Raw genomic sequence first — 64,804 nt, forward strand, 5'->3', positions numbered from 1 at the left:
TGACACAGCAGGGCTCATTGCAGCTGTTGGCCAGCGGGGTTGGGCCACAGGGCTGGCAAGGTACACAGGGGTTGTAGCAGGACATGGCTCAAGGCTTTAGGAGCACCTGGAAGAGATGGCAGGAAATCAACAGAAGGTGAATGTAGGTGAAGATCAACCAGATTACCCTGTCGCAAGGAAATGGCTGAAGCTGGAGAATTTGCAAGGAGCCAGTGGTCTTCATAGCCTCATTCAGCCAGAGCCATTTAAATGGCAGCCTGACCCAGGGAGGCTCTGTCCTAGTGCATCAACAAAAAGCCTCCACAGCTACATCCTAACCTATCCCTAAGATGAACTTCTCCCCACTTCCCCCTGTCATGAAAACTGATCAAAGTCCCAACATATGACAAAGCCAATATCAGCTACAATGTCCATCAAGTGGAGATGGCACTTCAGAAAAGCAGCAGAAGGGGCTTCAGACTCACCTGGTTCCCAAGGGGAAGGAGGCAGGAGAAGTGGATGAGAGAGCAGGAGCTGGGCTGCCTTTTATACCTGCCCTTCATTGCCGCAGGACCAGAGGCAGCTTGGCAGAGGTAACAATTTTTGCAGAGGCTCATCTTGAATGCAGAACATCACAGCTAAGGACATGGCTGTGCTCTCATTTCCTGCACTGCTGCCTTTTCATTTCCACATTTGTGTCAGGACCACACCCCAGTGAAGGCTTCTTCTGAGTACTAGAGGGAAAAGCCTCAGCATTTCCAGGTCAGGAATGTCACAGTGTGGGCAGAAGAGTCATGAGAGGTTCCTTTGGTGTCAGTTGCCCTCTCTGAAGCTACAGGAAATGGGAAGACAAGATCCTGAAATTAAACCAATTTTGACAGCGCTGCATCTGCACAAAAAAGGCACCCAGGTTGTGCTGGTGAGACTCAGTGGGCCAGCAGTTATTGTGATTGTGATGAACACCTGACAGCCTCGTTGTGGCAGCACATTCAAAGCCTCTTCCCACCCTAGGAAGCTGGGCTGGGGGGAAGTGGAGAAGCCGGGATGGAGGGAGCCAGGGGGTGACACACCTCTACCCACCCAGGGCTGTGGGTCAGTAGACAGTGTGGCAGTGTGAGAACCACTTGTATTAGAGGGGAACCAATTCTGGTAAATCCATGGGAAAATAGTTGTGATGGAGCCAGAACTGACATCAGTGTGCAATAGTCCTATGCTGCACACCATTCACCTGCTGTGCTGGTGGAGATAGGGCCAAATGAGCCCAGCACAAACACAGACCGGTCCTGGTATGTCCAGACATGGTCCCCCTCTTTCCCCTCCCTTTTGTAGGAGTTCAGGGAAATGTGGAAAACAGGACAAAAAGACAGGCACCAAAATATCTGATAAACTGAGGAAATATACTCCCTTTACGGTTACAGTGTACGTGCACTGGCCATGCTTCTCCTAGACCTGGCCTTTGTTTCTGCCTTTTATGGTCACAGCATGGCAATATCTCATTTCATTGTGTAACTGCTGGCTTCTGTTGCCCTATTGGCCCAGTTGAATCTCGGGCGAGTGATAAATATAGGCTGAACTGTATTCGCCTTGCCTGGAGTCGCCTTGCCTTGTCCAAGAGAAGTCATGAGCTGTACTTACTGCAAGCTGAAAAGCTAAGCCTTGCTTTGTCAGAAAGCATGCATGGACCCCAACTAGGTGTAGCAGGAATCCGTTTATTGGCATCGAACAAGCAGTTTATATAGGAAAAATCGAGCAGGCTAAACAATAACTCAATATGTTTTTACCCCTGTTGCTAATTGAGTTTCTTCTTTGATGTGTAGCTGTCTATTGTTGTCTTATTCCCATATCAGGTTGAGCCAATTTTGCATGTAGGTAAATGTTGTCCTATCTCACACTTCAAGTTTTTTACTGCAGTCCACTCCTCTTATCATCAAGTCATTCTTCTGTTATCAGCGGCCTGCTATTTCCTGTTCTGAAGCCTTTCATAGATAATTTCTGTTCTTCCACATCACTTGTCTTGCAACTGAAATTTGTGCCGTGCCTCAGTTTACCCAGAAAGATACAAGAGCCCTTCACGGAAATGCATTGTACAGTTTCAAGAGCTGCCTGCTGTCATGCTGAAGCCAGCCCAGCCATTGAGACCGCATGGCATCCTTGCTGGCAACCAGACCAGTCTCTTGCCATGCCAGGCACATGAGAGCGCCTCACAGCCTCAACAGCTAATATACAGCTGCAGCACCCCTCCCTGCTTGGGTGGAACTCAGTGATTAGTTTATTGCCTCCTGTGTTTAACGGTTCTTGTCAAGTCTTCCCTTGTGGTCGAGCTCTGTACTGTGCCGGGGATTCTCTTTCCCAGGTATTTTTCCAATTTGCTTAAAATTGTTAAGCATTGCCGAAATACTCTACATTCCCACTGTCAACACATATTCCAGCCATACACTAATCCTATTTGATACAGTTTTGGCAATTGTTCATGTTAATAAAAAGTTAGTAATATGTAATATTTGCCATATCAATTTATTAATAAATCCATAAATCCAGCACAGTGCTCCACGTCACCCACCCATGTGAACACTGCCCATCCCTGTTCTGCCAGCTGAGTGGACTTGGCACCATCCATCCTGCTCAGGCAGAGACAAAGATGCTATGGTGAACTGTGTCAGAGGCGTAACACTAGAATTCAGATCTTGACTGCCACCAGCAGTGGAGGAGCTGAGTATGTCTTACTTGGGGGTTGAACTATATGACCCTTCCAACCCAGACCATTCTATGATTCTAAGAGACAATGGCTGGACAATGTCCCACATCCCATTCTCCCCTTCCAGTTGTGCCCCAACCTTAACCCCCACCACCCAAGGCAATGCCTTTCTTCTTTGACAACGCCGCCAAAAAGGATTGTGTGCAGGCAGGGGCTGGGATGCAGAAAATTTTAATGACTCTGAAGAGAAATGTCCAGAACATGGGGAGTGCCACCACCTGTTGAACATCTGTGCCCATCACACTCAGTGGAGATCCAACAAGACATTCATCTGCCTGTTCCACAGAGAGAGAGGGGTCAGCATATTCTCCAGGTTGCCTCTGAGGTTCATACAATCCACAAGAAGAGAAGACAAGACAGAGGCAGAAGACAGTGGAAGGCAGGGAAGTCAGACTTTGGCCATATTTTTCAGAACTCCTCAGCTGCTCTCCTTTGGAAGGACAGCATTGGATGTCCAGCCTCTTGAAACTGATGACCAAGAGCTCATCCTTCAATCCAACATGAGCTTTTGGGTTCCTGGGAATCCTCATCCAGGCCATTAACAGTGGCTCTAGCAGGGGTAGCAGGGTCTGCAGCAGTAGCGGTTGGTGATGCAGGAGAGGTCAAAGCCCCCAGAGTTGATGGGCACTCCATCACAGCTGAGGATGCTGCCAACAGCAGCGGAGATGGAGGAGCCCACCACAGTGTTCTGTGGGAAGGAGCTGAGGATGGATCCAGGCAGGGTCACCACCACATGCGAGGGCTTGATGACCACAGTGGAGCTCTGGCACTGCCTACAACAGGACTCATTGCAGCTGTTGGCCAGTGGGGTTGGGCCACAGTGCTAGCAGCAGGGCTCACAGGGCTTGAAGCAGGACATGGCTTGAGGATGGAATTGCACCTGGGAGAGAGATTTCAGAGGAATCATTGCACAGGGAGATGTGAGGAGTAGCATGCCATCAGTCCACTGCTGAACTAGTAAGTAGAAACTGGGCACTGAGACAAAAGATATTCTTGGCCTCATACAGACATGGCACTGTAAAGTGTCTCCATACCCAACAAGGCTGCTGACTATTTCTTCAATCAAGAGCCCGCTTAGAAAAGTCTCCAATGCTCCCTGAGCCAGGCATTCTCCCTTCCATTCCCTTCCATGACAAGAAGTGTCACTACCCAGCACAGAATGGAGGATCATACAGTTGTATGAAACAGGTCAAAGGGGAAAGAGCTTCAGACTCACCTGGTTCTCAAGGAGGAGGCAAAAAAAGTGGATGAGAGGGTGGGAGGTGCTGGGCTGTCTTTTATGGTGGCCCTGCACTACCCCAGGCCCAGCAGCAGCTACTGGGGAAGTGACCATTGTTGAAGGTGCTGCTGATGAATGGAAAACATCCCAGCTAATGACATGGGTTGGGTGCTTCTTTCTCTAACACTGCCTGTTCATTTCTTGCCAAAGGGCACATGACCCTTGAGTACTGTCATGGGTTAATAACTGAAAGTTCTAACTACAGAGTTGAGGTCCTCCAAAGGGACTAGAGAGTCTCTGGGGAGGGACCAGGAAGTTATAATTTGTTTTTTAATCCCATAATTCTGTTATGTCACTCAATTTTAGCTGGCAGCAAGGCCAGCTTTTTCTCTTTCCTCCCTCTCTTCTCCTAGGAAGGCATCTCTCTTATCTCCTGGTATTTTTACTGAGCAGTCATGGCTTAGGCCTGGGGGTGTGGTGTGGCCTTGATGGGCTCCGGGGAGGGTAAAAAGTAGGGGGCAGATTGGGCCTGGCCAGACTGAACTAGCCTAGCAATGCCAGGTGGGGGGATGGGGGAAAAAATAGCACTGGGGTTTTGGTCTGATTCGGTAGAGGTTTTGGGAAAGGCTTTGGCCTGATGAGATTGTATGTTAAGCCCAGACTATGGGTTTGTGTATTTCATCTGCTTTTGCACTGCTTTGCACTGCAGTTTGTAGTCATTAAGAGCACTTCCATTTAATCTTCCAATAATATTTTGTATTTCTATCTAATCTAATCCTGTGTGGAGTCTTTCTTTAATTACTTTAAAGGTAATTTTAGAGCCTGTCTTCCTCCACTGGTAAAATTAAGACAAGTACAATACTAACATTTCTGTAGTTCTTCTAATATATCAACGGGAAAAGGAGGAATAGAGAATAAGTGAGCCCACAGCTAAATGAGGCAGGAGATATGATAGCAGAAGATGCAGGGATGGCAGAATTGCTGAATGCCTTCTTTGCTTCAGTCTTCACTCCTAAGATCAGCCCTCAGGAATCTCAGTCATTGGGAATAAGAAAGGAAAACTGGAAGGAGGAAGACATTCTATGGGTTGGTGAAGCCTGGGTTAGAGATCACCTGGACAAACTGAAACTGCCCAAATCCATGGGCCCCAATGGGGTCCATCCACGTATGCTGAAGGAACTGCTGATGGTGCTGCTGAGCTGCTCTCCATCAGTTTTGAAGAATCCCAGAGAACAGGAGAGGTGCCTGAGGACTGGAAGAAAGCCAATGTTACTTCAGTCTTCAAAAGGGGCAAGAAGGAAGACCCAGGCAACTACAGACCAGGCAGCCTCCCCCCCATTCCTGGTAGGATTATGGAGCAGCTCATTCTGGAGACCAGCTCTAACTACATGAAAGAAAAGAAGGTCATCAGGACTAGCCAAGATGGATTTACTAAGGGGAAATCTTGCTTGATTAATCTGATAGCCTTCTATGAAGCTGTGACCAAATGGGTAGATGGAGAGCAGTGGATGTCATCTACCCTGACTTCAGTAAGGCATTTGACAGTCTCCCATAACATCCTCACAAGAAAACTCAAAACATGTGGGATAGATGATTGGACTATGAGGTGGATTGAACACTGGCTCAACAACAGAGTCAAGTAGGAGGCCTGTGGCCAGTGGTGCTCCTCAGGGATCAGTACTGGGTCCAGTTTTGCTTAATATCTTCATTAATGACCTAGATGAGGCTATTGAGTGGACCCTCAGCAGATTTTCTGATGACACAAAACTGGGAGGGGTGGCTGACAGATATGAATATGAAATATTAATAATGCAGAAATATTGATAAAATATTAATTATGATTTATTATTATATATTGCAAAAACCCTTATTAACAGTATATTTAAAGGTACAGGTGTACGGTCATGGTGGTAATCTCCACAAAAAGATACAGGCAACAGATTAAACAATTTTAAGCAAAATCAGAAAATGCAAACCATGTATTCAACTGGAGAGAGAACCCACGGTGCAGTATGCTGCTTGCCCACTAGGGAGGAACTCGACCAGCACCTTGCTGCTGAAACTGCAGCAAGGAGTCAAGCATGTAGAACCTTTTACCAAAAGACTTAACAGAAATAAATCGATTTTGCTCACAAGCTATGATGTCAAGAATTTGTCAGGGTTGCTGCATTTCTAATCAACAGCTTACGGTACCATGGGAACACTCATGGAGATTCAAATAAAACCAAGATGACATTAAACACGTGAGCGCTGAAAAAGTACAGTTGCACTGTCGGAAGGCTTTGTAGCTTTGTAGATGTAGCTAAGCTGAATGCTGCTGAGACTTGGGGAGTGGGGCACGTGTGGAGGCAGCTCTCTCCCGCGGCTGCAGGGTGCAACTTGGCTTCACTGCTAGGCAACCATTCAGGCTGCCGGTACTGGCGAACAGGTTCTGGGGTGCGCTGAATGCTTCTAAAGGCAGCTTCACCTAGAACAAGCACTCAGGTGTTTTTCTCTCAGTGCTGGCAGCACTGTGGAGTTTGCAGAGCAGTGGGGGAAGCAGTTCCTCTGGAGTGGCTTGCAAAGCGGGGCGGGAGGGAGAATGCACCCATCCCCCAGCTCAGACTGTAGCTGGCTCTCAGCTCGAAATGAGAGAATGTCATCAGCTTCTCTCTGCTGTCTTTCTTCCTGGGCTTTTCCCAGAGCAGGTGTTTGGCATGTCCCAGTGCTAGGCTCCTCAGGGCTGCACAGCACTGTAGCTTATGGGCGATGGCTCCTTTCCCAGCTGGGGTTTCTTCTGGCTCGGGTAACCCCTGAGTCTCCTTGGACTGGGCTGGCTGCAGATGGGTGGCAACTTTCTGCTCTCGAGTGAGCAGGTCTCAAATGGTTCCTGCACTTGGTGCTGCAGGATCGGTCCCCTTGGACTGATGTGCTGCAGTCTGCACTGGTCATGCTTAGAACTCCTCACTGGAACTGTCATTTCTTTGCTGAGCTGGGAGTATCTTCTATCACAGAGAAGTTTTGGGGATGGGAGCTGGGTTGTAGGGATGGCAGCTGGGTTGTAGGGATGGGAGCTGTCAGGACTCATGCTCACATGTCAAGCCCCAGGGCCAAGGGGGGATTTCTGAGCAGCCATGGAAAGGCAAGGACTGATTGTCATTGGCTGTAGAGTAACTAGAAATGTCTTCCTCACCTTCAGGAAGCTTTGTGTGAAAGAGGTCTCACTGCAGAGTGTCTTACCCTCCAATGCCTCTGGCAGTGAAGAAGGATTCTCCTGTGCCCCCACCGATTTCCCCTGCTAAGCAATGGCTTTGTCCTTCAGCAGTCAGCATGCAGATGGAAAGAACAGCTCAGGGACACAGGCAGGGTTGCAGCAATTTTTTAATGAGTCTGAAGACAGAAATGAGGTCACTCCAACTGGAGGTCCTCAGCAAGGGGAGGAGCAGAAGCAGTCAAAAATCCATTTCCCTTTCATGTGACAGTCCCCACAGGACCTCTACTAACATGCCCAGCAAAAAGAGACAGGCTGGAGGGTTCATCCAGACTGCTTCCTGGGGCCCTCACAGCAGCTTTGAGTGCAGCACAAGACAATGAAGGAAAGAGAGAACAAGGCTGAGTGGAAGACAAAAGGTAGACATTGGCCATGTTTACAGAGAGCCCAAAATACCACCTTTCAACTTGCTCTTAAAGGACAAGCCAGAGGTGACCAACAGGCTCCTAAAACAATGGCCCAGCATATGATCTTCTGTCCAGCACCATGTTCAGAGTGCACAGGGGTCCTCAAATCATGTAGTCACCAGCAGCTCTAGCAGGGGCGGCAGGGTCTGCAAGAGTAGCGGTTGGTGATGCAGGAGAGGTCAAAGCCCCCGGAGTTGATGGGCACTCCATCACAGCTGAGGATGCTGCCAACAGCAGCAGAGGTGGAGGAGCCCACAGCAGTGTTCTGTGGGAAGGAGCTGAGGATGGGTCCAGGCAGGGTCACCACCACAGCAGGAGGCTCGATGACGACAGTGGAGTCCTGGCACCTGACACAGCAGGGCTCATTGCAACTGTTGGCCAGTGGGGTTGGGCCACAGGGCTGGCAGGGTGGGCATGGCTTGCAGTAGGACATGGCTTGGGCTGGAGGTACACCTGGAAGAGAAGGGAGGGGAGGAAACAGAGAAGGTGAGTAGATGAGGAGCAGCCTGGTGACACTATCCCAGAGAAACCAAGGCCAAGCCTGAGTGCCCAGTCGGAAGCTTTGCAGGAACATCAGAGTCTTCATCACCCCCTAAGGAGCAGCCTGGCCCATGGAAGCTCTCTCTGATTTCAGAAACCAAAAGCTTCCTCAGATACTTCCCTGCCTCTCCCTTAGCAGACCTCCCTGCTGCCTACTCTCCAGAAAAGAAAAACCCAGAACAGAACAGAGGCAATAGCAGCTGAGAGCTCCATCAAGGGGAGATGTCATTCTGGAAGAGGAGCAGAAAGAGCTTCAGACTCACCTGATTCCCAAGGTAGAAGAAGGCAGGAGAAGTGGATGAGAGAGCAGGACCCGGGCTGCCTTTTATACCTGCCCTTCGTTGCTGCAGCACCAGAGGCAGCTTGGCAGAGGTAACAATTTTTGCAGAGGCTCATCTTGAATGCAAAGCATCACAGTTAAGGACATGGCTGTGCTCTCATTTCCTGCACTGCTGCCTTTTCATTTCCACATTTTTGTCAGGTCTATGCCCTAATGAAGGCTTCTGCTGAGTGCTGGGAGGAAAGGCCTCAGGATTTCCAGGTCAGGAATGCAGCAGTGCAAGCAGCAGAATCATGAGAAGTTCCTTTGGTGTCAGCTGCCCTCTCTGAAGCTACAGGAAATTGTAAGACAAGATCCTGAAATTAAACCAATTTTGACAGCACTGCATCTGCACAAAAAAGGCACCCAGGTTGTTGGTGAGACTCAGTGGGCCAGCAGCAGTTATTAATCCTGATTGTGAAGAAAAACTAACAGCTTCCTGCCCCTACCTCATGTCATTAGTGTGTGAGAAGCCCTGCTTTTCCCAGCTGCAGCCACACAAGCATGTCTCTGCAGCACTGCTGTCTGTATGGGGCTTGTGCCACAAGATAAAGACTGCCTGGCTCATTATTGTAAGCTTGTCCTCTACTGACATGGAAAATCTCCTCCCAGAAATGAATTTTTCAGTATTATAATGAATGCATTCTTTATAATCGATGCATTTAATGTAATTATATATTAATTTTAATAGATAATGCATATAATTATACAATTATATATATGGACTTCACCAAAAGATGTTTTGAAAATCAACCTTTGTGATCTGTTGGTTCCCAACACTGGCACATAGTTCCAGAGCATCCCCTGCAGAGATCTGTTGAGGACACGAGAGTCTCACAGGGAGAAAAGGAACCATGGTTCCAGGCCAGTGCTTAACCAATGGTTGTCTCAGGAAGGCAGCCAGGATGTGCATGCTGAAACCATGCACGTGTGAGAGAGACTCCAAAGCCTACATGTCCCAGCCAGAACTCTGGATTCCCTGTAGTGGGAACAGTCTGTGTGTTTGCAGCCCAGAAAGCCAAAAGATGTGTGGGCAGCAGATTGAGTGAGGTGATTCTGCCACTTTGCTCTGCTGAGACCTCACCTGGAGTACTGTGTCCAGGTCTGGAGCCCTCTATACAGGAAGGACATGGATCTCTGATGAAGAGGGTCCAGAGCTGGGCCAGAAAAATGATCAGGGGGTTGCCTTGCAAGACCATTGCCTTTATCTTGACACAAACACTGGGGTATCTGTCAATCATCTGGGGGACTGGGACCACATGCTGAGTGATTTGTTGGGCCTCCCTTTTGGCTTTTCACCATGGCTATGCAAAGAATGCCTTCCTGGAGAAGGTAGATGCATCCTGAAGGAAGTCATGACCTCATGGAGAACTGGAATAGGTTTTGGCAAGAACTGTGGTCCTGTGGAGAGGAGCCTACAGGGGAGCACATTTTCTGTTAGGACCTGTGATCCTATGGGGGACCAACCCTGCAGTAGTCTGTTCTTGAAAGACTGCACCCTGTGGAAAGGATCTAAGCTCTCCTTCCCCCTCGTCTTCTCTCCCCTAAAGAGGGAAACAAGGTCACTCTAAGTGGAGGTCAGCAGCACTGCAGATAGCATCAAGGGCAGCAGAGAATCTGCATTTCTTGGTGGTGGGGCACCAGATGTTCACAACTGCCCAGTGGTTGCTTCCAGTACTGTCAGTCTTAGGTGGGTTTGTGGAATTGTTATATAGTCAGTTTTCCAGGCCTTTCTATTCAACCATAGTTCTCCACATCACAGAGGCATTAACTGCTTGGCTTGCCTGATGGCAGCACATGTTTCACATTTCCATGTGATAATGAATGACAGTGCCCATGGTAATGTTCACCCTTGATAAGGAGTCCACATGTAAGTCGCATCTCTTCCTTGATGGCCTGAGAAGCCACCAAGCCAGAAACAATTCATCCTCATTTTGACATTCCAAACCTACCTGATACTCTTCAATCTCAGCAGCTATGAATACACAGGCACCTACATGATGTACTTTCATAAACAGGCTCTCTACCCAAGCAGTAATAGAACAGCCCAGTTGGTTTTACACATACTTTGACAGCTGCTCTGTCTTCATTGCTGTAACCAGCCCACAGGGTACTTCCAATATTGAGGAGTCCACGAACTGACTGCATCCTCCTTTTCCTGCAACAGTATCTCCAACTTGTTTAGGGGACTCCACAGAGCATCCTTCTACCTTGCATTTCTGACAATGCAACAGGACCCATCATCAAACAGGGCACAGTGATTCTCATTTCCTGGACATTTTTTATACAGTGGGACCTCTTCAGAAGTGTAATCTATGGCTGGGTTGATGCAGGCCGTGTGGCATTGAGGGGCAGCTCAAGGATGCTGCTGACCAAAGAATCAGGCCCTTTCTCTGTGGAGCTGGGGTTATCCATGGTCACAGAGTACCTATGTGGACCAGAGCTGGGTTGTGGCACTTGTGTGTCTGTAGAGTTCCTGGGCTTGAAGAAAGCTGCTGTGTGCTTGAGGGAGACAAAGCAGAGAGCAGTGTTGTACGTTTGGGCACCAGGCAGCATCCTGGGGCTGCCTCCATCCAAGGGGTTGTTGGTTTCACGGGAACAGGAGACTCCGGTGAGTGGCCTGCTGGAGCTGACACCAATATGAACTTGGGAACACCATGACCCTACACAGGTAGTCAACAGGGGGCCCTGCCAAATGCTGTGCTGGAAGAGTGTCAGGGCTGCAGAGTGAACCTGTCCCTGCTGTGAGTGACTATGCATCTTGGTCATACACCCTAGATTTGAGTGATGAAGGTGGGAACAGGTGGAGCAGGCACTGTGGGCCATCCACAAGACTATTTACCCTTTCCCAATTCCTGCCATCAATTGGCAACACCATTTTCTGAGCCTCCTTACTCAGCACAACTCCAGGCAAAGCAAGAGGAGCACTCTTCCCCAAGAGCATGTGGAACTGTTGACCTCTCCAGGGAATCACACATACTCATTGGTCCTCTCTTGAGGACAGCAGTTGCCAGGATTCTTGTTCACATGTATTTCAGTATCAAACAGTCATGAAAAGGCAAAGATTGATGGCCATTGGCTGTGGAGTGACTAGGGATGTCTTCCCCAGCTTCAAGAGGGAGTGTCTGAAAGAGCACTCTGTGCAGTGTGTCCCAACCACCAATGCCTCTAACAGTGATGAGGGGTTCCACTGTTCCCCCACTGATTTTTCCTCCTAAGCAATGGATTTGTCCCTCAGCAGTCAGCATGAAGATGGAAAGACCACCCCTGTGACACAGGGAGGATTGCAGCATTATTTTAATGAGTCTGAAGAGGGAAATGAGGTCACTCCAAGTGGAGGAGCAGAAGCAGCCAAGAATCTGTTTCCCTTTTCCACTTCCCAAAGGGAGAAAAGCTGGAGTGTCCTTCCAGACTGGTTGTTGGGGTCATCACAGTAGTTTTAAAGGGAGCATAAGACAAGGAAGGAAAGAGAGAGCAAGGCTGAGTGGAAGACAGGGAAGGTGAACACTTGACATATTTTCAGAGAGCCCAAAATACCACCTTTCAGGCTGCCCCTGCAGGACAAGCCAGAGATGAGCAGCTGCTCTTGAAACAATGGCCTTCTGTCCAGCATCACGTTCTGAGTGCCTGGGGGTGCTTCTCTGAGGCCATTGCCAGCAGCTCTAGCAGGGGCAGCAGAGTCTGCATCAGTAGTGGTTGGTGATGCAGGAGAGGTCAAAGCCCCCGGAGTTGATGGGCACTCCATCACAGCTGAGGATGCTGCCAACAGCAGCAGAAGTGGAGGAGCCCATGGCGGTGTTCTGCGGGAAGGAGCTGAGGATGGGTCCAGGCAGGGTCACCACCACAGCAGGAGGCTCAATGGCCACAGTGGAGCTCTGGCACTGTCTGACACAGGGCTCATTGCAGCTGTTGGCCAGTGGGGTTGGGCCACAGGGCTGGCAGGGCAGGCACTGGGTGTAGCAGGACATGTCTGTAGCATGGAGGTGCACCTGGGAGAGAGGGCAGGGAGGAAGCAAAGCATCAGTGTGGGTAAGGAGCAGCCTGGTTACCCTGTCATGAGACAGCCAAGACCATCTTGGTTTCAGTAAAGCATTCAACACTGTCTCCCACACCATCCTTGCAGCTTAAGTGAGACAGTGTGGTCTGAAGGATCAGGGAGTGAGGTGGATGGGAACTGTTTGAAGGGAAGAAGCCAGAGCATTGTGGTCAATGGGACAGAGTCTAGTTGGAGACCTGTGTCTAGTGAAGTATCTCAGGGGTCAGTACTGGGACCACAGCTGTGCAATATATTCATCAACAACCTGGATGAGGGCACAGAAGGCACTGTCAGCAAGTTTGCTGATGGCACCAAACTGGGCGGAGTGGCTGACACAGGAGGGTTGTGCTGCCATTCACTGAGACTTAGGCTGAGAGTCGGGCAGGAAGAAATTGAATGAAATTCAGCAAGGGCAAGAGTAGAATCCTGCACCTGGGAAGGAGCAACCCCATGGAGCAGTGCAGGTTAGGGACTGACCTGTTGGAGAGCAGTGAAGGGGAAAATGACTTGGAGGTCCTAGTGAAAGGAAGGTTGACCGGGAGCCAGCAATGTGCTCTGGCAGCCAAGAAGGCCAGTGCCATTCTGGCACTGCCAGATTTATAATCTGTGTTGGTTTGAGACCAGACAGATCCTCTCTTGCCCTGAAAGGGACAAAAGAATGACACTAGCACAAATGGATTGGAGAGTGATGGAAAGTTTAAATGGAAAAGCAATCGGTGAAACTACAGAAGACTACAAAGCATGGTGCAAAGAACATCCCAAAGCGTACAGAGCCCCTCACATAATATCCAAAGGCTTCCCAATACTTTCCTTCTCCCACCTGAGGGTATACCCAAAACCCCCAGGGCTCTTTCTTCCCCCCCCTCCCACTGTTAGGCAAATCTCAGGCTTGCCAGGTCTGAGACTGCCCCCCACTCCTTTCTCCTCCTGGCATTAGGCCTAGACAGGCCTAAGAGGCCTTGAGATACTCCCCTACTGCTACCCGATAAGAGAGAGAATCTCCCATGGGAGCAGAGAGGGAAGAAAGAGGAAGAGAAGGACTTTGCAGATGGCTTTATAGGGTGCAGGATTTATGGGTAGAAATACGCTGTTTCCTCTGTCCACCTTATTGGGTGGACGCTCGGGATACCTGAGGTGTAGCTTATGTGGCAGTAGCAGGGGGCACCCAGCCTAAACTGCCACAGGTGAATTAGAAGGGCTGTGGTGAGTAGGTCAAGAGTGGTTCCCCTCCCCCTCTACTCTGCCCTGGTGAGGCTGCAGCTGGAATGTTGTGTCCAGCTCTGGGCCCCTCAGTTCAGGAAATTCCTCAGGGAACTGCTTGAGAAAATGCAGCTTAGAGCCACAAAAATGATTAGGGGAGTGGAAGATCTTCCTCATGAGGAGAGACTGAGGGAGCTGGGCTGGGGCTCTATAGCTTGGAGAGGAGGAGCCTGAGAGGTGACCTCATTAATGCTTATGTGCCCAGAGGATGGAACCAGCTCAATGATGCCCAGTGACAGGACAAGGGGCAATGGTGAGAGTTGAGGCAGAGGAAGTTCCATGGAAATATGAGGAAGAATTGTTTTTCCTGTGAGGGTGACAGAACACTGAAACAGGCTGCTCAAGGGGGTTGTGGAGTCTCCTTCTCTGGAGACATTCAAAACCTGCCTGAATGTGTTCCTGTGTGATCTGCTCTAGGTGATCCTGCTCTGGCAGGGGGGTTGGACTGGATGAGCTTTCAAGGTCCCTTCCAAATGCTAACATTCTGTGATTCTGTAATTCTGTGATCACTGGCTGGGAATATGGAGACTGCCAGAAGCCACATGATCTCCAATTCCTAAATCAAGGCAAGCTATTTCATGGAGCAGCTTAATATTGGAAGCTGACTCCTAGTGCATAAACCAAAAGCCCCACTCTAAGCTGAGTTTCTACTTGTTTCTGTTTCTCGTGGTAAGGCAGTCCAAGGCCCAAAATATGAGAAAGGCAACAGCAGCTGAGACAAAGAGACATCTCACTTTTGATGAGAAGGAAAAAGGGCTTCAGACTCACCTGGTTCCCAAGGAGAAGGAAGCAGGAGAAGTGGATGAGAGAGCAGGAGCTGGGCTGCCTTTTATACCTGCCCTTCATTGCTGCAGGACCAGAGGCAGCTTGGCAGAGGTAACAATTTTTGCTGAGGCTCATCTTGAATGCAAAGCATCACAGCTAAGGACATGGCTGTGCTTTCATTTCCTGCACTGATGCCTTTTCATCTCCAGGTCTGTGTCAGGCCCATGTCCTAGTGAAGGCCTCTTGTAATCAATGGGATAAAAGGCCCCAGGATTTATTGAAGGTATGTTGCTTTGTGGGCAGAATATTCAAAGGAAGTGCTGGAGGCCTGCAGAGCAGACAACTGATGTCAGTCTGGGTCACTCTTTTGGAGCTGTTTGAAATGCTGTTATCAGGAAGAAGCCCCAGCAATCCTCAGTGGGCACCATAGGCTCCTGTGCATGAGGACTTGTCATGTCCTTGTCTCTGCCTCCCTCCTCAGCTCACCCTATTGATCGCTTGTTGTGGCCTCCCCAGGTCTGTGAATTGTGCTTCTTTATTTTGTACCAATCCCACCTAACACTGCCCTCAGGAAAAAATTCTGGCCAGTTTTGAGTGGTCTCCTCTTGCTGCAGTCTGTGAGCACACAAAGAATGCCATCAGCATGCCCAGAGCCTTGTCCTTCCCAAGAATGCTCTGGTCCTGCTGTGGATGTCCCTTGATGTCCTCAGCAGTGTATGCCATTGATGGTTCTCCTGCTTGTGTTGTTCTCCTGTGAGGCTTTGTGAACAGTTTTGCTCCTGAGCACCACACAGTTTCATAGGGTCAGAAGGAGTCCAAGGGCAGTCTAACAGTGGTGGCACCATCCTGATGAAGATGTGTCCAAAGAAGAGGTCCAGAACTGCATCTGCTGACTCTCGAACATTCCTTTTTCTGCCTCTGCAGACCTCATATTCTGATGATGGTAATTTCAGACTCCAATATCAGTGGTTCCACTCCAGTCTGGATCCTTTGTTGGGATAAATCAGCCCAAGGAGGGGAAATCCCTTTCTTGCCTTGCATTTGTGAACTGCTTGAGCCTTCATCCTGCAATAGCAGCCTAGTCAGACACATGGAGCAGCCTTTGCCAGCTAACGGGAAGTGAGGAAGAGAGAAGGAGAACGAGCCCAGTGTGAAAGAGGCTGGAGTGATGGAGCCAGGAGCCAGGCACAGCTGCAATTCTTTTCTAGCTTCTCAGGTCATGGTACCTTTCACCTCCTTGATGGATCTTGGACCATGCTGGAGTCAGAGCTGGGAACGCCTGGGTTGGCTGCTGGACACTGACTGAAGGTGAGTCAGCAGTGTGCCCTTGTGGTAAGGCAGAATGGCTGCATCCTCAGATGTCTTGACAAAGATGTCAGCAGCATGGGACCTTCTCCTCTGTTTGCTTCTCATGGGACCACGCCTTGGCTCCTGTGCTCCTCAGTGTGTAGGAAATATGGGATCAAGTCCAACTGAAGGGGACTGAGGACATGACAGAGTGAGAGAGCCTGAGGGAACAGGGCCTTAGGAGAAGAAGGCTCAAGGGAAACATTATGGATGTCTGTGTACTCTGAGGATGTGGAAAAGGTGGATCCAAGTTCTTCTCAAAGCAACAGTGGGAGAATGAGAGGCAAAAGTCATAATTTGTAACCTGGAAAATTCTATTTACATATCAAAAATTTAATTTATTTTACATTTTGTTTTGACCCTGAAAATTCTCCAGCACTGGAACACAGCGTTCAGAGATACTGTGTGATTGCTGGTCTTGAAAATGGCCCTCTTACAGACCTGATCAACCTGACTTACTGAGACCTGCTCTGAGCAGGGACTTGCAATGGCTGATCTACAGAGGTTCTGTCAACCTCAATTATGCCATGGGAAGGGTAAAAAGAGTTTGACTGGTTTGTTTCTTCAAGTTCAGAGTTAAGGAGAGGACAAGTGCAGATCCAATTGTTTTGAGGAATCTTACAATGGAAGGGTTACAGTGAACAGGGAAGGTTGCTTAATTTTGCCTTAGTGTTGAAGCAGCGTATTTATGAGACAGGATGGGCAGTGTGTCAGGGAACATCATTTATTGGTTCCTAAGAGAGCTGATTTATAGTGGAAGAAAGTCTACAGTGCCTGGAAGGGCTGAGAGAGGCACTTGGTGTCTGTAGACTTTGGAGTTCTTGACACTTCTGTTTGTGAGAGCTGCAGTCTTGGAGTGCTGACAGGAGCATAAGGTTAGACACTCTGGCCAGAGGCCAACCAATTAAGGGGCTAGAGCTTGGAAAGAGAGAAGGCACAAGAAACAAGCAAAGAGAGACTCCCAAGATGTGCACAGGACAATGTGTCAGAGAGGTTGGTCTCCAGGTACAGGCCTCTCCCCCTTTTATCCCTCCCCTGGGAGCAGCAGAAGCTGTTGGCTGCAGGAGCAACATGTGTCACTGCTGGAGGAGACCACAGCACAGGCACTGCAGGTGTGCTGAGAAGCAGCATTTTCTCCTCCCCAGTGCAGTTGCTGTGGCCCTGGCAGAGTCATTTCCAGAAGCTCTGCTCTCCTGGGGCTCTGCCTGGGACGTGTGGGCTTTGGAGTCTCTCTCACACACGCAGCAGAATCGGTCTCAGCATGCGCCTCGGCTATCTCATCCTGGCTGCCTTCCTCAGGCACCCACTGGGTAAGCACTGCCTTGCACTGCAAGCGTGGTTCCTCTTCTGCCTAGGGCACCCTCATCCCCTCAGCAGATCTCTGCAGGAGCTGCTCTGCGATTATGGGTCAGGGTTGGGAACCATCAGCTCACACAAGTGGCTTTGCAGCTGCTTGCTCCAGGTGCTGGTCCTGATGGAACAGGAGACCTCAGATGCAGAAGAAACAGCTCCACTCCTGATCATCTCAGCCCTCTTGCCTTCCTTTCCTCTTGCCAGCTGTCCACCTCTCTCCGGCCCTCTCTGCTGCTCTCTCTGGGCCCAGTGTTTCACAGCCATGGCACTGCAGAAGTTCTTTTCTCTCTGGGCACTGCACAATTTCTGACCTTGCAGCCCAAACACAGAGGGCTTTGGAAAGCTGAGTCAGGGACATGAAAGCTCTCTGAGGCTGTTTCAGTCTGTTTCCTGGCTGGCACATGCATGCAGCATGCCCTGGCTCTTCATTCCTCCTGCATCTCCACAAGACCAGGGATTCCTTATGCCTTGCTTCCATATCTTTGGAGTTACCCCAGAGAACAGGGAATGAGGAAAAGGATAAAACATCTTCCATAAATTCCAGTGATCCCTAGATCAGATGATGCCCAGCACACAGGACACAAGGTCCAGTCACTACAGGAAGCAGAAGAGACAAGATGGAAGAGCTGGGTGAAAGCTCTGCTCTCTCTGAGGATACTACTGGTATATTGGTGGATGAGAAGCTCAGTATGAGCTGCCAGTGTACACTTGCAGCCCAGAAATCCAAATGTATCCTGGGCTGCATTTTTCAGTGTGAGGGCAGCCGCGGGTCAGCCTTGGTAACCACTGGCTGAGCTTTGCTTTAACTCGAGTTGCTTTGGGGGTTTCCTGGGTCTGCTTTGGGGCTTTCTGAGGGCGGAAGGACCCCAAAGGGGCAAGCAGGACCTGGGGGGGCTGTCCTTCAGTGCGCCTGCTCGGGAAGTGCCGTAGCTGGGGGGTGTTGCCCAGGAACCGCATGGAATTTAAGTACCAATTAGCATGAGACTGCCATTGCAGCGTGAGGGCAGCCGCGGGAAAGCTCGTCTGCTCATGGGAACACTCGTCTGCTCACGGGAACGCGGCGAGCAGAGCCCAAGGGATTAAAAAAAAAAAAAAAAAGGCCTGTTTCCCTGAAAGAATTGAGCCATGGTTATGACTCGGGCTTAGGCTGTCTGTAAAACTGTGGGTACCCAAACAGAGCATGCAAGTGTTCAGGCAAGCAGCTGCAATGAGTGTTGGAGCCTGGCACGAGAGGTCGAGGGTGCCTGCATTAGGTGTGAGCAGATCAGTGATCTGCTTAACCTAGTGGCTGAGCTGAAGGAAGAAGTAGAAAAGACTAAGGACCATAATGGAATGTGAAAGGGAGTTAGGTATGTGGTACCAGGCTCTGCAGACCCCCTTAGCAGAGGGAAGTGACACAAGAAATAACAGGGAATGGATACAGGTGCCTGTCAGAAGAGGTAAGGTAAACCTCTTCCAGCCTCCCTCACCTCCTCAGGTGCCCTTGCACAACAGATATGGGGCACTAGAGGTTGAGGGTGAGGTGATCCTGGAAGCAAAAACAACACCATCTGTGGGGGTCAACTAAAGCAAATCAGTCCCCGCCTCGCATCAGAACTTGTACAGAAAAGAAAAAGAGGAGGGTAATTGAGATTGGTGATTCCCTTCTGAAAGGAGCAGAGGGCCCCATATGTCGGCTGGGCCCTTCCCACAGGGTAGTCTGCTGCCTCCCTGGAGCCCGGGTCAGGGATGCTACCAGAAGGCTGCCCAATGTAGTACAGCCCTCTGATTACTATCCCTTGCTGGTTATGCAGGTGGTCAATACCAGAAGTCTTAAATTAATCAAAAGGGACTTCAAGGCACTGGGAAAAGTAGTAGAGGGATCAGGAGCACAGGTAATTTTTTCATCTATACCCTTAGTTGCAGGCATGAATGCTGAAAGGAACAGGAAAACATTCCTGATTAATAAGTGGCTAAGAGGCTGGTGTCACCAACAAAATTTTGGATTCTTTGATCTTGGGGAATTCTATATGGTCCCAGGTCTGCTAGCAACAGGTGGGGTACACCTGTCACAGAGGGGGAGAAAGATCTTGGCACACAAGCTGGCAGGGCTTGTACAAAGGGCTTTAAACTAGGCTTGAAGGGGGAGGGGAGTGAGCACAACAGTACTAGAGATGAAGCAAAGGAGGATGAGGGTGGTAAGCCACACACAGGGGCAAAACCAGCAGCCCAGCTGAAGTGTATGTACACTAATGCACACAGTATGGGTAACAAACAAGAGGAGCTGGAATTCTTGGTACAGGAGAAAAACTATGATGTTGCCATCACAGAAATGTGGTGGGATGACTCTCACAACTGGAGTTATGATCCAGGGCTACAGACTCTTCAGGAGAGACAGGAGAGGGAGAAGTGGTGGAGGAGTGGCCCTGTATATTAGGGAAACTCTGGACATCATGGAGGTTGAGACTAAGGATGATCAGGTTGAGTCCCTATGGGTAAGAATTAGGGGGAAGGCCAACAAGTCTGACATCCTGGTTGGAGTCTGTTATAGACCACCTAATCAGGAAGAAGAGGTTGATTTAATTTTCTTCAAGCAGCTGGAGGCTGCCTCAAGATCTTTTGCCCTTGTTCTTGTGGGTGACTTTAACCTGCCAGACATCTGCCTGGAATTGCACACTGCAGAGAAGAGGCAGTCTAGAAGGTTCCTGGAGTGTATGGAGGATAGCTTCTTATCCCAGCTGTTACATGAGCCTACCAGGGGTTCAGCCCTGCTCGATTTGCTGTTTACAACTAGAGAAGGGCTGGTGGGAGATGTGGTGGTGGGAGGCTGCCTGGGGTCCAGGGACCACAAAATAATTGAGTTTTCAATATATGGTGAAACCAGGAGGGGCAGCACCAAAACCTCTACTCTGGACTTCTGAAGGGCAGACTTTGGCTTATTCAAGGAACTAACTTGGAAAGGTCCTAGGGAAACAGCCCTTAAAAACAAAGGGGTCCAGGAGGGCTGTACCTACTCAAAGAAAGAACTCTTGAAGGCACAGGCACAGGCTGTGCCCATGTGCCTGAAGAGGAGCCAACGAGGGCTCCTGGATGGAAGAGGAGCCTGAATGGGAAAGGAGCTTCTAAAGGAAGGGAAAAAAGAGGGGGTATCACCTTTGGAAAAAAGGGGAAGTATCCCAGGAAGAGTTTAAGGACATTGCTAAATCTTGTAGGAAAAAAATTAGAGTGGCAAAAGCCCATTTACAACTTAGACTGGCCACTGCTGGGAAGGAGAATAAAAAATATTTCTACAGATATATTAATGGTAAAAGAAGAGGCAAGGACAACCTCCACTCCTTATTGGATGTGGAGGGGAATATAGTAACAAAAGATGAGGAGAAGGCAGAAGTACTTAACACCTTCTTTGCCTCAGTATTCAATAGTGGGACAGGTTGTCTGCTGGACAACTGGCCTCCTGAACTGGCAGATGGAGTCGGGGACCACTACAGTCCCCCTGTAATCCAGGAGGAAGCAGCAAGGGACCTGCTGACCCACTTGGATCCTCACAAGTCCATGGGACCAGATGGGATCCATCCTAGGGTGCTGAGAGAGCTGGCAGAGGAGCTGGCCAAGCCCTGGCCATCATTTATCAGCAGTCCTGGCTCACTGGAGAGGTCCCTGATGGATGGAAGCTGGCCAAGGTGATGCCCATCCACAGGAAGGGCCAGTAGGAGGAACCAGGGAATTCCAGACCTGTCAGCCTGACCTCAGTGCCAGGCAAGGTTGTGGAACAGGTCATCTGGAGTGAAATCACCTGCAGGATGGCGAAGAGATCAGGCCCAGTGTGTCAGTGTGAGCTGAAATTCCCCCCACACCAAGAATAACCAGGCTAGCTCAGTCTGGAAGCAAATGCAAGCTGTATTTACAAGCAGATCTACAATCTATGATGAAATGCAATGAATATGTACAAATATACAAAATTCACAACATTTACAAATATATACAATCAACAGAAAAGTACAACCAAGTTCCCTTTGCTTCCCCCCAAAGGGGACCTTTCCCAAGGGGCCTCTCTCCCAGGGGCCTCCCCCCCAGACCTCCCTGGCAGAAAGCAGAGTTAGCTAAAGCAGAAAAGCTGTTAACTTAGCTCACCAAGGTCAGTGTGTTATCTTCAGCCAGAAGAGAAGAAGAAAACAGCAACCAGACAGCCCAGCAAGTTGCCCTGACTGCAGACTGCCCACTTTGTTTTGAGTAGTAGTTCTTAAACATTTCTACATATCCAATGGAAGTGTTTAGAAGAATCATTATTTTGCTTTCTTACACCCGATAGTGACTTATTTACACTCTTTCACATTCTCTGCTTGAACTTTGCAAAGAAAAATTAAAGAGACAGTTTCAAACCATCACACTCAGCCAGCATGGATTCAGGAGGGGCAGGTCCTGCCTGACCAACCTGATCTGCTTTTATAATCAGGTTACCGGTCTGGTGAATGCAGGGCAGGCTGTGGATGAGGTCTGCCTGGACATCAGCAAAGCCTTTGACACTGTCTGCCACAAGAAGCTCCTGGCAAAGCTGGCAGCTTGTGGTTTAGACAGATTTACTCTGAAATGGGTCAAGAACTGGCTGGAGGGCCAGGCCCAGAGAGTGGTGGTGAATGGTGCCACATCCAGCTGGCAGCCAGTCACTAGTGGTGTTCCCCAGGGATCAATGGTGGGCCCCATCCTGTTGAATATCTTTATTGATGATCTGGATGAGGGGATTGAGTCCATCATCAGTAAGTTTTCAGATGACACCAAGTTAGGAGCAGGAGTGGATCTGTTGGAGGGTAGGAGAGCACTGCAGAGGGACCTGGACAGCCTCAATGGGTTGAGATTTAACAATGCTAAGTGCAAGGTTCTACACCTTGGCCACAACAACCCCAAGCAGTGCTACAGGCTGGGGACAGAGTGGCTGGAGAGCAACGAGGCAGAGAGGGACTTGGGGGTGCTGGTTGACAGCAGCTGAATATGAGCCAGCAGTGTGCCCAGGTGGCCAAGAGAGCCAATGGCATCCTGGCCTGGATCAGCAATAGTGTAGCCAGCAGGATGAGGGAGGTTATTCTTCCCCTGTACTCCGCTCTGGTCAGGCCACACCTTGAGTCCTGTGTCCAGTTCTGGGCTCCTCAATTCAAGAGAGATGTTGAGGTACTAGAACATGTCCAGAGAAGGGCAATGAAGCTGATGAGGGGCCTGGAACACAAACCCTGTGAGGAGAGGCTGAGGGAGATGGGGGTGTTTAGCCTGGAGAAGAGGAGGCTCAGCGGTGACCTTATTGCTGTCTACAGCTACCTGAGGGGAGGTTGTAGGCAGGTGGGGGTTGGGCTCTTCTCCCAGGCAACCAGCAGCAGAACAAGAGGGGACAGTCTCAAGTTGTGCCAGGGGAGGTCTAGGCTGGGTGTTAGGAGGAAGTTCTTCACAGAGAGAGAGATTTGCTTTTGGGATGTGCTGCCCAGGGAGCTGGTGGAGTCACCATCACTGGAGATGTTCAAGAGGAGACTGGATGAGGCACTTAGTGCCATGGTCTGGTTGATTGCTTAGGGCTGGGTGATCAGTTGGACTGGATGATCTTGGAGGTCTCTTCCAACCTGGTTGATTCTATGATTCATTTGGAGGCACTCTTCTAGCAAGAAGATACGGTCAGAGGTGGAAGGGGAACATCTCATGTCTTCTGCTGCTGAAGGAGAGAGCAGCAGATAACTTGATTCAGAGGCAGGTATGGACTGAAGGAGCAGTGAGCATTTCTGAAGAGCAGGGTGACCTGGGGGTGAAGAGAGACAAGAAGCTTTAGAAAAAAGGGTTCCAGGACAAAGAGAATTTCAGAGGCAAGGGAAAGTGAGCTGGAATGTGGGACAGTGACCAGAAGGACTCTGTGCTCCAGACCCCATCAGAAATTACCATCCAGGCAGGACACAGTGCAGCTCTGCACTGCAAATTCTCCACCAGCTCTTCAGCTTCCTACATCTTCTGGTACCAGCAGCTCCCAACCAAGTCCCCTCAGATGCTCCTGTGGGTGGAGAAATGGAAGTCATAGGTGGATTCAGGGAGGTTCTCCTCAGAACTGTCTGTGGAGACCTCCCAGGTGCTTCTGTGTGTGCAGGATGCTGAGCTCCAGAACAGCACTGCCTATTTCTGTGCACTGAGCCCACTCTGGTGCCCACAGCTTGCAGCAGCACACAGAAAGCGGGGTGTGAGGGTGTGGGTGTGGTGTGTGTGCTCTGTGGGGCGGTTCCCTCCCTTGCCACTGGTGGTGTGAAGCTCTGAGCTCAGCCTGGCTAACAGTGGCACCTGGGGGCTGGGGTAAGCCCTAGCCTCTGCCTCCCCAGACTGTGCTGCTGTGAAGCACATGCAGGCAGCATTTTTACAGCTGCATGGAGATCCAGAGCCTTTGATGGTGAAAAGAGTCCAAGAAACATCACTTGGAGGCTACACCATAGACAAGCCAAACCAGGCTTGTAAATACCCTCTGCCTGAGATTCCTGGCACACCTGAGTGAGAAGTCAGGGCAAGGCACCCATCAGCTTGTCTTCTTGCTCCCTCCCAATGCCTCCACTGGAGAAGGAAGCTTGTGGTTAGGAGGCACAACTGCTCTTAAACTTTTGCCACGCAGCCATAGGAGCCCAAGAAGGGAAGAGTCCTTCCTTGCCCTGCATCTGGGTGTCAGCAAGTGAAAAAGCCCTATCAGCCAGATGCTGGGCAAGATTCTTTGTTCAGACAGCTCCTGAATGCATTCACTTCCACACAGTGGTCCCACTCTTAGGTGCCTCTTCTCCTTCTCAGGAAAATCACCAGTGCTCAGCTAGCAGGAACTCCTGTGTCCATGCTGGTTTCTCTGTCCCACAGCTGGTGACCACATCACAATGATCTTGTTTCATTCCCATGGGCAACAGGAATGGTTCTGGGGACCTATTCTCAGGCAATCCCAGCCCAGCACTGTGTGTGAAAGCTTAGCTGGAAGGTGCTGGCTTTAGAGATGGGCTCCACACTGTGAACTGGAGTCTGTCGCTCCAGTGAAGCATCATCCAATTCACCTGAGAAACCTCAGAGTATTTGTCCCAGTGCTAATCCAGGATGCCCTGCCTATCCCCAGCGACATGGCTCTGCCCTGCCACTCCTCAGTGGAGGGTTCATACTCCCCAAATTATCTCAGAAGGCTCTCAGCAGTGTTGTTGGGAACTGATGGCAGCTCTTGGTGTCCTGAGCTCCACTGTCTCTTAGAGTCCCTTGGACTTTTCAGGTCCTCCTTTGGTTGCTCTCCAAAGGGCTGCAGAGAGCTTCAGCATGCCACAGACACAATTCTTTCCCCAAAGCACAGACCAAAAAGCAGGATGGCTGCCTGAGGATAGATCCAGGCTCAGGCTTTTTCTCTAGTCTGGGCTGTCCCAGGAATTTTCCCTAATGCCACTGAGAAAGAGAGCACAGATGACAAGGGTGGGTATCAGCCTGTTCTTGGGCACTGGTGCCTTGGTTTGGCTTCAACTCTAAGAACCAGATGCCCAGGACAGCTGGAGAGTACACAGGAGAATGGCCTCCAGAAGCACCACTGCTTCCAGCAGAGACAAGCAGATGTTCCTTTGCGGTCAGGCATCTCACTCCCAGAGCTCTGCACTCAGCTGAAATAAATGCCAGCCTGTTTATAAAGCTGGATCTGCCCTCTTGCTGCCCCCTCCTTAGGAAGTGGCCTCATAGACCCTTCCCTGTCAGTGTGCAGGAGGAGGAGCTTTGAGAACTTGGTTCATTTGTTCTGCAATGAAAATCGTGGGAAGGGGCAATCAAAGGCCCTTTGGCAGTGCTAATGTCCTCCAAGGAGTGTCACCAGAGGCTCCTCCCAGCCAGCCCTTGCCAGCTCTTCACTCTAGGGACCTGGGCAATCACACTCAGCTGCTTCCACAACAAAGGCCCAGATGGGTGGAACCATGGAGAATTAAATCATGATGTGGGGTTTAGGTGTGGAAATGCCCTGACACAGGGAGCAGGAAGCAGAGTGATTTGCATTGCTTCAATTAGAAATTCCAAGTACCATCAGGTACTGGAGAGAGGAAAGAATACACTGAGAGCTCTTATGACCATTTGGATATACACAACTTCATGGGATTACTTGGGATGCATCCAAGAGTGCTCAGTGAGCTGACTGGACAGTGTGTACTCAGTCCCTGAAAGGAAGCTTAGTGCAAATACTCTCAGGAGCCATTCCTAAACCCACGGATGGTGTGTCGGTGTGAGCTGAAATTCCCCCCCCCACCACCGACAATAACCAGGCTAGCCCAGTCTGGAAGCAAATGAAAAGCTGTATTTACAAGCAGAGTCTAAAATCTACAATGAAATGCAATGAATATATACAAATATACAAAATTCACAACATTCACAAATATATACAATCAACAGAAAAAGCACAATTGATCTCCCTTTGCTTCCCCCCAAGGGGACCCTCCCAAAGGGGCCTCTCTCTCCCAGGAGCTTCCCCCCCAGACCCCCCTGGACAGAGAAGCAGAGTTTGTTAAGCAGAAAGTTGTTAACTTAGCTGCCAAGGTCAGTACGTGTTATCTTCAGCCAGAAGAGAAGAAGAAACAGCAGCCAGACAGCCCAGCAACTGCCCCCACTGCCCAACGCAGAATGTGCCGAATGCCTACTTTGTTTTGGGTAATAGTTCTTAAACATTTCTATCTATCCAATGGAAGTGTTTAGAACAATCGTTATTTTGCTTTCTTACACCCAATAGTGACTTATTTACATTCTTTCACTTTCTCTGTTCTGAACTTTGCAAGGAAAAATTAAAAAGACAGTTTCAAACCACCACAGATGGCCAAAGGAGATTTGGAGCACCTCTCATGAGCTCACTGAGGGCAAATCATGACTGAGAAACCTCATTGCTTTCGGTCAGGAGGTGACTGGCACTGGCTGGGCTGTACCTTGACTTGAGAAAGACCTTTGCCACCCTCCTGAGGGCATAGCCATGCACAGCTGCACACACACCAAGGTGTGGACACTCGGGGCCCTGCACACTCAGAGATCTGTTCTGCCAAGGGATTTTTGTTGCACCCCTGAGGAAAATGCAACACTTGCTTTTGCTGAGGTGTGAAAAACAGCCCAGAAAATGGTCAGTGTGTTGTGCAGACTTACCACCATAGTGGCTCTACAAGGAGCCTACAGTTAGGAGTTCAGGAGCTAATTCCTAATGGTCACTGGCACCAGCATTAATCCTGTGAGCACTGGCATGAAGCACCTCATCCTGGCATCAGATATATCCCCCTACACCAGCTCTGCTACCAAAAGGTGCCCACTGAGCACTCCCACTCCAGGATGGCTACAAGGCTGTGCTGCAGCTGTTTCTTATCTTCTCACCAAGGGAAACTGAGTTCCCTTACAGAACTCCTTCTCTCTGCCATTTCTGCTGCCAAGACCTTTAACCTGTTCTGCACTTGGGCCATCTTACCCTCCATGTCTCTCTGATCATCCCTCTGATCAGAGAACAACACTACTAAGCAGGTACCCTCTGAACTTCCCCTGCTACTATTGCCCATGGCTGCTGGCCATGGCCCCAAGGATGCTCTTGGAGGGGACAGGGATTTGGAACAGCAGCTATGGACCATGCCAAGGGCTGTTCCCTACTTTACCACTCTGACCATTTGCAGAGGAAATCATCAGATAAGCACCGGAGCCACCCTCCACCAGCCCAGCACATCTCCTGCCACAGCAAGAGCAATCTTTCCTCAAGAGCTCATGGTGCTGCTGAGCCCTCAGGGCCTCCTGCCTTTCTGGCCAGGTGTGAGCAGAGACACAAGGCAAGAGCTCATAGTCCCTAGGAGCAGAGCAGAGCAGAGCAACCAGGGATGTCTTCTTCAGCTCCAAGGCATGGGGCACACAGAGCAACCCCTGCAGAGTGTCCCAACCTCCTATTCCTCTGAGAATGAGAAAGGGTCTCCTTGTGCCCTCACCACCTTTTACTCCTTCTCCTTTCACAGCCTGGGGAGTGTCCCAAAAGGAAAGGACTACACAGAGGCCAGGCTTGAATGCAGCAGAACTTTAATGAGTCAAAAGAGGCAAACAAAGTCACTGTAAGTGGAGGACAGCAGTGCAGGAATGCCCAAAAGCCCTCAAGATTCTCTGGTCCATAGCCATGGAGAAGTTCCTGCATGATGTCTGGCTGTCTGCCTCAAAGTAGAAGAGGAGGCAGAGGGTCCCCTCCAGGCTGGGGACCTGGCTGCCAAGGGGAAGCAAAGCGAACAAGGAAAGGGAAAGACAAAGCCAAGCAAAGACATCCAAGGTCTCCATCCTTTGCCCAGCAGCATCTTCTGAGCTCCTGGAGGTGTCTCCCTGGGCTTCCCCAGCAGCTCTGTCAGCGCAGGTACCTTCTGCCATAGGAGCTGCTGGAAATGCCAGAGAGGTCACAGCAGCCAGAGTTGATGGGCACTCCCTCACAGCTGAGGATGCTGCCAACAGCAGCGGAGCTGGAGGAGCCCACAACGGTGTTCTGCGGGAAGGAGCTGAGGATGGGGCCGGGCAGGGTCACCACCACAGCTGGAGGCTCAATGGCCACCGTGGAGCTCTGGCACTGTCTGACACAGGGCTCATTGCAGCTGTTGGCCAGCGGGGTTGGGCCGCAGGGCCGGCAGGGCAGGCACTGGGTGTAGCAGGACATGTCTGGAGGGGGGAGGTGCACCTGGGAGAGAGGGCAGGGAGGAAGCAGAGAAGGCAGCTGGGTGAGGAGCAGCCTGGTGACACTATCACAAAGGAGCCAAGGCCAAGACTGAGTGGGCAGCTGGAAGCTGTGCAGCAGCCGCAGGGGCTTCAGCACCCTGTAAAGAGCAGCCTGGCCCAGGGTGGCTCTCTCTGATTTCAGGAACCAAAAGCTCCCTCAGCCACCTCCCAGCCCCTCCCTAAGCAGACCTTCTCCTGCTTCCCTCTGTCCTCACAAGAAGACCCAAACATCAGGACAGAACAGAGGCAAGAGCAGCTGAGAGCTCCATCGAGGGGAGATCTTGTTTTGAAAGAGGAGCAGAAGGGGCTTCAGACTCACCTGGTTCCCAAGGAGAAGGAGGCAGGAGAAGTGGATGAGAGAGCAGGAGCCATGGGCTGCCTTTTATACCTGCCCTTCATTGCTGCAGGACCAGAGGCAGCTTGGCAGAGGTAACAATTTTTGCTGAGGCTCATCTTGAATGCAAAGCATCACAGCTAAGGACATGGCTGTTCTCTCATTTCCTGCACTGCTGCCTTTTCATCTCCCTGTCTGTGGCAGGCCCATGCCCCAGTGAAGGCTTCTTGTGAGCACTGGGTGGAAAGGCCTCAGGATTTCCAGGGCAGGAATGCAGGAGTGCAGGCAGAAGGCTCAGCTCAGATGCTGGAGGTGCTGCTCCAAATGAGAGCAGTGATGTCAGCCTGGGTCACTCTTTTGGGGCTGTTTAGTGTGCTTTTGTCAGGAAGAAGATCTGGTGATTCTCAGCTGGACTCCATGGGCTCCTGTGTATGAGGACCTGTCTTGTCCTTGTCCACTCTCCTTAGCTCAACTCAATGGTCACTTGTTGTGGCCTCCTCCGGTCTCTTTGTTGTGCTGCATAACAATGCACAGAGGGAAAAAATCTGGACAGTTTTGACTGGTCCTTCAGTGCCAGCAGCAGCATCTGCTAGTAGTGATGTTCCTTTGTGTGTTGCTCCTTGTGTGCCCTGTCAACAGTTTTTTCCCCATGCAATCAAGTGGTGATGCCACCATCCTGCTGGAGATGCAGGACATGCAGCTTGTGTCCTGAGCCCTCCTTTTCCTGTCCCTGTAGACCTCACCTTCTGCTGCTACTAAGTTCATAATCCCACAGCAATGGTTCCACTGCAGACTGGATTTTTTGCTTGTAAAATCAGCCCAAGGGAAATCCCTTTCTTGCCTTGTAGTTGGGAACTGCCTGAGCTTTCATCCTGCAATAGAAGCCTGGTCAGACACATGGAGCAGCCTTTGGCAGCTGGTGAGAAGTGAGGAGGAGAATGAGCCCAGTGAGAAAGCTGCTGCAGAGATGGAGAGAGGAACATGGAGCCAGGCACAGCTGCAATTTCTTTCTGGCTTCACACATTTTGTGCAGGATGAATTTGTGCTGCAATTCTCACCATAAGGCACCATACAGGTAGAACAAAACACAAAAGGATTTTTCTGCCAAGGGCTGAGTCAGCAGCAATCAGTTCCGCTGGCACCAGACATCTTTCAACACCTTGATGGAGCTTGGACCGTGCTGGAGTCAGAAGCTCTGGGTCAGAGCTGAGAAGGCCTGGGTGCCTGCTGGGCACTGGCTGAATGTGAGTCAGCAGTGTGCCCTTGTGGCAAGGCAGAACAGCTGCACCCCCAGATGTCTTGGCAAAGATGTCATCAGCAGAGACATTGCATGGAGCCTTCTCCTCTTTGGTTCTCATGAGAGAATGCCTGGGGTTCTGTGCTCAGTTTGGGGATCCTTGGTGTGTAGGATAGGTGGGAATGAGTCCCATGGATGCCCCCAAGACACTAGAAACTTGACCATATAACTGTAACAGTGTGAGACCTGAAATCCCCATTGCACACCGACAATAACCAGGTTAGCTCAGTCTGGAAGCAAATGCAAGCTGTATTTACAAGCAAATCTACAATCTATGACGAAATGCAATGAATATGTACAAATAGACACTATTCACAACATTCACAAATATGTACAATCAACAGAAAAGCACAACCAAGCTCCCTTTGCTTCCCCCAAGGGGCCTTCCCCAAGAGGCCTCCCCCCCAACCAGAAGGAATCCCCCCAGACTCCCCTGGCAGAAGGCAGAGAGTCAAGAAGCAGATAGGCTGTTAGACTTAGCTTGTCAAGGTCAGTGTGTTATCTTCAAACAGAAAAGGAGGAGACAGACAGAAGCCCAGCAAGCAAGCCGAGACTGCCCTTGTTTTGAGTGGAGATTCTTAAACATTTCTACCTCTCCAATGGAAGTGTTTAGAATGATCATTACTTTGCTTTCTTACATCCAGTGGTGATTTATTTACATTCTTTCACTTTCTCTGCTTGAATTTTGTGAAGAAAAATTAAAAAGACAGTCTTAAAACCATCACAATAACACACTGAGCTGAAGGCTAGATATAAGGAGAGGACAAGGGCAGATTCATCTGGAGACATTTATAGTCAACAGAGAAGTATTTTTGGTTTTGAGTGAGACTCTCAGTAGCTGATTTAGGAGATGATGAGATGAGATGAGATGAGATGAGATGAGATGAGATGAGATGAGATGAGATGAGATGAGATGAGATGAGATGAGATGAGATGAGATGAGATAAGATGAGATGAGATGAGGTGAGATGAAAGGAAATTTGACTGCTTTGTTCCTGAAGTAAATTCTTCTGGATAGAGGAAGAAATGCTGCAGGGTCAGATGGCACTGAGTGGCAGAGTGAGTGGGGAGTGCTGACAGCACAGGGTTAGACACGCTGCAGGAGCAACACCAGGCCAAACCAGACAAAGGCTTTAATTGTTAAGAGAGCAGGTACAAGGCATGAAGTAAAGAGAGACTCCCATGATGTGCACAGGACAATGTGTCAGAGAGGTTGGTCTCAAGGTACAGGCCTCTCCCCTTTTTATCCCTCCCCTGGGAGCAGCAGAAGCTGTTGGCTGCAGGAGCAACATGTGTCACTGCTGGAAGAGACCACAGCACAGGCACTGCAGGTGTGCTGAGAAGCAGCATTTTCTCCTCCCTAGTGCAGTTGCTGTGGCCCTGGCAGAGTCATTTCCAGAAGCTCTGCTCTCCTGGGGCTCTGCCTGGGACGTGTGGGCTTTGGAGTCTCTCTCACACACGCAGCAGGATCGGTCTCAGCATGCGCCTCGGCTATCTCATCCTGGCTGCCTTCCTCAGGCACCCACTGGGTAAGCACTGCCTTGCACTGCAAGCATGGTTCCTCTTCTGCCCAGGGCACCCTCATCCCCTCAGCAGATCTCTGCAGGAGCTGCTCTGCCATTATGGGCCACGGTTGGGAACCGTCAGCTCACACAAGTGGCTTTGCAGCTGCTTGCTCAATGTGCTGGTCCTGATGGAACAGGAGACCTCAGATGCAGAAGCAGAAGCTCCTCTCCTGATCTTCTCAGTCCTCTTGCCTTCCTTTCCTCTTGTCAACTGTGCACCACTCTCTGGGCCCCTCTCTGCTTCTCTCTCTGCGCCCAGTGTTTCACAGCCATGGCACTGCAGAAGCTCTTTTCTCTCTGGGTACTACACAATTTCTGAACTTGCAGCCCAAACACAAAGGGCTTTGGAAAGCTGAGGCAGGGACATGAAAGCTCTCTCATGCCACAGACATTCTCAGGCTGTCCCATTCTCTCTCATGGCTGGACGTTGTTGTAATAAAAATGTGTATTTTTATATATTTTATATTTAACATTTCCTGGTGCTAATATCTTCAACCACCACCGTCACTTATTTACAAAATGTATTCACCCATTCAGGTATTCAGTTGTGGGTTTTACATGACACATATAAAGACAGCTACATCATTTAAGCACAGATCTAACATTTCCAACACAGCAATTCAAATTGGACATACAGCTGCTGTGAGCTGTGGTTTTCCCACAAATGGGATTCTGTGGCAGATTAGTCTGGGCACAAAGAGAATCATTCTGAGCAGCAGAAAACACTTTGTGAGGGTGAAGGAGCACTGGCACAGGATGCACAAAGACATTGTGGAGTCTCCATCCTTGGAGGCACTGCAAAGCTCTCTGGACATTGTCCAGGACATATTGTGAGGGGAGACAGAAACATGAAGGAAGGAAAGATTGCCAGGGGTGTGTGGCTGGGGTCAGTAAGGGTGGTGGTCTGTTGAGGCCTCTGGCTCCATTCCTGCTCTTGGTAGAAATGCAGAAGTCCATCTTCCTGGAGGTGTGGAGAGAGCCCCCAGGGCCCCTCAGTGTGGAACTGTTGAGAATGCCCTTGGCTGAGGGAGCCACAGGGGCTGCTGCTGGAGGAAGGAGAGCCCCAGAAGGAGCTTTTCAGGCTCAGGAAGAAGAGATCTTTTCTCCTCCCCACTGCTTCCTTGGCTCCCCAGCAGAGTCATTTCCGGCAGCTCTGCTGTCTTGTGGCTGGGAGATGCTTTGCTGACTCTCACTCCACCAACAGGCAGCTTGGTCTCCACATGCACCTCGCATACCTCATCCTCACTGCCTTTCTGGGGCAGTGGCTGGGTAAGTCCTGGCTCTTCCTCACTGCCTCTTTCTTCTTCTGCCCAGGAAACTCTGAGCAGCCTCGGCAGGTCCATGTGGGGAAATTCTCTGCAGTTGCAGGAAAACGCTGGGAAATGTCAGCTCACTCTTGGAGTTCTGCACTCCTTGCCTCAAGATTCTACTGTTGCAGAGAGGAGAGGAGAGATACCTCAGACACCTGCTTCTTCTTTTCTCTCCCCTTCCATCCATCTCTCTCTGCATCTCTCTTCTGGTCACCCTTCTGTCACTGGAGGGGATCTCAGCTGTCTCTAGACTCCCATTTGCAACACAAATTATCAGATCCTCTCAAAGCTGCTACAGAGAATTTAAAGCTCTCATCCCACTGACATGAAGAGGCTGCCCATTCTGCCTCCTGGCTGCCACCTACCTGCCAGGGCCTTCAGGTTTCTCCTGGCTGATAGCACAGCCACGACTCCCTCTTTCTACCATTCAGCTCAGCATTACATAGAGGCATGGAGCTCGTAGCCCTCAGAGATGAGAGGGATGGGGAAGCAGGATGAATTGTTTTGCAGTAGCCCCAACTCAACCTGCTGGGGGTCAGAGCAAACAAAGATGCGGCTTGAGAGGCTGTTCCCAGGTCCTGACTCTTCTGTCTTCGGGAATTTCTTGAAAGGCAAGGAACAAGAAGCCTTCTTCACATGGCTTTTGCAGAGCTACTGACCTTTGCTTTCTTCCAGGCACCATGGGGCAGGTCACTGTCAGCCAGCAAGAAGGACAAGTCACAGTGAAGCAGAGAGACACCTTCCAGATCAAATGCACTTACCAGACCTCCTACAGTCCTTACTTGTTCTGGTACCAGCAGAAGAGCAGCCAAGCTCCCCAGCTGCTCTCATATCAGGCAGCAGCTGGCCCCAAGCCCAGCGGCCGTCTGACCACGCTGCTGAACACCACGGGGAGATACAGCCTGCTGCAGCTGGAGGAAGTGGAGGTCTCTGACAGTGCCTTGTACCTCTGTGCTGTGAGTGACACTCTGGTGCAGGAGCTTGCTTGGCTGTGCAAGAAGCTATGGGTGGAATGGGATATGAAGGACCTCCTCTTCTCAGTGCACTCTGCTGATCTTGGAGGCTTCCCTTAGCCCTGCCTTGTTTCTGCAGTAGTGGGACATGGCTGCACAGATCCTACCAAAAGCACAACAGGGGAGCCTTCCACCAGGCAGAGATAAGCAAAAAGGCCCATCTGGACAAGAGATGACTTTGGGAAGAAGTGAAGTGAATGGGGCTGGGCTCCTTTCCGAGGTGCCCAGTGACAGGACAATGGTACAAATTGGAACCCAGGTGGTTTCATATGAACATGAGGAAAAACACTTTCCTGTGAGGGTGCCAGAGCAGCTGAACCAACCTCCCAGGGAAGTTGTGGAGTCTCCTTTTTTGTTACCCTGACATTGTGTTCCTCTGCAACCTGCTCTGGGTGACCCTCCATTAGGAGAGAGGCATTTCCTTCCATCTCCCACCATGCTTGAATTCACACTTGATCCCTGCTCCTGTATCGTTTTGGGCCTTCTTCTGAGGGAGTTTCTTTTCCCAACACAGAGCTACCCAAACCATGAGGAAATCCTTTCTTCACAGCCTTGTGAGCTGCTGACACCTCAGAGCCTCCAGCAACACTGAGCTCCTCAGTGAGGGAGAGCAGCAGGTGGGCTCTTCATCTGCAAGACCTGCTCGGAGGCCAAGGGGCTGTATCTGAGCAGAGATATCAGAAAGCAGGGCCTGATCCCCAGTGCCTGTGCAGGAGCCAGGGATGTCCTCCTCCAGTCCAAGGGACAGTGTCTGAAAGGGCCCCACTGCTGTGTTTCCCACTCCTTCCTCTGGGAACGATGAATTGGCCACTTGTGTCCCCACCTCATCCTCCAGCACCCAAGCCAATGCCTTTCTTATGCAGCTACTTGAGGCAGTGCCACCAAAAAAGGATCCATGTGGAGGCAGAGGCTGGGCTGTGGAAAATTTTAATGGCTTTGGAGTGGCCATTTGTGAAGGTGCTGCTGCTGAACAGAAAACATCCCAGTTAATGACATGGGCTGTGTGCTTGTTTTCCCAACGCTGCCTTTTCATTTCCTGGCTCATGCCCAACCCCTTCCTTCATGGAGGCTTCTTTTTAGTGTTGGGACTGAGACATCCCAGGATGCCCAGGGCAGGAATGTGTCAGTGCCAGCAGAAGCTTCACTTCAAATACCAAGTGAGGCCAATGCAGGTGAGCAATTTTGTCCTGGTGGGGTTTCCTCCAGCTGCTGCCAGGAAGGGGCCCTGCAATCCTTATCTTGTCCCCTAGGGGCTTCATTGCATGAGCATGTGCCAGGTCTTTCCCTTTCTTTTTCTTGTTCCCTTCTTGCTCCAGTGGTCACTTATGATCAGCTTCCCAGGCTTCTGGGTTTCTTTCTCCTCATGCTGTCCAGATGCCTTTTCAGTATCTTCAAGTCTTACTGAAAATATTGGATTCAAAATCTCTGAGAGCAGGTTGAAAGTTTCTAGGAGCAAAGGCAGCAATTTTTCACTAATTTGCTGGATGGCAAATCATTTCACAAAGTCCATGGACCTGAAAAGGATTTGGTAACAGCATTATGAAACACACATCAATACAAATTCACTGCTTTCCTGACAAATCATTACCATATTCATTACTCATTAGCAGGTCAGGCTAATATATGCAAATGTCTCTTCCACATGCACATTCCCATCCTCCAGCAAACTCTGGGAAAGGGGTTTCAGAAGATATCCCCTCAGTGTCCTCATCAGTCTGTTTGCTAGTTGACCCCAAGGTTCACACATGTTCAGAGAGGTGTGGACTCATTAGTAAAGGCCTTATCTGTTTAGAACATTTTCTGTTCTTTCTTGTCTTCAAGGATTCTGCTTAACTCACAATTCATCACCGTTCTTCTGTGATTCATCACCTCCTTTCCTGAGGGCTGACATTTCTGTGTCACAAAGATGCTCTCTCTCCAGCTGTGTTCTGTGTTATCTCAAACAAACCAAAGGTTAACAAGATAATCATTATGGTTTCTATACTGTGCTTTACTTATTCTGTTTCACATTTATTTATACAAACTCTGCTCATTTCATTATCCTATTCAATTTCACATTCTACTCACACAAGGAGAAACAATCACCAGTCTCTCTGGGCAATGTGTGCCAGGGCTTCCTCAACCCAGGAAGAAGGGTGGGATGGAGGAAACTGTTTTAAGATATTGGTTTATTTCTCACTACTCTCATTCGATTATTGATCAATTAAATTAATTTTCCCAAGTCTACTCTGTTCTGCCTGTGACAGTAATTGCTGAAGGCTTTCCCTGTAATCATCTCCACCCAGCAGCCTTTTGCTAAGAAGGCCTCTGACAGAGCAGCTTGCATCCAGCCAGGGTCAACCCACCACATCCTCCCAAAATGAGATCACTTTGCAGTACACAGAAGACTTCTCACTGCTGAGGCCCTAGTGTGCTTGAGGGACACCCTCATGCCTCTTTGCGGTGTGATAAGAGGAGCTGTGGACAAAGGGAAGGGCAGGGGAGGCGTGTGCCTGGAGTTCAGCAACACCTTTGACAGCCTCTCCCATACTTCATTTATGACCAAACTGGAGATGAATGGATTCAGTCAAGGAATGACAGGGTGGGTTGACTTTTGGCTGGACAGAGTCATCACCATGGTGCAAAGCCCAGCTGGTAGGTAGGGATCTCAGCCATCTTGTTCCCAGCAAGACAAGGAACCACCAGTTCTAGGGATGGAGGGACCATGGAAGTGCAGTGCTCTGTGACTGGAGCAGAGGCAATGGACAGCTGCTGGAACATGGAGAGCTCCAATTAAGCAGAAGGGTAACAGCAATAGCAAGACCTGGGAGGGATTTCTCTGGGAATTTCTGCAATCTCCATCCTGCAGGAGCCTGGTCTAGTGGGTACTGTTCCATGTGGATAATGACTGAGGTGACCTTGGAGTTCCCTTCTGACCTGCCTTCTGACTCTGTCATTCCCCACCACCCCTGCCCACCCACAGCCACATTTGTCCTCACCCCCACCTCTGACTCAGCACCACTTTCAGGCATGGTGCTGGCAGTGCAGGGGGCAGCTGAAGGGAAGCTCTTGGCCTCCTCACCTCATTCACAGCCCCAGAACTCACAACCAGCTCAGGTAAGCTGCTCCATGGCTTGGGACAAGGCCCTTCTGCTGGGGCAGGCTGCAGATGGCGCTGGGAAGGCTACTTCTTGCTAAGGAGGCCTTGGTGGAGAGCACAGAGAGGCCATTTGGTAGAAGGAGGCCCGGGGGCCCCACAAACCCCTGAGCGCTGCCAGCCCTGTGCCACATGAGGAGAGGAGAGGAGAGGAGAGGAGAGGAGAGGAGAAGAGAGGAGAGGAGAGGAGAGGAGAGGAGAGGAGAGGAGAGGAGAGGAGAGGAGAGGAGAGGAGAGGAGAGGAGAGGAGAGGAGAGGAGAGGAGAGGAGAGGAGAGGAGAGGAGAGGAGAGGAGAGGAGAGGAGAGGAGAGGAGAGGAGAGGAGAGGAGAGGAGAGGAGAGGAGAGGAGAGGAGAGGAGAGGAGAGGAGAGGAGAGGAGAGGAGAGGAGAGGAGAGGAGAGGAGAGGAGAGGAGAGGAGAGGAGAGGAGAGGAGAGGAGAGGAGAGGAGAGGAGAGGAGTCAGAGTGTCCGGGGCTGAGCAGGGGCACAGCGTGGCATGGGCTGCAGAATGCGGCGCTGCCAGGGGGCGACGCTGGCGGTGGTGCTTCTGCTGGGTGCGTGGCTGCGGCGGGGCCAAGACAGGGCTAGAATTGACTTGGAGCAGTGCTGGGCACAGCCGCGCCTCTGGCCCTCCTGCTCCTTCTCCCTTCACTCATTCCCCTCTCTGCTCCCTTCTGCCAACATTCCTTCTGCTCTCCATGAGCTCATCCCTGCCCAGCTTCTCTCTCGTGCTCAGTTATTCCAGATCTTTATCCCTTCTACCCTCCCTCCCAGTCTCTTTTCCTGCTTCCCTTCTCCTCTTTTCACTGCCCTTCTAAATATCCCTCTGCCCTGGTGAGACCACATCTGGAGTCTTGTGTCCAGTTCTAGGCTTCCCAGGAGGGACAGGGAACTACCGGAAAGAGTTCAAGGGAGGTTACAAGGATGATGAAGGGACTGTAACTTCTGTCTGATGAAGAAAGGCTGAAACACCTGGGGCTGTTTAGTCTAGAGAAGAGCAGCCTGAGAGGGGAGCTGATTAATGTTTACAAATATCTGAAGGGTGGGAGTCAGGAAGAAGGGACCAGTCTCTTTTCAGCGGTGCCCTGTGAGGCAAGGGGCAACAGACACAAACTGGAACACAGGAAGTGCCACCTCAACATGAGGAAAAACTTCTTTACTGTAATGGTAATGGAGCCCAGGAACATGTTCACAGATTCACAGATTGTACTATGTTGGAAGGGAGCCTCAAAGGTCATCTTGTCTAACCCCCCTGCACTGAACAGGGATATCTCCAACTAGATCAGGCTGCCCAGAGCATCATCGAATCTGATCTTGAATGCCGCTACCACATCCCTGGGCAACCAGTTCCAGTATTTTACCACCCTCACTGTGAAGAACTTTCTCCTAATATCCAACCTAAATCTACTTTGCTCTAGTTTCAAACCATTCCCCCTCATCCTATCGGTACATTCCTTTCTAAGCAGTCCTTCTCAAGTGCCCAGAGAGGCTGTGGAATCTCCTTTAAAGGCTTCCAGGAGCCATCTGGATGCGTTCCTGTGTGACCTGCCCTAAGTGATCCTGCTTTGGAAGGAGGGCTGGACTCTATCTTCAGAGGTGTAGTTCAACCTCTACCTTTCTATGATTCTTGTTGCCAATTAATCACTCTCAGAGAAATTCCCTCTCTGGAACCTATCTCCATCATTTGCCAACTGAAGGTTGCTGCTGCTGGACAACATTTTCTGCTGAAGCAAAGTGATCCTTCTCTCCTCAGCAGCAGATGCAGGTGGAGCCGAGGTGCAGCAGGAGCTGTCGGCAGAGACAACCGAGGGCACCGGCATCACCTTTAGCTGCTCACACCCCAACGCAAATATATTCGACTTCATCCACTGGTACTGGCAGCTCCCAGGCCGAGGTCCCACGTTCCTCGTTCGAGCTCTTTCAGGATCCAAGGAGCTGCAGTCCCTGGCAGGACAGCTGTCGGTGGCAGCAAACCACCTGTCCAGCTCCCTGTGGCTCACCCGGCCCCGGCGCAGGGACATGGCAGTGTATTCCTGTGCCCTAGGAGACATGGGGAGAGGAGCCGGGGCTGCACCCATGCACGAACTGCCATGGGTGGGGTGGGGCCGGCGGGGCACGCTCTAGAGGGCTCGCCACGGGGCGCTGCTGCTCCGGCCCCGCCCGGGTCCGGGTGCTTCCCCCAAGAGATTGGTCTGACCTGACCCCTGCAGCGGCACCGCCCCGACCAGGAGCAGTTAAGAGACTTTGCAGGGTTCGCTGTGGGGACAGCTCCAGCAGGCACCGGCGCCTCAGAAGACTCCAGACACAGGAGCTCACAGAGTCACTATGGTTGGAAGAGGCCTCTGAGGTCATCAAGTCCACTCATGAGCTAACTCTGCCAGGGCCACTCCTGCACCATGGCCTTGAGCTCCATGTCCAGGTATGGCAATTCAACTGCTTCCCTGGGCTTTGAGAACCCTTTCAGCACAGGATTTTTTTTCCTGATGTCAAACCTAACCCTGGTATAACTTGGGCCATTTCCTCTTGTCCTATTAATTGTGACTTGTCAGAAGAGACAACTCCCACCTGGATCCAACCTCCTTTCAGGGAGCTGTTGAGAGCTGGAAGGTCTCCCCTCAGCTTCCTTTTCTCCATACTAAAAGCCCCCAGCTCTCTCAGCTGCTCCTCATGAGACATTCTCCAGATCTTTCAGCAGCTTCGTTGCCCTTCTCTGGACGTGCTCGGCAGCTCAAGGTCTCTTTTATACTGTGGTGCCCCAAACTGAGCACAGTACTCAACGTTCAGCCTGGTAAAAAGTCATCCTACACAGGCAGGAGTTCCAGCTCCACAGAGGCAAGAGAAGGGGATGGCAATGTCAGGGGACACTCCAGTGCTCCCCACAGTGCCCTGGTGTTGGCATCATGAGCTTCTTTCTCAGGACTCAGAAACTTGGACCTGAGGCCTAAGAGACAGGGAAGAAGTAGGGGCTGGACACCGAGCACAGCCTCAAGGGATTCAGGTTCCCACTTGATGAGGGAGTCACAAACAGATTGGTTGAGCTGCGCCCAGGGGCTGGAGGTCTGAGGTGACTGAACGCTGGAAGGAGGCCTCTGGGCTTCAAACAGTGCCTGCAGAGCTCTGTGTGGCTGGCAGATATGACAGAACTATTCAAATCCCATGGTCAGACTGAGAGCAGTCTCTTCTTCCTTCCCTCCCCTTCACCTATTCACACAAGTTGCTGACATCACCCATGAGCCTTCTCTTCCCCAGCTTCAACACTGACAGCCCTCTCAGCCTGCCCTCAGAGGACAGATGCTGCAGCCCCTGCTCCATTTCACTGGGCTCATTGCAAGATCTGTCTTCTACTGGGGAGCCCAGAGCTGGGCCCAGCACACCATAGGTGGACTCACCAGCTTTGAGAGAAAGGATCAGGTCCCTTGCTGCTGCCCTTCATATTGCAGCACAGGATGCTGTTGGCCTTCTTTGGCATAAGGATCAACTGCCACAGCAGACTCAAGAACACCCCTGAGCTGCTGAAACTGAGCAGGACGCAGCAGTGAGTACTCAAAAGTATCTCAGCTGCTTGTTTGGCTGTTACTGTTTCTCAGTGCACACTGTTGGACAAAGGGTCTCTTGGTAGGACACATGAGAACTCCTGAGGCTTTTCTACCAAGCTAAAGGAACCTACGGAGGGAAAATATCCTCCCATTTGTGCATCTGTGGATCAGCAAAAGCCTGAATTTGTGAGCAGGACCCAGCAGGTAACACATGGACAAAATTCCCAGTTTAGCCTCTTGGGCTGTCTGCCTCCTCCAGGTGTGGGTAGAAAAAATAGGGTTTTGTTGAGGGCTGTTCATGTCACTTACAGTAACTTCTCCTGTGTGAGTGCCAGTGACTGGGCACATTGGTGTGAAAGAGAAAGCTGGGAGCAAGTAAACATGCAAAGATCCAGTGCTCACAGTCCTGGTGGTAACTTCGGACTGGCCTGGCCAGGGAGAAGGAGGAGAGCCAGGTGCTGGGTGAGAGGGCCCAGGCTCCAGGCAGGGCCAGAGTTTGGACTGAGGCTTGTGATGATGTTTGAGAGGTGCAGAAATGTGGCTGTGCTTGTGAGTGCAGAGGGTGAGGGGGTGTTGTCCCTGGGAAGTGTGTGTCACAGGCATGCTGGAGACAGTCAGGAGGAGAACCTCTCTGCATGATGAGGAGACTGGAACAGCTCTCACGTGGTGCCAGGCTGAGAGAGCTGGGATGGTTTAACTGGCAGAAGAGAATCTGAACAAGTACCTGAGGGCAGGCTGTGAAGAAGGCAGAGCTAGGCTCTGCTCCATGGCACCCAGTGACCAGACAAGAGGCTCTGGGCACAAAGGGAATCGCAGAAGATTCATTCTGAGCAGCGGAAAACACTTTGTGAGATAGGGGAGCACTGGCACAGGTGTTGCAGGGTGCTCCAAACCCTCCTTCCCCCACATCCCTCTATGGAGGTTTAAATGGGGAAAGACAAAGGCACAAAATTGCCTTCCCCTCCCCCTTAGGGGGCTTAGGCAGGAAAGGTGAAAAAAAAAAAAGGCACCCATTCTTCCTGCCAAGAGCTAATGTCCCTCACTCCTGGGGAAAGCCCACACTGGGATTTGGAATCGTGATTGGCTGGGTTCTTCACACCTAGTATATATTGCCACTGGACGCATTGTCTAGGAAAACCTTAAATAGAGTGACCAGAAAGTGGTCTGGGCTCATTTTTGGACTTGCTCTGGGCTCTGTTTCCTGAGATTTGTGCTGGGACTTGCTACATTCATGGCAAAATTGGAGAGATCAACATCTGGACCTGGCTTCTCCCCAGACCTGCCTACCCTGGGGTCTGCTCCCTGTCTGTGCTGGCGCGACCCTGCCTGCCGTAAACTGCTGATAACACGTCAGCATTAGCTTTGGGGCACTCTCGTGGGCGCAGCACGTCAGATTGCCAGCAAGGAGAGTTCACCACATGGTCCCAGGCTGATCTGGCTGCAGTGGACAGTGAGCAGTTAACAACGCTCTTCACAACGGGCGCTTGCTTGTTCCTGGGGAAACTGAGGCACGGCACGAGTCTGGTGGCAAGGGGACGCACTCTGGGTGGATCCAGCTTCTAAGCTTGTGGCTTCTCCGGCTTGCTGTGTATGGCTCATGGCTCTAGACCAGTGTGGTGGTAGGGCCACCGCATAGTCCAATACAAATCCAGACAGGCCTTAAGATGTCTGGACAGGTCCCTTTCTCTCCCCTCTTTCCTGCAGGACAACAGGGCAATGTGGGAAAAGGAACAAAGGGGACAGGATCCTTGCCTGTCTGGGTTCTGCTTATCCAGCCTGTCTTGTCCATGCTTATCTGGGGTGTGAGCACGTAAGCTCCCCAGATACAAGGTCCTTGCTTCTGCCTTTTATGGTCATAGCCTGGCAGAATGCTTTCCATTGGGAAGCTACACGTTAGCTTCAGTACCCCATTGGACCAATTGACCTCTGGCATTTTGTATATATACAAGTGGGTAGCTAGCCTAGCCTTGCCTTGCTCAGCCTTGCTCAAATCTGCTGAAGCCTTGCTCCAGTCTGCTGAAGCCTTGCTCCAAGCCTTGCTTCAAGCCTTGTTGCCTCGAGTTGCCCTCCCCTGCCTCGAGTGTCTGGTCCAGAGCCTGGGATAAAGCCACGAGCCATACACATGCAAGCCGGAAAAGCCAGAGTCACCTAGCAGCCAGAGTGGCTGAGCCTGCTTCCCCTTGCCACCAGAATCGTGCTGTGCCTCAGTTTACCCAGGAACAACACAAGCACCTGTCGCCAAGAGCGTCGTTAACAGCCTGCCGTCCGCTGGAAGCCAGACCAACCTGGGACCACGCGGTAAACCTTTCTTGCCGGCAACATGCTGTGCTGCGCCTATGAGAGTTCCCTAAAGCGAATGCAGCAGCAGCAGTATCCCTTATATGGGTGAAAATAGCTGTGAGTAACTAATTTACTGTCATTTGGTTTTAACGGTTCTTATCGAGCCTACTTCCTGCTGTAACTGAGTGCTTCCTGCTCTCAGGGACTTTCTCTTTCAAAGTTGTTGCCTGCTAATTTGCATAAAATAGTTTTGTATTTGCCCTGAGACTGCATAATCCATTGTAAATATATCTTCCAACAATATAAATGATCCTTTTAACGACTTTTGGCATATTTCATTAATAAAGGGTTACTATTTTATTAATACCCGTTTGCAATATCATTTTATTAATTATTGTTGTGAGGGTAATTAATAGATAAGCCCAGACAGCGCTGCTCCACGAGTTTTGCCAAATTCGGACACTGCCCTTATGCATAAAACCGGCACGCTTGGCTTTTTCTAGGGTCCTGGCTTGCCTCCGATTTTATAAGTGGAATAAAGCTATTTTGTGGCTTAGCCTTTTCCATTTTCTGAGTTCTCTAAATTGTACTAAAGTTGCGCAGAAGCATCCTTGTAGAATTCATGACCAAACAGAACCTGTAAATAAAATTTAATCAGATTTCTGCTTAATTTTGAGGTGGGATTTTCAAGAAAATAAAGATAGCTATATTTTTATAATTCCTGCATTGTTAATTTAATCCAAATCAAAACAGGAGGCACAAAGACATTTTGGAGTCTCCATCCTTGGAGGCATTGCAAAGCTCTCTGGACATTGTCCAGGACATATTGTGAGGGGAGACAGAAACATGAAGGAAGGAGAGAGTGCCAGGAGTGTGTGGCTGGGGTCAGTAAGGGTGGTGGTCTGTTGAGGCCTCTGGCTCCATTCCTGCTCTTGGTAGAAATGCAGAAGTCCATCTTCCTGGAGGTGTGGAGAGAGCCCCCAGGGCCCCTCAGTGTGGAACTGTTGAGAATGCCCTTGGCTGAGGGAGCCACAGGGGCTGCTGCTGGAGGAAGGAGAGCCCCAGAAGGAGCTTTTCAGGCTCAGGAAGAAGAGATTTTTTCTCCTCCCCACTGCTTCCTTGGCTCCCCCAGCAGAGTCATTTCCGGCAGCTCTGCTGTCTTGTGGCTGGGAGATGCTTTGCTGACTCTCACTCCACCAACAGGCAGCTTGGTCTCCACATGCACCTCGCATACCTCATCCTCACTGCCTTTCTGGGGCAGTGGCTGGGTAAGTCCTGGCTCTTCCTCACTGCCTCTTTCTTCTTCTGCCCAGGAAACTCTGAGCAGCCTCGGCAGGTCCATGTGGGGAAATTCTCTGCAGTTGCAGGAAAACGCTGGGAAATGTCAGCTCACTCTTGGAGTTCTGCACTCCTTGCCTCAAGATTCTACTGTTGCAGAGAGGAGAGGAGAGATACCTCGGACACCTGCTCCTTCTTTTCTCTCCCCTTCCATCCATCTCTCTCTGCATCTCTCTTCTGGTCACCCTTCTGTCACTAGAGGGGATCTCAGCTGCATAAGGCAACTTAAATGCCTCTTCTGGCCAGCACTTATCTCCGTTGGCCTCTAGTTTTCTCCTGGAAGATAAGACATCTAGAGCTCCTTCTTTTTTCCAGTCAGCTCAGCATTGAATGTAATCAACTACTTAGAAGCCCTAAGAGGGGACAGGGATGGGGAAGCAGAATGAATCATGGAGCTACAGCTCCATGGGCCCCTCAACTTCTTTAGGAGTGCTGGTCCCAGCACACAAAAATCAGGCATGAGAGGCTGTTCCCTGATACTCTGGACAGTCACAGAAGGGAAATGAGAAGCAGGAGCACTGCACAAGTCTCTTCAGTATCAACACTGGGCTGGTAGCTCTTAGCTCCTGCCCAAAACTACTCTGCATCTAAATGTGCCAAGGCCTCAAGATGCTGTGACAGGCAAAGGGAGCTTTCTCCATCAGGGTTTTGCATCCACTCCTGGTTTGATTCCTGGAGCACTTCCTTGCAGAGCTAGTGACATTTGCTTTCTTCCAGGCACCATGGGACAGACCAGCATCACCCAGCAAGAAGGACAAGTCACAGTGAAGCAGGGAGACGCATTCCACACCACCTGCACATACCAGACACCTAACTTTTATGGCTTGCTCTGGTACCAGCAGAAGAAAGGCCAAGCTCCCCAGCTGCTCTCATATCAGGCAGCAGCTGGCCCCAAGCCCAGCGGCCGTCTGACCACGCTGCTGAACACCACGGGGAAATACAGCCTGCTGCAGCTGGAGGAAGTGGAGGTCTCTGACAGTGCCTTGTACCTCTGTGCTCTGGGTGACACCCTGGTGCAGGAGCTTGCTTGGCTGTGCAAGAAGCCATGGCAGGGAGGGGATGTGTCTAGGCAAGGCTGAGATTGGGGGAAGGAGTCCTTAGCCCTCCCCTGGCAGTGCTGCTTCCCCTGCGCACCCAGGAGTCTGCAGAACAGGATCCCATGATCTAAACTATTCTGTACTGTCCAAGCACCAATTTATTCTGACATTGTATTGAGTAGTCCAGACCAGACTCAGCAAAGGCTCTGCCTTCTTATCACCAATGTGTGGAATGCTGCACTGTTTGGAAGAGCCAGGAGCACATCCATGAGCCATTCCATTCAGATATTGTCCATTTGTTCACCTTGACCACCATTAATGGTCACAGTCATATCCATCTGCCCATACAGTTAAAGGGTTTGTCTGATTCAAGACAGTGACACCTTAAAACTTCCTCCATTGTGTTATTTCCTTCTTGCACATCAGCCACGGTTCACATAAGGATGCTGCACACAGGATCACAAGATCACAAGATGTTAGGAGTTGGAAGGGACCTCTGGAGATCATCGAGCCCAACCCCCTTGCCGGAGCAGGTCCATAGGATCTCTTGCAGGTCGCACAGGAATTCATCCAGATGGGTCTTGAAATCTCCGGAGAGGAGACTCCACAACCTCTCTGGGGAGCTTGTTGTGATGCTCTGTGATCCTCACAGTGAAGAAGTTCCTCCTCATATTGAGGTGGAACCTCCTGTGTTGTCGTTTTTATCCATTGCCCCTTGTCCTATCACAGGGTGCAACTGAGCGAAGTCTGTCCCCTCCCTCTTGACCCGCAGCCCTCAGAGATTCATAAACATTTATTAAATCCCCACTCAGTCTTCTCTTCTCCAGACTAAACAGCCCCAGGGCTGTCAGCCTTTCCTCATAAGGCAGTGCTCCAGTCCCTTGATGTTGTTTTTCGCTTTCTTATTCAGGCTGCTATTAGGTGACAAATGAAGGCACAATCTCTATTGCCATATAGCAATGAGATTCCAGAAATACAGAGAGCAGTGAATATCAGAAGTTCTCCCTGGAAGCTGCTGCATTGTAGAATCCCCAGTGTTACAGAGTCTCAGAGTCCCACTTACAGCAGAACTCCCGGAAGCAGCTAACCCAAGAGTGAGACAGTGAATAACTATTGCTGAATGGCTGTTTTTTATACTCTTTATATCTTTTATACTCTTATATCAATCCCTGAGCTGGTTTGAGGCCAGACAGATCCTCTCTTGCCCCGAGAGGGACAAAAGAATGACACTCACACAAACGGATTGGAGAGTGATGGAAAGTTTAAATGGAAAAGCAATTGGTGAAGCTACAGAAAACTACAAAGCATAGTGCCAAGAACATCCCAAAGCATACAGAGCCCCTTACATAATTCCCAAAGGCTTCCCAATCATTCCCCTTTCCCACCTGAGGGTATACCCAAAACCCCCAGGGCTCTTTCTTCCCCCCCCTCCCACTGCTAGGCAAGTCTCAGGCTGGCCAGGTCTGAGACTGCTCCGCCTCTCCATTCTCCGCCTCGCATTAGGCCTAGACAGGCCTAATAGGCCTGAGATACTCCCCCACTGTTACCCGATAAGAGAGAGCATCTCCCATGGGAGCAGAGAGGGAAGAAAGAGGAAGAGAAGGATTTTGCAGATGGTTTTATAGGGTGCAGGATTTATGGGTAGAAATACGGTGTTTCCTCTGTCCACCTTACTGGGTGGGCACTCGGGACACCAGAGGCGTAAGATATGTGGCAGTAGCAGGAGGCACCCAGCCTAAACTGCCACAATCCCTTAACCAGTAAAACCCAACCACAGAGATAAGCTAAAATCTTTTCCCAATGAGAGGTGCCAGCATGTCAAGGAGGTGGCTTCTGCAGCATGTTCCAATCCAAGGGTGCCAACGTGAGGATGTTGTTTTTGGCACACATGAAATGTTATTGGTTTGCTCTATGCAGCTAAGGAATTGGTCAGCTAAGGAATCCTGCACTCTGCACGCATCCAGCAGTGAACAACACACATCTGAACAGTGGCTGCAACACCTTAATCATCTTCATAGCCCTCCATTGGACTCTCTCGAGTAGATGCCTGTCCTTCTTGAACTAGGGAGCCCAAAACGGGATGCAGTATCCCAGGTGAGGTCTCACCAGGGCAGAGCAGAGGGGGGAAAGAACCTCCCTCAATCTGCTAGACACACTCTTAATGCACCCCAGGATCCCATTTGCCCTCTTGGCCACAAGGGCACATTGCTGACCCATGGAGAACTTCTTATCCACCAGGACTCCCAGGTCCTTTTCCACAGGGCTGCTCTCCAGTGGATCACCTCCTAACATGTGCTGGTGCAGTTTTATTCTTCCTTCCCAGATGAACGACTCTGCACTTATCCTTGTTGAACCTCATTAGGTTCCTCTCTGCCCAGCTCTCCAGTCTGCAATCCTGTAAACCTCTCTGGACAGTCTGCCCCAGGGCTCCAGCATCCTCACTGTGACAAAGTTTTGTCTCATGTTGAGATGGAATTTCCTGTGGTTGAGTTTCCATCCATTGGCCCTTGTCCTGTCACTGGGTAACACTGAAAAGAGCCTGGCTGCATCCTCCTGACAGCCACCCTTCAGGTATTTGTGGACATTAATAAGGTTCACTTCTCAGTCTTCTCCTCTCCAGCCTAAACTGCCCCAGGACTCTCAGCCTCTCCTCACAAATGCTGTCCTCTTTTTGTATCATGCCTCAGCTGAAGTATCTTAAATGAGAAAACCAGAGAAATGCCAGAAGTGTTTCCTTTCACTGACAGTGTGCACAGCAAGGCAGTGGTTGGTGCCACTTGTGATAAGATTTTGTTTAGCAAAATTGTAAACAAAAGAGTAAATTTCTCTGGATAGTCATCAACAGAGTAAGACTTTGCTTCATGTTGTCTCCTAAAGGTTTTTGAAGGGCAATGTTTGTCATTCAGTGGTGCCTGGGAATCTGTTGGATCCCTCCTGTAGGGGTTTACACCTTTGCACCTTTTCTTTCTCCTATCTGTACCTGAAACAATAGCACAAATCAAACACAAAGGAATGCTTGACGCACCAGTTCCATCATGGGGCATCCCTGGGCTCTCACTTCCCTCTTCTCTCAAGGGAGACAGCTCCAGTCTCAGCCTTATGTCAGAAACATCTCATCTGTGCCACTGGTAGAAACTAAGAGTGGATGACAGCCTTCTGGGTGGTCTTGATCATCTCCTCCAGGGAGACCCGTAGCTCTGAAATTTGTCAAGATGAAGAGAGCACCAGGCACAGAGGAGATTGTTGCTTTTCTCACGGCAACGGTGACCTGGTTCAGGCACAGCACGACGACCAATTGCAGGTCGCTTGGGTGATTCGCCCACTAACACCAATGTGGTGGATGGCAAATGGCGTTTATTGGTATGCAACACTGCATTATATAGCTTAGGTTTACAATGTAGCTTCCATCTGCTTACATCAAAGGTTAGTACTATTGGCTATCTGGAGAGGTGGAGAGGTGTCTTATCTTTTTGTACAGCGCATCTTTCCGTACAGCGTGACATCTTCCGACCGCCAGGCCCTAACTACCCACGCCAGGCCCTACTGCCCACATTTCCGCCCTCTCCATGCCTAACTAAATGGGTTAAAATATAAAAATGCTAAAAATATATGTGTAACAGTCTTAAATATATATGCACCATAGTGTTATATAAAATGTGCCAAATACATAAACAGATCAGCTAAAATACCCTACTCTCAATCTATGTTCTATAACAACCTTAAAAAATGTATGTATCACAAACTTGAGTAAAATAGCATAAGGCACTTTAGGCAAAAAGAACAGGGTACTACTAGGGATAACTAGGGAAAATTTAAAGCCAAATCATTCTTAAAGCAGTTGTTGATGTTCCACAAACATGATGTTGACTCTCTCTAGGCAGCTCTTGACAAATGACACAAGCCTATTCAGAATAAATGGTCCAAAAATCAATGTCATCACGATCATTATAATCGGTCCTGCCAAGGTAGATACCAGGGTGGTTAGCCAAGGTGAATGGTTAAACCATGATTCAAACCACCCTTGTTGGGCTTCCCTGTCTTTCTTTCTTTGGGCCAATCTCTCTCAATTCAGTCATCAAATCTCTGGCTACTCCTGTGTGATCAGCATAAAAGCAACATTCCTCCTTTAAGGCGGTACAAAGGCCTCCCTGCTTCATGAATAGAAGATCTAATCCCCGTCTATTTTGCAAAACTACCTCTGAAAGTGAGGAAAGAGATTTTTCCAGAGAGGTCATAGACTTTTCGATTTTTTGCAAGTTTTCATCGATGACAGCTTGTAGTTGAGATAGGCCTCGTTGTTGGGTTGCCAGGGAAGTCACTCCTGTAGCCGTGCCGGCTATTCCCAGACCGAGCAGCGTCACTATGGTCACCGCTGTTAGTACCTCTCTTTTTTGGAGCCTGCTATTGTCTTCTCCCCAATAGTAGTACATCTCTTCTTCTGGATGGTATAGGACCCTAGGAACAATCAAAACCTGTACACAAAAATCAGTAGAAGCATCAAAGCGTTCAAGGGAAACACAGGGTGTTACTCCCAATTTGTGGCAGATCCACATTGCAGATGCAGAAGGGATAGCCCATCTATAGTTTTTGTTAATTACAACAGTATTTACACAAACATCACTACCCCAGTTAACCATCATGGTATTACCAAAGCACACGCCTTGGCCTCTAACCTGACTCAGAGTGATCCCTTTTCGTGGTGTGTCCCATCTGCACTGGGCTGGATTGTTATCTGATGAATAGCTAAAAGAAGCATCGAGGGTAATGCCCTCATAAAAAGGGGGATACACATCATAGCATAACCAACAGGATTTTGTGAGATTCGGGTTTGACTGATTCAGTGACTGAAAGGTGGCATCTAACACATCAAAAAACGGTTTGTTGGGCAAATAGTAGGGTTTCATCTTTGGTTTGCTTAATAGAGCCATTTGTTCAATTGGCTGGGAACTGGTTGGAACGGGGGTTGAGGTTGGCAAGTTTCTTTTTCTTTGCTGATTATCACTTTTGATCACAGCATTGGGGCCAATCGCTGTGCTGGTCTTTACTTTCTGTTTTTTAATAAAAAATAGTCGCCCCCTATCTTTGCCAGATTCCCAGAACCTAAAGCCCCAAGTTTTATCGATGGTCCATCCCAGGTCATTTTCCTTGGTTACGTTTAACATAAAATAGCGACACCAGTTTCCGATCTTTCCACTGGACGCTGCAAATCCCAGCCTAAGAGGATCTTTAGGGGGAGTGACACATCCATAAGGTCCTCGCTGGAGTGTCAGATACTTGTCTGGTCCTGCCTCTGGTGTCCAGTCTGAGGCTATAGTTTCACATCCCCAGTAAGTACAAAAATAATGATGGGGCAGGTTACAGTATGTTCTGCCAGGGTTAGAGCTGGGGCAAATATAAAAACTTGCATCCTGATAACAGAGGTCAACCGGGACTAAATTGCAGATATTAACCTGAAAGCTAGGGGGTCCTGAGGTTATGATCTCGTGCAGTATTTTTTGATCCTCCCACCTCATTAGCACCCATTCCCATGGTTGGTGGCCATACGAGCCACTGGATGGCACTACCATCCCCAAAAGTAAGATTACGCAGTAACATTGCAGCCTCCCTTTTTTGGGACTATCCCGGCATTGTCCAGATGTTACTGGTGTGGAGCTTCTGGGTACGGGTGGAGTAACTGCTGGTTTGTCATCCACTGTTTCCAGCGGGATGTATGGGTTACGAGGGCGTCCGATGAACAAATCCTGTGGATAAAGACTCACAGTTTTCATTAGCCTTATTCTGGAGGTCCGGTTTGATAGATTTAAGGGGATACCACTTAACACTGCCATCCTTTTTGATGGCGGTGTACCCTCGCCCTGTCAGAACTAGTCTCCACCCTTGTTCCCATTCTCCCAGCTCGTTTCTGATTATGACTGACGGACCTTCCTCTAGCGCTCGAGCAGCCCAGTGTTTTTGGGTGGGGCTGTTTGCTTCATCCCCCCTGGGGAACTGATTTAGTGCCAATAGAGCTGTTGTCAGTAGACGCGCCTGATCACTTGAGGGAATGACATTGGTGAAACCTTCTGCTTTTGCCAATACTTCCAGTCTGGATTTCAAAGTTTGGTTCGCTCGCTCGGCTATGGCCTGCCCTGTGCTGTTGTATGGAATGCCCTGTATAAGGGTAATACCCCATTTCGAGGCGAATGCTTGGGCTGATTTAGAGACAAAGTTCGGTCTGTTATCTGTTTTTATCTGGTTTGGGACACCGAGCCATGCCATGGCCGTTAGCCAATGCTGGATAGTTGCTTTAGAATCAGTTTTAGGATGTTGTGTGGCTACGATAACTCCACTGTAAGTGTCCACAGTCACTGCTAGCCACGCTCGGGGTTTGAGCAATTGGCAAAGTGTAAAGTCTGTCTGCCACAGTTCTGAGGCTTTGAGGCCTCTGGGGTTTATTCCTCCAGACCACAATGGTGCTTTTTGACAGTGGAGACATGTGACTACTATATGTTTTGCATCCGTGGCCGAGATCCCACATCTCTTGACTAGCGCTTTGGCTCCGATGTGGAGGGACTCATGTAGCTGCCGGGCATCTCTTAGCGTCCACAACCCTTTTGTGGCAGTGTCTGCTTTGTCATTGCCGGTTTGAAAAAACCCTTTAATTGGGTTGTGGCTGTTGACATGAATGACTGATATAATGCCCTTTCGGGAAAAAAGTGCTTCTTCCAGCATTAAAGCTGCTGTGGATGTAGACACACCGGGCCCCGACATGGCCAGGCAAAGCTTAGCCACAAACATGGAATCGGTCACGATGTTAAGGTGCTCCATTGGAAATAGTCCACATGCCAGTACCACTGCCGATGCCTCCAGCTGCTGGACTGAGAGCGTGCAGTCGGTCATTTTGACACAGTGCCATTCTTCTTCCGACTGCCATACCGCTGCTGCAGTTGATGTCATTGAGGATGTGTCTGTAAAAACCGTTGGTCCCTGCTGGGGCTGGTCCATGACCTTCCGTGGGAGGTCAATATCAACAATTGCCAGCATTTGAGTCCAGGAGGGCCTTGTGGCATACCGAACTTCCCCGCCAAACCCAAGGAGGGCTATGGCCAGATCCTCTGACATTGCCACTGATTGTGTTGGAAGCTGTTTGCAAAAGGGTAGGTATATCCTGGCAGGTTCAATGCCCAGATGTTTTAGGGCGAGTTTTCTGCCTTTCATGATGAGGTTGCCAAGGCACTCGACTCCTGGAGAGAATGCACGTGATGGTTTTCCCAGGACTAACCACTGTATTGGTTGAGCTTTTTCAGGAATTCCTTGGGCTAAAGCCCCTACTCCCCCTCCCTCTGTGAAGTGTACGTACAGGTCGAGTGGCACATCTGGGTTCCACCTGGCAAGCGTGCTTGACGATATCTGCTGCTCAATGAAATCAAGAGAGTTCATTGCCTCTGTTGTCAGGGTTTTCTGTTCCCATGGGTTCTTTCCTTTCAGGAGATCATACAAGGGGGCCATGGTTGCAGGAAGGATCAGAACGATGTTACGGAGCCATTGCAGGGATCCCACTAACTGCTGCATGTCATGGATCTTTATTTGGGGAGGGGTCACATAGGAACCTGTGATCCCCACTCCCAAAAAGCTTACACATGGCCCTTTTTTGACCTTTGTGCTCGCGATCTCAAACCCATTTGTTTTCAAAGTCTCTGAAACCATCGACACCAGCTGATCCACTTGATTTCCTGATGGCACGGTGATCAAGATGTCATCCATGTATTGAATGATGGTCGCGGTTGGGTCGCTGTGTCAAATTGGTGCCAGTGCTCGATCCACTGTGATCTGGCAGATGGTGGGTGAATTGATCATTCCTTGAGGTAGCACCTTCCACTGGAAGCGCAGATTGGGGCGCTGACTGTTCAGGAACACAACAGAAAAAGCAAACCGCTCCTTGTCCTCCTCATGCAGGGATATTGAAAAGAAACAGTCCTTGATGTCAAGAACAGCACAGGGTTGTCCCACTGGTATCATAGAGTTCATGGGCAACAGCGTTTGAACAGGACCCATTGGGTGAATTCTTTTGTTTACTTCACACAGGTTGTGGAGCAGGCGAAACACCTCCCCACTTTGTTTGGGTGTTACAAAAACTGGGGTGTTCCATGGACTGGTGGAGGGTTCTATGTGACCTCACTGTAACTCACGGTCAACTAGCTTGAGAAGAGCGATCATTCGAGGCTTTGACAGGGGCCACTGCTTGACCCACACTGGGTCAGATGATTTCCATGTCAGTCTAATTGGTGGGAGTGGGTGTGCGGCAGTGGCCCTCATGGTAAATTTGTCACTCTGGCTTTTAGTAGGGTTAGAGCGTCCCTTCCTAAGAGGGGAGGTACTCTTGGCATGACATATGGAAAGAGGGCAATAGTTTTCTCTGGTGCCTTTTCAGTGTGAAGTGTTATTGCTATCAATTCAGCACTCTTCCGAGCTCAGGTTAGTCCCCCGACCCCACCCACCATGGGCGCGTCCACTAATTTCCAGTGCAGTGGCCAATTCGATTCAGAGATGACAGTAACGTCTGCTCCGGTGTCAATCAAAAAAGAGAAGCCAGTGGTAGTACTGTTTGGGTTGTTACAGAGAAAACAGGTCCCCCACACCACTGGTGGGTTGTCACACTTCGCTGCCAGGGCCACCCTGGGGTCCCGTCCCCAAGGGGCGGCCCCTGTTGTTCTTGGAACAGGGACAAAGTTGGCTGAATTGTCGGTTGGGCCATAAAATTGGTCGCTCTCCGAGGGGGCATCTGGTCTGAGAACGTCCTGCCCCAACCAGGATTGGCATAGTTGGGCCGCCTCATACCTCGGGTGGGAGAGGACTGTGTCTGGCCCAGATGCCCTCTCCCCCTCCTGTTTCCCTGTGTTTTACACCTGCATTCCTTAGCAAAATGCCCTTTCCTTCCACAACCCCAACATGATCCCCTGGATCGGTTTTGTCACGGGGGAGGCGTTGCCGGTGAATCCTTCGCCTCAGGACAGTCTGCTGCGACATGGCCCCTCCAGTCGCATTTACGGCATGTCTCTACATTAGTCATGGCAGTGCGAATGGCCACCTGGAGCGGGACTAGACGTTCTTCCTTCGTGACATGTTTAATCATGTCCGCGATGCTTGACCCCGTTGGCAGCGATCGCAAGATCTCTTTAGTTGCAGAGTTGCACTGTTGCCGTAAGCATTCGGCTACAACTGGACCTCTTGCCTCCGGGGGCAGGGCCGAGGAATCGACCGCTGCTTGGAGGCGCTCCACAAATTGTGTGAAACTCTCACTCTCACTTTGCTTTATAGTAGACCACGGTGACGGTCTAGCAATAGTTTTGGAGGTTATATGAATGGCTTCCTTAGCCGCGTAAGTGGTTGCTATAATTTCATGAGCCCGCATGCCCTGGGCTTGCGCCTGGGGGGTAGGCATTGTTGGGTCCTTGCCCAGTAGCTGCTGCAGGCTGGAGCCGTGTAGCGGGTGGTCCGCCCCAGTTACTTGAGCCAATTGCGTCACGCAGCCATCCTCCCATTCTTGTCTAAAGACAATCATCCCTGCCCCATTGAACAGCAACCTACAGACTTGTCTTATATCAAACAGGAGCATGTCGTCTCCCCCAAAAACACCGTCTATAAGGGTGGTGACTACGGCAGAGCTGAGTCCTTTTTCCGCAATCGCTTTAGCGATCGCTTGTATCTCCTTAGGGTTTATAGGTGAATAGACCCTCTGTCCCCCCTCCGTTACCCGGACCGGGTACGCTAGCGGGACTGAAGGAATCCACTCTGCACATACTATCTGTATTTTTCTCCAGTCCGTGAGAGGTATCTGTTCCTCTCACACCTCTCCTTTGACTCGATTGGGGGCATTTTGGCATTTGGGTTTGTCTGTCTCCGTCTCCTCCTCCTCTGAATTTGAGTCATCTATAGTCCAAGTGCTGGGCCAGTCATCCCAGCTGATGTCCGATCCGGAGTCGGAAGTCGACTGGCTAGTTACTTCCGGATACCAGTATCTTTTTGTTGAACTCTGGTCCTGCCCACTTCTCTTACGCGGGCTTTGACCCCGCCCACTCCCCTTACACGCGGGTCGTCCCCCCTTTCTTGGCTCGGCCCACCTTCTGCTCAGGCTTTGTTCCCACCCGCTCCCCTTGCGGGTGAGCCTTTTCCCCCTTCTCGATTCCCCCCGCCCTCTGCTCGAATGGGCGTCCTGGTTGGTTCTTCGTCCCTCACCTACGTTCTTTTTCTCTTTTCTATGTTCTCCATTATTCTCATCGCTCTCGCTCTCCTCCCCCTCCCATTCATGCGCATTTGTTGGTCTTAGCGCTTCTTTCCTACTCCCGCCAGAGACATCCTCACCCCGCCCTTCTCCTTTCTTCTCGGCACCATTTTGTGGCGCATAGGGCGGTGGTCTGACCCATCTTTCCTCAGCCTCTGGTTTCCCCACTGTGCCTCTGGCTTCCTCCGTCAGCCCTTCCCAGAAGGATTTTGCTCACTTCTGTCCTTCCGTGGGTGGGTCGGGGTTCGCAGATTGGGGGTTCGGAGGTGGGGGGGCGGAGATTGGAGGTTCAGAAATGGGGGAGGCGGAGATTGGGGGTTCGGGGATTGGGGAGGCGTGCCGCTCTCCCGCAGATCTTTAGACTCGTGGTTTGGGGATTGTGGGGGCGTGTCGCCCCCGGGCCGATCTTTAGACCCGGGAAGATCATTCTCAGCTGGAGCGCATGAGGTCTGCGTGGCTGCCCCGACTCCCAGTTTTGGGGTTGCCAACAAACAGTCCTTTGCTGCTCTCCATGTCTCCTGCTCATTTCTGGCCGTTCGTATGGCCTGCATGACTTTTCCCCATGATTTAAGGGTTTTTCCATCCCCCGAGGACATCACCTCGTCAGCTACTGCTTTGGAGCATCTATCCCACACTTCAGGGTGGAGTATCTCCACTGGCTGTGTGATTGCGCCCAACTGGACGAGCCTTGCTACGGCAAGGGTAAAGTCCTTGGGCTTGCAACCGATGCCCCACTGCTTATGTAATTGTGATACAACCTTCACAAGGGCTTTCATCCTCCTTGCGGGTCCGGGAGCGTCCTCCCTACGGGTCCGGGAGCATCCTCACCGCCGGGCTGGTCCAGCCGCTCCGGCCGCTGTTCACCCGTCCAAGCAAATTTCCCGATTCCCAGCTGTTGATTTCCCGGGTTTCGGCACCACTTGTTGCCTTTCTCACGGCAACGGTGACCTGGTTCAGGCACAGCACGACGACCAATTGCAGGTCGCTTGGGTCGTTTGCCCACTGACACCAATGTGGTGGATGGCAAATGGCATTTATTGGTATGCAACACCGCATTATATAGCTTAGGTTTACAACGTAGCTTCCGTCTGCTTACATCAAAGGTTAGTGCTATTGGCTATCTGGAGAGGTTGGCGGGCACCCAGGACACCAGAGGTGTATCTCATGCAGCAGTGGCAGGGGGCACCCAGCCTAAACTGCCACAGGGGGGGACATTTAAGGCCTAGATGTTTGGCCTGGTTAAGTGGAGGTTAAGGAAAACTTTAGCTTAATGGGCTTCTGTGTTAAGCCCAGAGTATGCGTTTTATGTATTTTGTATGCTTTGCACTGTAGCCTGTAGTTTATGAATAGCACTTCCATTTAAACTTCCAATAATATTCTGGATTTCTATCCAATCCTGTGTGGAGGTTTTTCTTTAACTACTTTTAGAAAAGTTAGAGAGACTGTCTTGCTCCCTGTAAAACCAAGACAACGCCCCCACCCCAGCCATGTCACCACAGAATATTCACAGGTGGCACAGGCACTGGCACACTCAGACAGGCATGGAGATCTGGGTGCACATGGCCATGTTCACACACACACACACACACAGGCACACTGACACACACGCACTCACTTACTGCCCTCCCACACCCTGTGTGTACTCAGCCTTGCCCAGACCCCCCAGATGCTCCTGCTGCGCCCCATTTGCAGCCTCTTGCTCTCCCAGGTTGTTCCAGGGCACAGCCAGATACTAAGCATCACCACAAACACAGCCTCAGGCACAGGCAGGTGCAGCTGCACAGGACAAAGCACAGCCTCACCACAGGAAGGAGAGAAGGTCTCTGAAGTCTAAGCCACAGAGTCTTGCTTGGTCATTCAGCCTGTTCACAAGCAAAGTTTGTGCACAAGAGACAAAGTCAAAGCTAGAGAGCATCCTAGTGCTGTAGCTGTAGGGGTGCCCCACCCAGCACATCAAAAGAGCTCCAAAGTCTGACATGATCCAGCCCCTCCCTGCTGATGGCCTCAGGGCTGTTGTGGAGGTGTGGGACCAGTTCCAGCTTCAGTGCAGGGGGAGGTGCTGCCCTGACATGCTCCCAGGTCAGCAAAGAGTTGTGTGTCTCTGGGTAGCCAGATGCCCAGCAGCTGCAACTGCTGAGGCCTGCACAGCAGAGAAGAAACTGCCTGAAGAGAAATGTCCTCTCCTCAAAGGGCAAGCAAATGTTAATGAGCGGGTGTGTGGTAGTTTTAGGCTGTGCCTAGAAAATTTTTCACAGATCGTGAACAGAAAGTGGTAGAATGTAAATAAATCACCATTGGATGTGAAAAGGAAAATAATGATAAGGTCTAAATACTCCCATTGGCCTGACTGCTAACATAAAGTTAGATCTGTAAAGTAACTTTCTCTCTTTTCGGCTTCCTTCGCTCTGGCAGATCCTAGCTGGCTTTGCTTCGATGTGCTGTTTTGCTTTGGCTAAGGACTAACAAATGACTCTCTGCCCTTCTCCTTTCTTCTCTTGTCCTGTGTACAGTGGGGAGGAAGGGAGCTGGGAGAGAAAGCTGTTGGCATCTCCCTGGTATTGTCCAGGGGGATTCTTGTGTTTATAAATTGTAAATGTATATATAAATATTGTCTATTTTGTACATGTTCATTGCATTTCTATATTTCTAGATCATAGTTATTCTTGTAAATACAACTTCCTTTGCTTCTTTAACTGAGCTGCTCTGGCAATTTTGTGTTGGAGGGAATTTTCAACTCATGATACAGGTGACATGAGGAGGAGGAGGAGGAGAAGGAGGTGTCTTTTGGGTCTTTTCTGCATTCCCTCTGTGTGCCCCAGGCAGTTTGATCTCTGGGGCCTCTCCTGGGCTTGTCCCAGCTGGATAATGCTCTCTCTTCACACAGGCCAATTAAAGGCCACCAGCAGAGCTCTCTCCAGAGGCTGCCAGGCTGGGTGTTTGCCTGGTGCTGGAGGCTGACTTGGCCTTGAAAGCTCCAAAGTGAGAAAGAAGTCAAGGCAACTATGGACACATGGACACAGAGAAGAGTCAGGCAAGGGGTGCAGCTACTGGTTTCCAAGTCTGTAAGCACAGGTAAGGGCTGAGTCTTTAGTCTGGATTGAGAGGAAGATCTGAGTAAAGATCTAAGGGCCAAGTCACACAAGAGGTGAGTTGGGAGAAATTCACCTCCCCAGTTTCCAGAGCAAATGTCTCCAGGGGAGCTACTCATCATTGATCATCAGTGGAGAGAATAAGGCACTTCATTTGCCATAATTCCATCCTTCTGCTTCCACACTTTTGTCAGGTCACCTGGGTTTTCATGGCAGGAAATGGGGTATGAGGCTGTAGTGGCTGCCAGGAGACATTTCCACTGATTCAAAGGGATGAGACTTACCTGTCAAAGAATCCTCTCCCCACAGGCAGTTCCTGAGCACAGACTGGAGGCACCAATGATGCTGTCAAGAGCTCTGAGCCCATCTGCAGCTCTCTTGGCAAGTGGACCCAGGTGCCTGGTCCTGGCTGATCTTCAGCTTCTCCTGCATGCTCTGGGTCAGAGCAGTTTGATCTCCCTCAGAAATGCATCGTTTCACTGTCCCCATCTGGCTGCTGACTGCCCTCAGCTCCCACAGGCTTAGCTTCAGCTACCAACCTCAACTCAGGCAACATCAGCTCCTTGGAACATCTTCTCCCTGCTACTCCTGCCCATGGCTGCTGGCCATAGCCCCAGGTTGGGTCTCGGATGGGACGGGAATCTGGAACAACAGCTACGGGCCATGACAAGAGCTGTTCCCTGCTTTACCACTCTGACCATTCTGCAGAGCAAATCATCATGTGGAGCCCAAGAACCAGCCCCTGCCACAGCAAGAGGAAAGTCCTTCCTGAACAGCTCACAGAGCTGCTGAGCCCTCAGGGCCTCCTTGCCAAGACCTGATGGTCCCTGGCAGCAGAGCAGAGCAACCAGGGATGTCTTCTTCAGCTCCAAGGCATGGGGCACACAGAGCAATCCCTGCAGAGTGTCCCAACCTCCTAATCAACTGAGAATGGAGAAGGGTCTCCTTGTGCCCTCATCACATTTTACTCCTTGTCCTTTCACAGCTTGGGGAGTGTCCAGAAAGGAAAGGACCACACAGAGGCCAGGCTTGAATGCAGCAGAACTTTAATGAGTCAAAAGAGGCAAACAAAGTCACTGTAAGTGGAGGACAGCAGTGCAGGAATGCCCAAAAGCCCTCAAGATTCTCTGGTCCATAGCCATGGAGAAGTTCCTGCATGGTGGCTGGCTGACTGACTTCCTCAAAGAGGAAGAGGAGGCAGAGGGTCCCCTCCAGGCTGGGGACCTGGCTGCCAAGGGGAAGCAAAGCAAACAAGGAAAGGGAAAGACAAAGCCAAGCAAAGACATCCAAGGTCTCCATCCTTTGCCCAGCAGCACCTTCTGAGCTCCTGGAGGTGTCTCCCTGGGCTTCCCCAGCAGCTCTGTCAGCGCAGGTACCTTCTGCCATAGGAGCGGCTGGAAATGCCAGAGAGGTCACAGCAGCCAGAGTTGATGGGCACTCCCTCACAGCTGAGGATGCTGCCAACAGCAGCGGAGCTGGAGGAGCCCACAACGGTGTTCTGCGGGAAGGAGCTGAGGATGGGGCCGGGCAGGGTCACCACCACAGCTGGAGGCTCAATGGCCACCGTGGAGCTCTGGCACTGTCTGACACAGGGCTCATTGCAGCTGTTGGCCAGCGGGGTTGGGCCGCAGGGCCGGCAGGGCAGGCACTGGGTGTAGCAGGACATGTCTGGAGGGGGGAGGTGCACCTGGGAGAGAGGGCAGGGAGGAAGCAGAGAAGGCAGCTGGGTGAGGAGCAGCCTGGTGACACTATCACAAAGGAGCCAAGGCCAAGACTGAGTGGGCAGCTGGAAGCTGTGCAGCAGCCGCAGGGGCTTCAGCACCCTGTAAAGAGCAGCCTGGCCCAGGGTGGCTCTCTCTGATTTCAGGAACCAAAAGCTCCCTCAGCCACCTCCCAGCCCCTCCCTAAGCAGACCTTCTCCTACTTCCCTCTGTCCTCACAAGAAGACCCAAACATCAGGACAGAACAGAGGCAAGAGCAGCTGAGAGCTCCATCGAGGGGAGATCTTGTTTTGAAAGAGGAGCAGAAGGGGCTTCAGACTCACCTGGTTCCCAAATAGAAGGAGGCAGGAGAAGTGGATGAGAGAGCAGGAGCCATGGGCTGCCTTTTATACCTGCCCTTCACTGCTGCAGGACCAGAGGCAGCTTGGCAGAGGTAACAATTTTTGCTGAGGCTCATCCTGAATGCAAAGCATCACAGCTAAGGACATGGCTGTTCTCTCATTTCCTGCACTGCTGCCTTTTCATCTCCCTGTCTGTGGCAGGCCCATGCCCCAGTGAAGGCTTCTTGTGAGCACTGGGTGGAAAGGCCTCAGGATTTCCAGGGCAGGAATGCAGGAGTGCAGGCAGAAGACTCAGCTCAGGTGCTGGAGAGTTCCAGATGAGAGCAGTGATGTCAGCCTGGGTCACTCTGTTGGGGCTCTAGGAAGTGCTGGGTTTTGTCCTCAGCTCACCCCAGTGGTCACTTGTTGTGGCCTCCCCAGGTCTGTGCCTTGATTTGTGCCAGATCTGACCCCATCCGGTGTAACACTGCCCAGCCTCAGAGACCTTCAGCAGAGTCCATGCCTCATGGTGCTGCTCTGTTACCTCTTGTCTTGTGTGCACTTGGAAGCAGACAGCTGTGTGTGAGTGCAGGCTAGAGCACAAAGATGTGGTGAACTCCACAGGGGTGTGCGTGAGCCTGTGTGTGAGTGTCCCTCTGTGTCCCCCAGCAGGAGGACATGTCCTGCTCATGGCAGGGACACTCTGCATTGGTCACTCCGTGAGCACCATAGAGCAACAAATGCAGGAGTGACTGAGCATGGCTGGCTGTCCCCCTTCAGCCTTTGCTGCTGAAGTGTTCAAAAAGATGGAGATTGCTTTATGATCTCAGTGATACCAATGCTAGGGAGCTCAGCTGTGTCTGATTCCCCGCTCCATGGGTCTGCTTCTGAGCTGAGGCTCTCATGTTTCTGCAGGACAACCTCATGGTTCCTGACAAGATGAGAGGAGGAGACAGCCCCTGCAGTCCTGCAGGCCAGGGCTGGCTGCCTAGGAATCAGAGCCACAGGGAAGGATGTGGGGTCTTAGGAGACACCCAGCTGAGCAGGAGACAGCCATGTGCCTTTGCAGCAAACAGCACCAATGGCATCCTGAGCTGTGTTAGTCAAGGTGTTGCCAGCAGGTCCTGGAAGGGGACCCTGCCCCTCTGGCCCTTTTGAGACCACATCTGGAGGACTGCATCCAGACTGGGGCTTCCTGGTTCGTGAAGGCTATGGATAAACTGAAGTAAGTCCAACAAAGGCTGTCAGTTTGGTTAGGGCTGTGACAAATGTGATGTGAGGAGAGGCTGAGAGCAGAGAGCCTGCTCATGTTGGAGAAGATACGGCTCAAGGGAGACTTTCTTTCTTTCTACAACTGCTTGTTTAGAGTGAAGATGGACCTAGCCTCTGGAAGTGCCCAGGAGGCTGCAGATGGGGACATCTGGTTACAACATAGGCCTCTCGAGTCCAGCTATGAGCTAACTCTACCAGGGCCACTCCTACACCATGGCCTTGAAGTAATGGTTTAAATCAGAACAAAATGGGTCAAACCAAACCAGCAAGTTAACTTGTCTGTTTTCTCAGCACAGAAGTGAGGGGAAAAGTAACACACAAGAACTCAAGATTGAGGAAAAAAAAAAAAGATAAGAACAGAGATCAAAATCAGATAAACATGGTGCAAAATGCATAACTACCTCAGCCCGTTTGCAGAAGAAGCAGTGCACAAAGCAGCAGCAAGCAGAAGCAAGACAGCCACAAGCCCAAGCCAGAAAACTGCTTCCCCATCCCTGCTTGAACCGCCACCATCCCGGCAGAGAGGCCTAACACCCAAGAACTGGGAACCCAGAAGCAGCAACTAGAACTGGAAGCCTCCCATGTTGCAATCTGAACATCAAGCCCCATGATACTTTGCTCCAGCCAGCACTTTCATTTTTGAAGCTGGCATGACTGCAGCACAGCATGGATAACAGCAGCAAGTTCAACTCAATCCATGACACCCCCAGAGCTGGGACTCAAGAGACCCAGTTCTCTGTGGGGTCAGGAGCCTTTCAGTGTCTTGAGGAGCTTGCTCAGCTGAGGAGCTGCAGCAGAGGGCACTGTCAGGCTATGTGCAAGGTGGGAACAGTTGGTTCACCAAGGCTGCCAGATCAGAGCCCTTTTGCTTTCAGGGGGAGGAAGAAGTCAGGTTGAGCTTTGTAAGTGACAATGTCACAGTTATAGGCTGATGCCTAGGAAAATTCCTGAGGAAACTGTAGAAAGGTAACTAAAATCCCATTAGTTATAAAAAGAAGGAAAAATACATATTCTGTACATATTCATTGCATTTCATATTTCTAGATTTTAATTTACTTGTAAATATAGCTACATTTGATTCCAAAACCTTCTGAGCTAGTCGGGTGATTTATGTTTAGGGTAATTCTCTAAGTACATGTTGGGGAGGATTGTCATAAAGCCACCACAGACAAGAAGTGACAAAAGGAACAGGAGAATTCTGGATGCTCCTGAGACATGAGAGCCAGCAACTGGAGATACTGGAGTGAAAGAAGAGCTGGGAGGCAGCAACTGGAGATAGTGGAGTGAAAGAGAGAGCTGGGAGGCAGGAAATGAAGATACTGGAGTGAAAAAGAGAGCTGGGAGGCAGCAACTGGAGATAGTGGAGTGAAAGAGAGAGCTGGGAGGCAAAAACTGGGAAGGCAACAACTATATATGAAATATTTCATTCTTGGGTGCCAGCAACTGGATGGAGAAGGCTGTGTGCTGCAAGGTCAAAGTGTCAGTGTCTGGAGAAGCAGAAACATCTCAGGGGCTGATATTACCACCCCATGGTGATGTCTGAGGGATCTCAGGGTGTGGGGTAGCTGTGAGAGCACTGGGGGACTTGAGGCTTCTGTTGGCCAGGGACCATCAGGCTGGCCTGGACAGAGAGAAGGAGGAGAGCCAGGTGCTGGGTGAGAGGGCCCAGGCTCCAGGCAGGGCCAGAGTTTGGACTGAGGCTTGTGATGATGTTTGAGAGGTGCAGAAATGTGGTTGTGCTTGTGAGTGCAGAGGGTGAAGGGGTGTTGTCCCTGGGAAGTGTGTGTCACAGGCATGCTGGAGACAGTCAGGAGGAGAACCTCTCTGCATGATGAGGAGAACCTCTCTGCATGATGAGGAGAACCTCTCTGCATGATGAGGAGACTGGAACAGCTCTCACGTGGTGCCAGGCTGAGAGAGCTGGGATGGTTTAACTGGCAGAAGAGAATCTGAACAAGTACCTGAGGGCAGGCTGTGAAGAAGGCAGAGCCAGGCTCTGCTCCGTGGCACCCAGTGACCAGACAAGAGGCTCTGGGCACAAAGGGAATCACAGAAGATTCATTCTGAGCAGCAGAAAACACTTTGTGAGGGTGAGGGAGCACTGGCACAGGAGGCACAAACACATTGTGGAGTCGCTGTCCTTGGAGGCATTGCAAAGCTCTCTGGACATTGTCCAGGACATATTGTGAGGGGAGACAGAAGCATGAAGGAAGGAGAGAGTGCCAGGGGTGTGTGGCTGGGGTCAGCAAGGGTGGTGGTCTGTTGAGGCCTCTGGCTCCATTCCTGCTCTTGGTAGAAATGCAGAAGTCCATCTTCCTGGAGGTGTGGAGAGAGCCCCCAGGGCCCCTCAATGTGGAGCTGTTGAGAATGCCCTTGGCTGAGGGAGCCACAGGGGCTGCTGCTGGAGGAAGGAGAGCCCCAGAAGGAGCTTTTCAGGCTCAGGAAGAAGAGATCTTTTCTCCTCCCCACTGCTTCCTTGGCTCCCCCAGCAGAGTCATTTCCGGCAGCTCTGCTGTCTCGTGGCTGGGAGATGCTTTGCTGACTCTCACTCCACCAACAGGCAGCTTGGTCTCCACATGCACCTCGCATACCTCATCCTCACTGCCTTTCTGGGGCAGTGGCTGGGTAAGTCCTGGCTCTTCCTCACTGCCTCTTTTTTCTTCTGCCCAGGAAACTCTGAGCAGCCTTGGCAGGTCCATGTGGGGAAATTCTCTGCAGTTGCAGGAAAACGCTGGGAAATGTCAGCTCACTCTTGGAGTTCTGCACTCCTTGCCTCAAGATTCTACTGTTGCAGAGAGGAGAGGAGAGATACCTCAGACACCTGCTTCTTCTTTTCTCTCCCCTTCCATCCATCTCTCTCTGCATCTCTCTTCTGATCACCCTTCTGTCACTGGAGGGGATCTCAGCTGTCTCTAGACTCCCATTTGCAACACAAATTATCAGATCCTCTGAAAGTGCTACAGGGAATTTAAAGCTCTCATCCCACTGACATGGAGAGGCTGCCCATTCTGCCTCCTGGCTGCCACCTACCTGCCAGGGCCTTCAGGTTTCTCCTGGCTGGTAACACAGCCAGGACTCCCTCCTTCTACCATTCAGCTCAGCATTACATAGAGGCATGGAGCTCGTAGCCCTCAGAGATGAGAGGGATGGGGAAGCAGGATGAATTGTTTTGTAGTAGCCCCAACTCAACCTGCTGGAGGGCTGAAGGTCCAAGCACACAAAGATGAGGCTTGACAGGCTGTTCCCAGGTCCTCACCACCTGCAAGCTTTGGGGAATTTCCTGAAAGACAAGGGAGAGGAAGCCTTCTGCAACAGGAGTTTGCAGCACTGCTGACCTCTGCTTTCTTCCAGGCACCATGGGGCAGGTCACAG

General features: G+C 50.6%; 3 protein-coding genes, 1 pseudogene and 3 gene segments (V, D, J or C); 3 read left to right on the plus strand and 4 right to left on the minus strand.

Annotated features, from left to right (window-relative positions):
• LOC128978618 (feather keratin Cos1-2-like) overlaps positions 1–85 on the minus strand; it is a 306-nt gene extending 221 nt beyond the window's left edge. The window contains exon 1 of the mRNA XM_054396567.1: positions 1–85. This exon is cut by the window's left edge and continues 221 nt beyond it. Within this exon, the coding sequence (XP_054252542.1) occupies positions 1–85 (85 nt within the window).
• Positions 86–12,155: 12,070 nt separating this feature from the next.
• On the minus strand, positions 12,156–26,350 carry LOC128978507 (feather keratin Cos1-2-like; annotated as a pseudogene).
• A 1,210-nt stretch (positions 26,351–27,560) lies between these two features.
• On the minus strand, positions 27,561–28,271 carry LOC128978584 (feather keratin Cos2-3-like). The gene is made up of 2 exons (XM_054396527.1): positions 28,242–28,271; positions 27,561–27,884 (listed from the first exon to the last, which is right to left on the minus strand). Exon 2 carries the CDS (start codon positions 27,861–27,863, stop codon positions 27,561–27,563), a length of 303 nt encoding a protein of 100 aa, XP_054252502.1. The 5' UTR covers positions 27,864–27,884; positions 28,242–28,271.
• Positions 28,272–31,033: 2,762 nt separating this feature from the next.
• Positions 31,034–33,501, plus strand: LOC128978508 (T cell receptor alpha variable 1-2-like). The segment is given in 2 exon segments: positions 31,034–31,082; positions 33,104–33,501. Coding segments are annotated over 2 exon segments (447 nt in total).
• Positions 33,502–37,074: 3,573 nt separating this feature from the next.
• On the plus strand, positions 37,075–38,702 carry LOC128978509 (T cell receptor alpha variable 26-2-like). The segment is given in 2 exon segments: positions 37,075–37,132; positions 38,332–38,702. Coding segments are annotated over 2 exon segments (429 nt in total).
• A 4,911-nt stretch (positions 38,703–43,613) lies between these two features.
• LOC128978510 (T cell receptor alpha variable 1-1-like) lies at positions 43,614–53,505 on the plus strand. The segment is given in 3 exon segments: positions 43,614–43,662; positions 44,450–44,726; positions 53,412–53,505. Coding segments are annotated over 3 exon segments (420 nt in total).
• A 5,977-nt stretch (positions 53,506–59,482) lies between these two features.
• Positions 59,483–60,193, minus strand: LOC128978526 (feather keratin Cos2-3-like). The gene is made up of 2 exons (XM_054396466.1): positions 60,164–60,193; positions 59,483–59,806 (listed from the first exon to the last, which is right to left on the minus strand). The coding sequence occupies exon 2, from the start codon at positions 59,783–59,785 to the stop codon at positions 59,483–59,485; it is 303 nt and encodes a 100-aa protein (XP_054252441.1). The 5' UTR covers positions 59,786–59,806; positions 60,164–60,193.
• Between the last annotated feature and the right edge of the window lie 4,611 nt (positions 60,194–64,804).

Source organism: Indicator indicator, chromosome 37, assembly GCF_027791375.1.
Source record: "Indicator indicator isolate 239-I01 chromosome 37, UM_Iind_1.1, whole genome shotgun sequence".
NCBI lineage: Eukaryota > Metazoa > Chordata > Aves > Piciformes > Indicatoridae > Indicator > Indicator indicator.

Bases quoted from the DNA above. Each gene is read 5' to 3' on its own strand.
- LOC128978584 (XM_054396527.1), bottom strand. From the start codon at position 27,863: ATGTCCTGCTACACCCAGTGCCTGCCCTGCCGGCCCTGCGGCCCAACC.
- LOC128978526 (XM_054396466.1), bottom strand. From the start codon at position 59,785: ATGTCCTGCTACACCCAGTGCCTGCCCTGCCGGCCCTGCGGCCCAACC.